The 72,089-nt window shown below is 39.7% G+C and overlaps 2 protein-coding genes across 3 annotated transcripts; both read right to left on the bottom strand.

Annotated features, from left to right (window-relative positions):
* Positions 1-836: 836 nt before the first annotated feature.
* Positions 837-19,267, bottom strand: cpeb1b (cytoplasmic polyadenylation element binding protein 1b). The gene is made up of 11 exons (XM_080037375.1): positions 19,135-19,267; positions 18,634-18,855; positions 17,042-17,271; positions 16,420-16,672; positions 15,277-15,390; positions 12,096-12,185; positions 6,805-6,941; positions 6,238-6,436; positions 3,417-3,511; positions 2,837-2,917; positions 837-2,221 (listed from the first exon to the last, which is right to left on the bottom strand). The coding sequence occupies exons 1-11, from the start codon at positions 19,142-19,144 to the stop codon at positions 2,111-2,113; spliced, it is 1,542 nt and encodes a 513-aa protein (XP_079893501.1). The 5' UTR covers positions 19,145-19,267; the 3' UTR covers positions 837-2,110.
* A 17,728-nt stretch (positions 19,268-36,995) lies between these two features.
* Positions 36,996-48,364, bottom strand: LOC307271203 (RNA-binding protein, mRNA-processing factor 2a). 2 transcript variants are annotated; one of them, XM_080053599.1, is made up of 8 exons: positions 47,974-48,364; positions 45,525-45,602; positions 42,685-42,723; positions 42,399-42,461; positions 41,286-41,436; positions 40,176-40,324; positions 39,005-39,077; positions 36,996-38,014 (listed from the first exon to the last, which is right to left on the bottom strand). In XM_080053599.1, the coding sequence occupies exons 1-7, from the start codon at positions 48,253-48,255 to the stop codon at positions 39,012-39,014; spliced, it is 828 nt and encodes a 275-aa protein (XP_079909725.1). In that variant the 5' UTR covers positions 48,256-48,364; the 3' UTR covers positions 36,996-38,014; positions 39,005-39,011. The 2 variants fall into 2 exon arrangements, with proteins under 2 accessions (XP_079909725.1, XP_079909724.1); XM_080053598.1 differs by having other exon boundaries at positions 40,161-40,324.
* Positions 48,365-72,089: the final 23,725 nt, after the last annotated feature.

A 72,089-nucleotide genomic window follows, 5' to 3' on the forward strand; every position in this document is an offset into this window, starting at 1 on the left:
GCACTGCTCCGGCACAAAGTCTTCTATTTTTGCACTTTTTTCAAGTGTAGTACAGCCATTTATTACCAAGCCAACTCTGGCCAGTGCAGCGCATCAATAAAAAAAAACTACATGTAGCGTACAATTGAGCAGATATGTATAGGTAAGCACTTATGGGAAAAAAAAATTCAGCTGGCCCCCTATGTTACAGTACAATGCTGACTTCCGCTCTCTCCCTCAGACTCTTAAATTAACAGCGCTGATAGGCATCTTCATAAGCTAACAGACTATGCATTAGTACCCCATACGGGTTGTAAATAATAATAATAATGATCTATCCATTTAATTTGTTTACTTTAATAAAAATGTGAACTAGTGAAAAAGCATAAACACTTTTTCTAATTAAGTCAATTTCTTAAGTATAATTTGATCATTGAGAGATTTCCCTCATCCTTCTCATCCACTTCAAGCCAAGAATCTCCATCGCCAAATTTGATAATTTTAACAAACTGATTAACCATTTGAAAAATTCCTCAAATAATTACTTGATTATTTGTTTGAGATAAGCTCAACATCCACAGCAGTAAAAAGCAACACTGATGCAGCCGTAAGGCAAATCCAGAAACTAAACACGTTACTGCAGTGTAGGTAGTTGCTACTCGTTTCGAATGCAGGACTTTTACTTGTAATTTAGTATTTACTTATGGATCAGAATATTTCTACCAACACTTGTGTAATGTCACTCCCTCCTGTGGATGTTAGTAAGATCACGATCATAAATCAGGTCAAAAATACAGTTACATGAATTAAGAGTCAAAACATGGCCGATAATGCTTAAACACCTTTATTGTGCCCAATCTGAACATACTCCACAACTGTAAGTAGCAGCAAACTTGGCAGACCACAATGAGGTAGACTTTCAAAACTCTAAAAAGCAGCTGGGCTAAAGAGGACAACAAGCTCAGCATGACAACCTAATAGATAGAGAAAAGACAATTTGTCTTTGGCACACAGCTTTATGCATTTATCTCCAACTGGAACAGGAAGGCAAAATGGGATAAGAAAGCATGTAATCATTTACTGGGGTCTACTCAAGCTCTGGATAGATTAATTTATCATCAGCTAAGTGGAAGTTCTTACATTCAACAGGAAACAAGCAGCTGTTATAACATAGGCGTGTCCCCCTGCTGATGTACATAAGTGATTAAAAACCACTGCCACCTCTCCAAATGTGCAAATTAAAAAGTGCAATAATCAAACTTTGTACAACTCAAATATTCATTCAATCTAGTCCAAACAGGGTCCATCAATTGCTTGAGAAATGATGGATTACCAGTTAACATATCCAGTATTATTGTTATACATTTAATATACCTGCACCAACAAAGCAAGTTAAAGTAGTACTTTCAACCTTTTGTGCCCATTCAGTTGAAATTTGAGGGCAAATTAAAAAAGAAAAAATAGCCACAGAAAAATGTATGAGAAAAAATAAAAGGGGGTTTTCCCATAAACAGCCACCTGGTAGAATTGTTCAAAATGTTCATGTCATGACTTAAAACCGTTTGTGTACAAATTAGTAAAAAACTGCATAAAAATGTCTGAAATGCGACTGGTTAAATGAAGCCCAACATTCAACTCCCAAAAGTAAGAAACTCCAGTTGGCTTGCACAGGAAAAACAGATGCCAACTGGGGGGGAGGGGAGGGAGGGGGGAAAAAAAATAAAAATTTAAAGGCACTGTATGGCATTTGCCAATGAACGGCAATGAGATTTGCACGATTGCGCTTCAATATGCAACACATGTAAACAAAAAGAAAAAAAGAAATGGCCTTTTCATCCACTTCTTAACCTTAGGCTGACTCCCAGCTCTCAGTCTGGCCACAAGTCTGGGAAAATGCATAAGAATGAAGTCTCTCCCAACAAAGTCACTGTGCATAGTGCCACTGTGAACAGCAAAAATGTAGCAAGTGCAAAAGTGAACATTTTCTACAGTGATATCCCCAGTGCCTGGTGGAGTGCCATGATGCCCTCGCACTGAGGGACATCTGGCACTCGTGCTCTCCTTAGCGGGCAGCCTCACCCAGTAGATGGGGGCTCTTCCTCTGGCCCTTCAGTGTTTGGAACCATCTGCTCTAGCTGGAGTCCCTGTTCTTCTGGTTGCGCATCAGGGGCCGGTGGTTGCTCAAGATGTCCATGGAGTGCTGCCAGTGCCAGCAAGAGCGGCAGTAGTACTTGAAGCAGGCCTGGGTGTCAGACAGACGGTGATTAAGCAATTTGTAGGTAACAGGTACAATGGACTGGGTAGACTCTAATCTTAACCACGTAAATATAAACAAGTAAATTCCGTAATTCAAAATGTGATGCCTGAGCACACCATAAACTGCAAACGCGACTGATATTTAAGAAAACGGGGGACATTCTGACATTGGAAATCTGTCTGTGACAATGACATCTTGTGAGAAGCGACAATATAAGTCAAACAGGGTTTTCACAGTCGGTCTATCAGGTTGTAAAACACCAAATACTGCAAACCAGATCTAAACCTCTGAATTATGAGGTAAAACTGAAAGTGAGCATACAGTACAGAGATTTCCTTTCCTTTACTGAAACTACTTTTATTTAGCCTAAACCAGAAAAAGATTTATATAAAAATCGAGGCAGTGATTTCACGATTTTTGTTGTGGGATATAAATAAGTAATTTTATTCAGAAACACAACATATTTCATACTGAGATCATAAACACCACATTTCATGGCAATCTGGTCCAGAGAAAGATATGACAGAAAATACTGACCCTGACCATCAACAAGCCTCATGGCGAACAAGACAAAATCTCTTGAAACATGTTTACACTGACCTGGTCTCTGCAGAAGAAAGGCCCAGGTTGGCGAAGGCAAACTTGACACATGGAGTCTTCCAGGTAGGGGTCAATCTGGACCTAGGAGAAAAGGCAGAACCACAATACTCAGTTTACAGCAGTCGCTGTACATGAGATGCAAAACTATGATGCAGTATTAGGGCCAAGTCGAAAATAAAAGTTTGAGAATGAAAGTTGTAATATTATAAGTAGTCATAGTTTAATGTAATTGAGAATAGAATCTTAATTTTATGAGTAGTTATTTTACGAGAATAGTTATTTTGCAAGAACAAAAGTCCTAATATTTTGACAAGTTGAAATGCAGTAAAACAACCCTCTTCCTCCACAAACGAGACAATTTTTTGTCTGTTGTACCAGTGACTGTCAAAGTAATATTAAAAAAAAAAGATTAGCTGAAACAGGTTATGAGCAATTGCGCTTTACCAGACTTTAGTAATATTTGATTTTAACTTGTTTTATTACATTTGAATTAGACATGTAAATCAGTCATTCAAAAGGTAGACCCTTTTGACAGCATCAGAATAATTTACAATTATTAAATTACAGAGCATCTTCTTACTTTTTTTGTAAACTTGGGGGTTTTGATCTCCACAAATGCTGCACAAACAGCCTTCAGGTAACTGCGCTGATTGTTAAAAGTGACACGTCCAGAACCTGTACACAAGAAAAGTTAGTTAAATCAGTTTCATCTGACTGTTTAATATAAACATATCAGATATTTGATTGACAAATTACAAAAAAAAAATTAAAGTTTAAATCTAGCCATTTGTACCAGTTAATACACTAAACACAATGATGCTATTGAAATGAATCCATTTCAGTATTTAATATATACTGTAAATGTTACTGAAAGCAGAAGTTTCATTTCAAAGTGTAAGTATACAACTTCTGATTAAATTGCTAAAGACACAGGTGAATAATGAGTTTGACTCATTCCTGTTTCACCACTTCTTGAGCGTATACCATGGTATCTGCACATTTTTAAAGTTCAAATTTAAAGACATTTAAGACCTTTTTAAGACCTCTAAAATGAAAAAATAATACCAATACCGCGGTAACAGAAATCGACAAACTACACTATACTCCGTAAAGGGTTACATTAAATCTGACTACCAAATATGCAATGCACTTTAGCTAACAACTGCTGTCTAATTACAGAAAATAAAAAACAAAAAGGTCCAACTAGCTGATCTTTTGAGGGAACTATTAGTATCTTTAAAGATGAGCTAGTTGGACCTTTTCGGGTTGAAGATGGCCTCAAAATCCACTCCCAAACCTACTGCCAGTTTCTAGAAGATACTTTCTTCAGTGGTACAGTAAAATGTCTGCATTTTTCAAGAAGACCATGATTTTTATGCAGGACAATGCTCCATCACATGCATCGAAGTACTCAATTGCATGGCTAGCCAGTAAAGGCCTTAAGGATGAAAAAATAATGACATGACCCCCTTCCTCTCCTGACCTAAACCCTATTGAGAACCTGTGGGCCCTGCTTAAACGGGATATTTACAGTGAAGGAAATCAGTACACCTCTCGGAACAGTGTCTGGGAGGCTGTGGTTGCTGCTGCACAAAAAGTTGATCGTCAACAGATCAAGAAACTGACAGACTCCATGAATGGAAGGCTTGTGACAGTTATTGAAAAGAAGGGTGGCTATATTGGTCACTGATTTTTTTTTTTTTTACATGTCGGACATTTTTATTTGTAAATGTTGAGTTGTTTTATTATTCTCACTTTAACAGATGAAAATAAACAAGTGAGATGGGAACATTTTCGTTTTTTTATTTAGTTGCAGAATAATTCTGCATACTAATAGTTGCCTAATAATAGCAAAACATATATATTCTTGTAAGAAAGACAAAATCTCACCTTTACTTTCGTAAACATTCAGGTTTAGGTTCTTTAACATGTTGGATTGACCGAGAGCACTGTAGTTGTTCAATAATAAAATGAATCCTCAAAAATACAACTTGCCTAAAAAATTTGCACACAGTGTAAGAGATCACTGTAAAGGCAACCTGCAAACCAATCATTACCACCTTTTCAACCAATTACAGAACTGTATCAATTGGTTTACATTTTCTGATTAATCGAGTAACAAGAACAGTTTATTCAATTTAGAAAATATGTGTTAGGTGCAGCATATAATATTTTAATTAGGCTAAATTAAAAATGGGATATTTTGGGGGAAGAATAATCCGAATGTTCTTCATATTTTAATTCCTTATTCAATAAATAACAAACTTAGTCCATTAACTTTATTTTTCAGAACTTATGGCAGAAACTATTTAAAAATTGGTTCCACAGGTCAAGGGAGGTTTTTGCAATTTCAAAATCGTATGTTGGCCAACTGTAGATTTACATCCATGCTCACGAGACCTGCGGTAATTTGCGCAAAGTAATTTTTTCTTCATACAGTATTGTTGCAGGCGTTCTGGTTAATAAACCGCGGGTATTAGAGTTGTACCGATTGGCAAAGGAAACGTAGGCTACTATCTGCGATTGATGGGAGGATCGGCAATAGTTTTTATCTAGCTGTCAGAAAGGGAGTGCAGTGTGGAGAGAAATAAAGTGACAGAAAGAGACCCGCGTCTCACTCCATGAGCTCACGCTAAGTCAACGCGACCTGAATGAGCTGAATGAACGTCTGATGAGCAGCTATTTATAAATATAGATACATAAACATTGTTTACTAAACACAATCAACGTGTTGTGTGATTTGCGACAGTAGCCTACCTATATCAGCGGACGGGTGGTTGCGCACCTACAAGCAGCGGCAGTGTGTGGTCGCGGGGTGATAAAAGCCAGCCAGTCGTCCTCCCTCCACCTCTCACCGAATTTATAATAGCTGGGCATGCATTTCGCTGGGTCGTTCTCTCCTTTTTTGCTCTACCGCGGCCGACTTCAAATTCGAAAGCAGGGAACACACATTCTTCTTCTACGTTTTAAATGCGGTACCCAGCCTCACACGGCCGTACTGCCTCTAGCGTAGGTGTCGGACTTGCCGGATATCTCTGAAGTAGCCTATATAAAACACCGATAAAATAAAAACATAGAAATCTAACAATTAAACTAGAACACTAGAATGAAACAAATAAGGCAAGCTCATTAATTCTGCCCCCGAGTAAATTTTATGCCGCCCACCCAATAATTCCAGACTTTTTAAGACATTTAAGGCCTTGAATATTGAAACTTAAATTTAATGACTTTTAATGCTTTTCAAGATCCGCGGCAACCCTGGCGTATACTGAAGGGCTTGGTTATATGTGAAAGGTTTACTAGTTGGTAAACCCTTAGCTTACAAAAGGTCTAAAAATTGCAAGCACATTATTTTGCCTTGAGCATATTCCTCAATAAAAGCTCAACCTCTGTGGTCTCACCTATAGGGTACTTGTGCTTGTCCGTGTCGATGCCAGCATACATGACGCCTCCAAACAGGTCGTTCATGACACTGGCCAGCGCCTCAGCGTTCAGCATGCCATGCAGCGCACCAACAAAAACAGTCTTACTGGGGTCCAAACGTTGAGCAGGGCAGCGTACAAAGTTACTGTCAGAAATCACCCAGGGGATCACCTGCACCTGTATAAAGAGGAGAAACGGGATTCACGGTTTCTTTCAATTTATGATACAAGAGTGAAATGGGTATGACCAGTCTCCATGGGTCATTTGACAAGAAAATTGTCTGAGACAAAAAAAAATAATAAAAACAATACATTTCTATAAGACATTTTCAAATTTACAATTTCAAATGTCAGACAATTTTCTTGTCAAGTGACCCATGGAGACTGCTCATGCCAAGTTTCACGCTTGTATCAACTGAAAGATTCTGACGAAAATAAGCACTATAATGACATGAGGTAAAAATACTGGTACAAGTAAGATCTTCACTGAAATGGTTTCTCAAGTAAAATTAAGTAGGGCTGTCACAATGTTTAGTTTCAACTCACATCCTTGCATCGCATTCTGCGGCTTGACATCTTGAAGTAATACTCTCGGTTGTCCTCGGGGTGAAACGGGTCCTGTGAGCAGGCATGGAGCAGCGCCCGCACAGACTTCTCATTCTCAAACACCAAGTAAACATAGCCTAAAGAAAAATACAGCAAAATACTTTAGGATATAGAAAGATGTGACCCCCACATTGATAAAAGGTGCAATTTAGACTCAAGTCACAATTATACCAGGCAGCAGCTATAGAAAGAGCAATCAAGAACATATGGCCATACAAGTTATTCATTAACCAACACAAGCCTTCAGCACACAAGCACTCGTTTAAAAAAATAAAAACATCCAACAGACTAAGACATTTGCCATGAAACTTTTGTTAACCCATTGATGACGGCTGCTGCGCGATGCCACATTGTATCTCCTGCCTGATGCTGCGTCGCGCAGCATTGTTACTTTATCTAATTTTCATGGCGTACGCAGCATAGAATGCACCGTCATTGGTTCAAATACACATGAGGTGGGTTTTGTTGATTTTTTAAGACCACGTGACCACCCAAATGTTGTGTGGTTTGCTGAAAATCAGCCAATAAATAATAATAAAAAAAATACGCCAGCTGTGTCGGCGATAGTGTATTACAGAACAGTTAGTGGCGTTTGGAGCGCAGAATCTAGGTCTACTATAGGCTACTGACGAAAATCACACAACACATTGCATCTATTTATTAACAATATTTAAGAATTCAGGCTATATTTTGCTGCATTAACTCAAATTCAGCCTAGCCAGGCGATAGTTAAGTTTCAGTTTTGTTTTCATCTCCGTGGTATACAGCCGTTTGGACCAGCTGATCGGCTCCCGACAGCGGGAGTCAGTCTGCGTTGCAGTTGTACTGGGAAGTCGGATTTATTGTGCCAGTGATAACTGAACTAAATAATAAAATAAAGCTATCTCCTCCTTCCTCTATCTGTCTATCTTTATCCCTCCACTACATACTCAGTCACTACTATCCATGCTAAAAGGAAGCAGGATTATAACCTCATTTAGCACATTATTTTTAAATATTTTATATTAGTTATTCTTTTTTCTCCCCCATCTAATTGACGATTTTTAGAAAAAAGTGTTGGTTTGTAAGCACTAAGGGAGCATGTTTAAATAAAACCTGTGAACCTTAACCTTTAAATGTATTTTATTTCATGTTTCTATGTGCTAAACAGGCTTAGATATTAAGGTTTTGGTAGACTTGACAATTCGTACTATTTTTTCAGAAAACCCTCAGGCATTAAGGACATGCATCCTAGATTGCCATAGTCATCAATGGGTTAAAGCTCCCATATTATACACTTTTCGGTTCTATTATACACCATATTATATGGTCTTAGTGGTCCCTAATACGTTTTTCTTTAATTGTTTGCTGAAAAAAAACTTTCAGATAATTTATTGTACTATGCTGATGTTCAGCTAATCTCACAATGGCCTATTTTTTAAAAAGAGCTGCAGCTCCCCTCGTAAATATACAATCTTTGAGCTCGCCCCGCCCCCTGTCTGGAAGCGAAGCCAGATACGCCTCGCCCTCCGTCTGTCAGGGCCGTGGACCAATAAGAAATAGGGGTGTGGGCTGCACAGTGGAAGCTTCTGGCTTTCCAGTTTTTGAGGTCAGAAAAGGGGAGAATTCTGACTGGAGTATATTGGGGGGTAGGGGTGGGGGTTTCAGAAAGGGGGAGAGTGAGAAAAGGAGAGATTGTTATTTTTTTAAATATTTTGGCAGTCTCTAGGCACACCTTGGACCCATAGATATGATATAACACATTTAAAAAGAGCATTTAGCATAATATGTGACCTTTAAAAGGTGAAGTAAGCGGTTTATTTATATTAATATAAGTGTTAAATCGCTCTTTATTCATAAAGTGATCACTTACATAGTGTGCGCCTTTCATAAAGCCACTCTTAGTCAGCATGTAATTAGCAATTAAACTTTATGTAGTATCCCAACATTTTATCCAATCACAAGAGAGAAAGCTACAAACCGACACCCGTCCGCATCCGTCTCACTCATAGTCTCACTGCCGGTGCACGCCAGAGCGACACATGGGTGAATGTTTATGCGCCTACAATGGCGGAGCAGGTAAAAATCCTTCCCAATGTCTGTTTTGATGGTTTTTAATCATGTTTTATCACACTTATGGATCTGAGATGATGCTAGATAACTTGCTGCTTGAAGACCGCAGTGCTTTAATGTGGTGACGAGCGAGGGGACTGCTAACTGCAGTAACTGACAGGAAGTTAGCTAAAAGAACCATTCCGCATAGGGGGCAAAACCCCCTTTTTTTTGAAAAACAGACATGGAGCGTTGTAAAAGGTTGTTCACCAGAAATGATATCCAGGACCTTCCAGGATCCCAACCTGGGTGGACAACCTGGTCAACTACCTGCTGGAAAGCTACAGCAGGCCGATAGAGCAAATCAGAACAACCACTGTTTAAGCGAATGGGGGTGGGCTAATAGGGAATTTTTTAAACATAGATATTATGAAACTTTGCAAGTTGATTACTGACATTAAAACAACAACTTTTTGTATTACAGTATTTTCCAAAAAGTTTGAATAAATATGAAATCATCAATATCTTACTAATGATGCGTAAATTTGCATATCTGCAAAGCCCCAAAATCTAGATGTTGGACAAAAGCAGTCTGTTTGGAAAACAAAACAAGTGTCCCAACTGCCTGAAGCTTTTCCTAATCACAGTTCAAATTTGATCAATAACCCATAGAAAATGATTTATTATTATTTATTTTTTTTTACACAGTTTTTTTCCAAGGGAATGTCTAGCCGTTTCCTAAAATACCAGCTGGAGACTCCAAAAGGACACTTGGCACATGAAATGTAACTGTAAAAAAAATTCTATGTGCTATTGATCAAAAATCAAAGTTGGACACTTGTTTTGTTTTCAAAATTTAAAAACAAATTGACTCTGCTTTTGACATCTATATAACATCTATATTTTGAGGCTTTGCAGATATGCAAATTTACGCATCATTAGTAAGATTTTTCATATTTATTTAAATTTTTTGGAATACAAAAAGTTTGTTTTAATGACAGTAATCAACTGGGAAAGTTTCATAATGATATCTATAAATTCAAAATTTCCCATTAGCCCATCCCCATTCACTTAAACAGTGGTTCTGATTTGCTATGTCGGCCCGCTGTAGCTTTCCAGCAGCTAGTTGACCAGGTTGTCCACCCAGGTTGTGATCGTGGAAGGTCCTAGATGTCATTTTTGGTGAACAACCTTTTACAACGCTCCATGTCCATAAAATCACTTTGCCCCCTGGGTATACAGCACCTTTAAGATAAACAGCAGGCTTAAAGATAAATACCTCTGTGGAAGCTTTAAATGGGTCTTATTTTCAAACGGACATTTACCACAGGTCTAATGCACTAAAAATTCTTACATTTTGCTCAAGTTTAGTCAGACAAAGACCGGGGATCTTCTATTTGCCGCTCGGAAATGCGTCCACTGAGCGTTTTCTTGGGCGTTTCTTTCAGGCGTTTTATGCGCTGGGAGAGAGAACGTTGTGAGCAGGGGAGAAAAAAAAAGCTGATCGTCAACTTGTCCACTGCCAGGCTTCTGATGAACACTGGTTTCACAGTTTAGGCTTACTGTTTTCAATTTAAAATTGTTACATTTAAAAGCGAGTAGTCTTATCAGACGGAGAATACTTTCCACCATCCTGTTTGGATGAGGAGTTATCGCGGCTCCTGCAAACACACATGGAGCAAGTAGTAGGCTGATGTGTGCCTATGAAACGATCCGTAGGAGATACAAATACAGCAAATCAAGTGTCTGCCTAATCTGCTCCCACAGATGGGCTTTCCTCCTTCTGTTGTGGTCACCGTCACTCATTTCGTACAGTTTCGGCTAAACAGAGACGGAAAAAAGCAGTTTCTCTTCCGTCTTCTTCGTTGCCAAGGCAACGAGTCCCGACGATCTACTATCTGATTGGCTTGATGAAAAAAACGCAGGTGACGTCCCCGCCGCTTTTCTGAAATGTTGAGCTTTTTTCAACTCAACGCCACACAGAGGGCACACCGCAAGGAAAAAACCTGCTGGGAGCTGCGCCTTTTCTCCGAGTGGCTGCCTCTTGCCGAGGCGTCAGCTTCTTATTGGGAATCAATTGAAAAAAGGCGGTATGTGGACACTAGGGGTGGGAATCTCTTGGCACCTCACGATTAGATTCCGAGGTCAACGATTCGATTCAAAATCGATTCTCAATGCAATTTTTTTTTTTACGTACATACCTGTGTGATTTTCAAAAATATATTTATATACACATCTGAGTTTGCTAATCACTTCCTACTTTTGTGATGATCATTAAATACAATCAACAGATGAATTACCTTCTCTAATATTGTATTAGAGAAAAAGCTTTTCTTGTCACAAATATGACTTTCTATGACCAGTGCAATAATCAATGCAGCTTGCATTTCAACACAATATGGAAGTATGTAAAAACTAAAACCAATTCAGTTTAATTTTCTTTCTACTCTTGTGAATCATGTTTCTATAGGATTTCTATTCTATTATTTTCTATGTCATTTCAACACATTGTGCAAAAAGTATGGCTTGGAATTCAGCTCTCATACAAAACATTGTGCAAAAAGTATGGCTTGGAATTCAGCTCTCATAAAAAAACGTAAACAGACACAACGCCAGTGCAGGTCATATGGGTTTGCTGCTCTCTGCCCTTTTGTCGCCACTTTTAACAACTTGCACTTGTTTGGTGTGTAGGCGCAGGAAATACTAATATTAAATACTAGTAAAAAAAAATATTATATATAATTTATTTTTATATATAAATCGATTAACTTTTATGAATCGATTCGGAATCGTTCGAGGGAGAATTGCGATTAATCGGAAAATCGATTATTTTTCCCACCCCTAGTGGACACGGGCCCTCATACTGTAAAGCCGAGCAGGCGGCATCCCTTTGTTATTTGACCGGGTTTATTAACTGATCTTGACCCCCAATAACTACTCCTAACCCGAAATGTGAAGGTTAAGTGCCAAGGCTAAGCAGTTGTCAGCCTGGTTCTTCAGCCGAGTCTGTCAGGTAAAAATGTCCGGGGAAACAGGAACAGGCGGCCACAGTAAGGTCGGCATAGCACGTTTTGTTACATTTAAGCCCCAGTATCCGCACCCAAAGACTCACCAGCATGCCATGTGCTCACCACAGTGCAACCCTAAAACCATGAATATAAAATAGCCTACCAGCCTGTCGTTACCTTTGGCCACATTACCTTTGGGAGGACAGCGTGGGTGCTTCCCATCCTTACCCGGCCACTCCACATTAAGAGGGCCGTAGCCACTGAAGGTGTTGATCAGGCCGGCTGAAATATGGGATGATAAAATGTGTGAAAAATGTTACTTAAGCAAATGTGTAGTAAAATAGAACCAGTATTTCAATATGTATTGCTTTGAGACAGCTTCAGTATTTACAAAAACACATCAAGGGATAGTTCAGTAATTTTGAAGTGGGGTTCTATGGGGTACTTTGGCATAGTTGGTGTGTTACCTTATAGCAGGGTTTTTCCTGCATTCAAAAAATTTTGGCGCCCACCAAAGGAATTTTAGCGCCCCCCAAAGGAAAATCCTCAGCGCCAAAGTGTTTTTTTTTTTTTTATATAGATAAATAAATAAAAATCTACTTAAAACGGCTCCAAATGTGTTTCCATTTCCGCGCCATTCCAGTCATATTACTTGCAATCTCAGTTGTAAAAAAAGAAATCAGGTCGGGGATAATCGTTATTAAACTATCATTGTTCCGCTCGCCGGGGCATGCAGGCTTATAAATGCAGCAAACCCTTTCAGCCGTGAGCTCCGCTCGGCCCCTCCCTCACCTGATAGTTTCGTTAACGGCTAGTCCAGAGAATAGCTACGAGGGAGATGTTGCGCATTGCCGGGTGTTTTGAAAAACTTCTAGAAGACGAGAATAAAGGTAAAACTAATTGTGTTGTCTGAAAACACTTCAGACTCACAACAAACTAAAATAATGTGCAAGATTTGTCACGCGCGGACACGCGAGTAACATGACATACGCGACCGAGAGAGAGCGAGAGAAAGAAAAGTGATATAGGCCTACGACCTGATCTGCACCTTTAAACATCCCGACCAATTTGTTTATTCACTCTAAGTCGAGTCATAGTGGTCTATGACCAAGCAATCAATGAATAAAAACACAGGAAGTTTAAAGCTCCTTAACTCCTGCCACCACAACTGTCAACACTACAATGCAGCTGCCTATCCAGCCAGCTCCATGACATAAATAAATCATGCCCTTACATTCAATGCTAGCAAAAGACGTGCCCTATCAACACCATTTACAACTGGTTATTTTTATTTTTACATATTTTTATTAAATTATTAAAAATATGTTTCACTTATTTATTCTCCCCGTTTTCAGTTCAATTAGGCCTTTGTTTAAAGTCCAAAGTCATGGTGTTTTTAGAAAAAAACCTTGTTAAAAGTAAAATAAATGCATAATGTTCTTAAATCAATGATTAACTGTCTTTAATAATTGTGATAACACAATGTGATTACTCAAAATAATCATGATTATTTCATAATCGAGCAGCCCTACCTTCTTCCATGGTTTAGATCAATTAAAGTATTAAACAGGTAGGCCTAGTCGTTATTAGTATTTTGATTTCATATCTACAGGTTGTTTATTGTGATTTCATAAGCGTCAGTGAGCTCCATGGTAACGCAGTGATTGACAGGCTGACTGAAATGCTCTTGAGCTGGACAGAAACTCCCTTCTCCCAACCCAACACCCCTCTTAAAATACACAAACCGTTTGCCTTTACTGTCGCGACCCCCAAAAAAGTCGGTCGCGTACTGACCCCCCAAAGGCCCATTCTGAGCCAGGAAAAACCCTGCCTTATAGAGATCAGCACAGTCACTAAAAGGAGTTTGGGGGAGACGTCACTGTAGCAGAGGTCAGCATTATTCTGTTGCAGAGGGGGCCAGAATAAAACCCATTTTCCTCCATGAATGCTAACCTTACACCTAAATATAAGTGCAATTAGGGCTGGGCAATATGACGATATATCGTGGACGATATGAAAGAGTCTACCGGGAGAGATTTGGCCATACCGTTTATACCACGGAGAAAAAAAGTTCATGTGGCGGGAGCTTAGATAGAGCAGGAGGCAGCTGTCCCGCCGAGTCCCTACAGTTACACTGCAGTTACACCGCCGCGCCACACGGGGGCTCTGCAGCAGAGTTCTGGGCTGCAATACAGCTTCTCTACCCTCAACAGAAGAAGCCTCATCTGTTGCTCTAGCTTTTTAGCTCCGGTGCGCCATACAGTTAACAAACCAACTCCGTGTCATGGTGGCAGAGCAGCTGGTATTAATGGTCAAAAATGTCATTGGGAAAAGGAAACTTGCTGCTGTGTGCGGCGCTTCAGCGTGCTGTTGCCGTGACGCAGAGTTGGCTTGTTTTAAGCCGCAAACTACATGGGTTAGCTCTCGTGAGCTAGCTGGCTAATAATGACATCTTTAGCCTACTCGGGGCTTCACCCCCGTGCTGTTATTGTTGGAGACAGCCAGCAAGGCTGCTTTTATGTAACTTTAAAACATGTCAAACTTGAAAATATTATTTGTGTTGAAGCTGGAGTGAAAGTATTACCAGACATTTGCTCATTAGTTAATGTTGACAGCTTTTTTAAATGAAGATGAGCAAATACTGCAGGAAAATTCAAGTCTTTCATTATTTTGATATAGGCTACTATCAATTGGAAAATGTAGGCTATTTGGTTGATGCTGTCATTTTTATTTTGCACTGACTGACTAAAGCCAGACTGATGTGGTATTTTGCACCAGTTTCTCTTTTGTATGGAAATTTAAATTCCAAGCAAAAGATGAAAATAATCTAATGTGATTAAAGTTCAGTATGGTTATTGTAATCTATTTAATTTAAAAGGAAAAATACTATATCGTGATATATATCCATATCGTGATATAAGATTTGGTCCATATCGCCCAGCCCTAAGTGCAATTGTACACTAAACACATTTTTTCCACAGCTTTAGTTTGCGGTAAGACAGACCTTTATTTTTTAACCATTCCGCTAATCAGCTGCTCGACTCAAGAGCTCCAGCGGATTATTCAAGAGACACAAGCAAACAAAATAATGATGTCTGTTGGCAAACTAAAGCTGCAGAAAAGAGAAAAAAAAAACTCAGTTTATCGTACAATTGCACGGATATTTAAGTTAGCATGTATATATGTGGAGGAAAAATGTTGCCCCCTCCCTTTGGAAAAGTACAAGGCTGACTTCTGCTACAGCGAGGTCTCCCCCAAAATCTGTAAACTGACTGTCAACCGCCATCTCCATAAGATAACACACTAACTACGCCTAGGTACCCCATACTTCAAAAACACCAAACTATCCCTCTTAAATTAGCGCAGCATTCACCTTCTGTGATGTCCCAGGGCACGCCACCTAGAAAGACTTTGCAGGAGTACAGAGGGTCCTTGTTGTTTCTGGGAGGCAGCTGACCGCTCCAGGTGAATGTGGCCTCATTCACAGCTGAGAAAAAAGAAAAAAAGAAAAAAATAATAATTAGTAGTCTAAAATTCAGAGTCACTTCTATCCACAAAGCCACTACAGCTACCATAGTCTGGCAAAGCCAGACCAAACTACAGCAAGTAGTATGGTCTGGAAGCACGCCGTTTAGAGCCGTCTAGTCGGGGGGAAACTGGGCTGGCCTGTTTTTATTTCTTTAAACCAATCACAATCATTTGGGGCGGGGCTAACCCCGGGAAACAGCAGCGGTGTCCATGCAAAATAGTGCCGGGGGGGGGGGGGAAACTTATTTTGATGGAACGTCTTCACGTCCAGAGGCTGTCAGAAATGGCTAAATCTAACCCGCAAACGCCACAAAAAAAAACTATTAAAGACAAAAGGAATACACATAGTGTGTTGCTTTCTAACCAGCATGTCAAGACACCATACACTTTAGCCCCCGAGGAGCTCACGGGATAACTTAACCGGAATTAACTAGCCACGTAGTCACGCAGTGTTATCTCTGGTAACATTATCATCAAATCACCAAAGAAAGGGCACGGCGGATCTTAATCTAGCTGGTTATAAGGTCCGGTGGTTCAAACCACCACGCTTCATTTTCCAGAGTGTATGAGGGTATTTCTGCCCGGGGGAAGTTGTACAATGAAGTTGGACAGCTAGGCTAAGCTAGGCTGCGTCCCGGACCGCCACGGCCAATATTATTATCCCGAAGTATCGCCACACTTTATTTCTGTCTACAGTATTATTTCTGTCTACAGTAATGTGACTTCTCACACCCTGTGTGTGTGTGAGAGAGAGGGAGAGCGCTGCACAGAAGCACACAGGTTGAGCGAATTGTTTCCTAGTTTGAGGGGGCGCTCAATACGGGAACGCCAGCAACAGGAAATGGAGGCGTAGCGTTGTTAGCCAACGCCAGCGCTAATAGACGCTGGCGGAAACGGTTCAGTCAGACTACAACTACCATGAATACCATTAAAAGGTGAGCTATAAAACTATCATAAAAGTAAAAAAGTGAGATTTGAAGCCTTATACCTGCAGCCTGTCTGTGAAGGCGGGCCTCTCTCTCAATACTGAACACATCCTCCGACTGGTCAAGCATGTCTGCACCAGGCCAAGGAGAGCCAGTGCGCCAGCGGCGAGACATGGAGGAGCTCGGGCTGGCACTGGATGGTGGTGTCAGAGGAGCGCCGGAATCCTGGGAGTCCAGACGGGATCCCAGTCGCAGCAGATCCTTCTGCATGTTCGACGCAAGATAAGGCAGGGGAGGGGAAATCCGCAGAGTGGTCTGGAAATCACAAAAGAAAAAACATTTCATAGTGGAAAATGTTAATGTTAAATAATTCCTACAAATGTGGCACATTAAACGTCCAGTAGGAGGGATGGATTATGTCTTAAGAGCTACTGCAAGGATTTAAAGATGAATCATCTGCAGAAAGTGTTGATTTAATTTGTTTAACCCTCAAAAATGAGTCAAATGGAATCAGTGTTTGGACAATATTTCTGCAGGCAAAACTCAGACCAACATAATGGTGAGTGGCGATTATGCCATGATAACAGGTGCTATTAAGATGGTCATTTATTGCTAATACAGGTCAGCATATTGTGACCTGCCCAGCAATTAAATACATAATGGAATATGTTTCATGTTCCTTACCAGCATGTCGCAGAGGTGATCCGAGCCAGAGCTGAAGCCGCTGGTCTCAGAGTCTTCAGGACTGCTGGAACGAGAGTCCAAAAAGGAGCTTGAGTCCAGACGGTTTGCCATGCGAGCCATACTGGGAAACTTCTCCAAAAATTCAGCAGTCATGCTCATGGAATCAGGGGGCAGGTAGCCTGGAGGCTTCCCAAGAATGCTACTGAAGGGACTGTTCAGTATACCCAGCACTGGGAAAAACAGGAGAAAAACATTTTTTAGTGTTTGTGTTGAATCATATTGGAGTGATATGTACAAGTACGCCATGGTGATATGCCCTTTAGCTTGTTTGATGTTTCTGTTTTCCAAGGGGATAAGCAAACTGACAAATGAGATATGTGCTGAATCTACAGAGCCATATTGATTTGTCAGGAGGCTCGCTGAATTGCAACTACAGGTTACTAAAATGTGCATCTCTTTCCTTGCTCTTAAAAAGGCAGTCTTTGAGGGTCTGTGTGCTGAATCTACAGACCAACATTGATTCAAACTAATATGTTGCAATGCAAACTCCAAGTCTCTAAATTGTGCATGTAGAAGAGGATACGGATGCCAACATCACAGTCAAAGCTTAAAAGCACTTTCAATTTTACATTTGATGTTTTGCAACTTGGCTGCTGCTAATCTGAAACCCAAGCTTGTCAAAGAAGCTGCACGTCTTTCCCTTCATGAAAAATATTGTAGGGAAATTCATCTAACAAAGTTCAATTAAATATTCCTTATTTATTAACCAGCATCTTTCTTGCTCTTGATAACAAAGTGACTCTTCTGGCAGGTATGTACTATGTGGCATGTAAAAGTGATCACAAGGCTTCAAAGGTATTATTCGTATGGAGGTTGAAAGAAAAGATCTGCCCCACTTTGTGCGGGCCCAGTTTCAAAAGCTCTTAAAGTTTTGAAGGGTTGGTCTGGACATTCAACAACCAAAAGTATAGCACTACACATGGGTCAAGGCAAGTGGGGCATCTTCATAGTCAGTGGTACCTCTCCAATGACAGACGCTCATCTCAGAATTATTCAGTTAAGCAGCCAAGTAGGACTGCAAGTCCAGTTTGTATCCTATCCAAACCTATACACTCAGACTGAAAAATTTCAACATCCAGGCATCATCAGTTTGATCAACAGGTAATATAATTTAGAATACAACTAAACTTCTTTGTTAAAATAAAAATAACTTAGTTCATATAGGTTTGGGGTAAAACAAAAAAGTAGCTTCACTGGACTGTTTGTGCCTGCTGGATTGCTAGAGATGCAGCAAAGCAAAACTGCTACATCATCCTCCCTGGTGATGCTACAGCCTGTCCCCTCCCTCCACATACAGTCACAGCTGTTAAGATCAAACATCTCAATACAAATGGCTACACAAAACACACAACCACAATGTCTACTGTAATAAATCCAAATAAATGCAGGGCAATCATCGAGAGAGCTAATGAACTCTTGGGAAACTACCACCACACTCCGGGAGATTAAACAGAAGGTAAAGCTGCAGATTTCGCCATTATTCCTTAAAACATTCAGATTTATAAAAAATAAATAAAACATTAGGTACTTACTGGATGGGGAGCTGGTCTGAACCTGGGAAGGTGAGGAGTGTGTGTCTGTGTCCTGGCTGCTCCAGGGTCTGTCCCAGCCGGACAGTCGGAGAGACTGGAGGCCCAGGCCCAGGTCTGTGACACCCGGCGGGCCCCTGGATGAGGGCATCTCCTGAGAGCCGGGCATGCCACCACAATTGGGGAAGAGCATCCTCCTGCTGCCCACCGCAGCCAGCTCCGACTCTTTTCGATCCAATATCCAGTTCAGAGATGTAGAGAAAGAGGGGAGGCGGAAGGGTTAGACAGCTAAAAAGATCTGTAGTTTCAGTCTGCGTTTCAAATCAAAAAGCATTCAGAGGATTCATCACACAAAACCGTTACTGTGAAGAGAAATCTGGTTTAAAGAAATAAAAACTTTCCTTATCACCACTTCTCCCCCTACCCTTGCTGACAGGCGAGCTAACCTGCTGCCTCTGTGCTCGCTGAAACTGCCATGCATCTCCGTCCGCATCACTGACCCACCTAGCAGCATGTGACATGGCTGCTGATGCACTCGCACACCCCTGCTAGTGACATCAGCTTTCCCCCACCTCTCTGCTTCCTTGCCTAACAACTGTGTAATGAAAAATTCCTGTTGGGGATTTTGGTTTGTTGATAGAAGTACTCCCCTCTCTGGTAGGCACAGCACGTCTCCAAGTCAGTGGGAAGATAGCCGCTGCTGCTACTCTGACTACTGTTTACTCTGTATAGCCTTGTTTCCTGAGCAAGCTGACGGAGGCAGATGGAGGGGAGAGGGAGGTGAGGGGCAGAGCTACAGTGGCATGGTGAGAGGCAGCATGGGAAATGGGAGCAAATGACTCAGCAGACGTGTTTTTTTTTTGTTTTGTTTTTTTTAAAGGAACTTCAGGCTTGTGGATGCTCAATAACCCAACAGACACTGGATTCAAATACTCAGTTTTTGTAATCCAAGTTTACACAAACTGAAGAAGAAAAAAAGGCACGCAGAGCCTTGCTGTAGCAGCAGCAGCTGATCAGATGTTGACAGAGCAATTTGCACCAGCAGCTCCTCCCTTCCCCTCTCCAGACCTGGAAAGCATCCAGCTTCAGCACTGATTCAGCAAGCTGGGGTGGTGTTGCACAAAGGCCAAACCAGAAGTTTAGCTCAGTTTACTACAAGATTCATTTCAGTGTAACTTAAAACATTAGTGTTGTACTGTTTTTTACGTCCAGCTGAGCAAAACCTTAAGTTATAGCATATTTATCTTGAAAAAGACTGCAAGTGCAGACATGCCTTAGATAAATCAACAATTAGAACAGGAAAGGATGCAGGCACTGTGCCGAGCTAAAATCTTGGCAAATCTCACGCTTGGGCTGAGAAAAAAAAAAAAAAAAAAAAAAAAAAAAAAAAAACAGTACTGCAGCAATGCAGCATGAATCAGCTGCTGGCACATGAATGATGACAAAGGTGAAGGTTTAACGGATGGCAATTCTGGCTAGAAAGTGAAAGGCTCCTTTAATTGGAATGCAACTTTTCACTTTAAATAAAATGGTGATATTGAAACATTTTATCATTTTCACTTTGTGTTTCTTCTCAAATCCAAAAACAGAACAGCAGCAGGTGAAGCCACCAGCAGACTCAGAGCAACAGGCACCACAAAGGGCTCAGAGGTCATGTCATCCAAGTTCATAGGAATCCAGGAAAGTACAACATAGTTGATATTAATGTATTTCTAGGCTCAATTTGTTCACATGTAGTGCCGTTACTGGAGCAGAAACCAATAAATCAATTAGTAATTTAACAAAGTGAATTTCAAATAATTTTTTGATCAAGTTATCAATTTTAGCTTCTCAAATAGAGTAGGCCTAGATAAAAAAAATAGAAACTAGACAGTGAAACTGATGACTTCAGGAGCATTAGTAATCATATGAGGTATAATCTATAGACAATATTGTATTACTGGCAGTGTGGCCTTGAAACAGCATTTTATCTTTCATAAGTAGGGATATAACATTTACAGAATATAGGCCTATTTGATTTTACAATGACTGAAATACAAGAATATCTAAATAATTAAGCTACATTAAACTACAAGCTGTATTATTGATGTCTGCTCAGAGGGGTAAAGATGCAGTCGAGAAACTGGAACAGGATAGGCTACATCTCAGTATGTCTTTAACACCTTGTCTTTAGACAGAAAAGTGTTTAAACACCAGCAGTGTCAAAGTAACCAAGCATGGATCTTTTCTGGCTTTTCCAGCCAAGTCCACCTGCACCACTGTGCAAACATAAATAAGCCTTTACCACACAGCAGGTCTGACTTTCCCCTGGTGTTAGGTGTGGTGCACACACCGGTGAAATCCAGAGCATTGCCCAGCATGGTGTTCATCCTGCGGAAGATGTCGGCGTTGCTGCAGGTGGACAGGGCCGGAGAATCGGAGTCCGGAGTGTCTGGCCTTCGGGGATCGTTTCTCTGTAGGCGGAAACCAGTGAGAGAGGAGAAATGAATCCCAGAGTCTTTGTTTCTTTAAATATAAAATGTGAAGCTCAAGGTAAGTCACCTATACATGTAGGCTACCAAAGTGAAAAGTGTTTTTCTTCCGTTTTTAAAAAATTCTGGTGAGTTCATTTAGGTGGGAATTCAAATGTAAAGGTCAAACGGAGACGTCGGTGGAGTTTTCATGACACAAAAGGTCAAGCGATAACTAGACGTTGCCCGAACTAATTTAGCTTAATTCACCAGTTTAATTAATTTTTTATTTTTTTTAACTCACCAGGGAAAACGCCATGATGTGGACTGAACCTGTGAGAAATGTCACAATAATAACCGCTGCCTGCAATGAAAGGTCATGTTTATAAAGTCTGCTAGCCAGCTAATTAGTCTAAATGTAATGAACGTGTGCTCGGCGAATAGCTGTGTCTCGAGCGCCCTCCGTCTGTTCACGTGCTCCACATCAAAGAGCAGACCGGTAAAATAAGAATCACGTGACGGTGTTACTAGGCTATAAAGTAAATTTGAAAAAAGGATATTTAAAAAAGAAAGCTGATCAGTTAAAGTAAGCTATTGCAGCTTCTTTAAAATGTACAAAACATACATAATAGTGTCACTTAGTATACAAATGTAATTAATAGTCTAATCTTTTTGTTTTGTGAGGCCTACCTTGATAGGCCTACTTAATTCACTTTAAAAGAGATTTATTGTAGGCCTATGCTGCTCATCGCATCATGATGCCTTGTGTTTTCTACAGGAGATAAATTGAAGAAACATATGATTGTTTTCAGTTTAAAAGAAAATTACACACAGTACCATATATAGTAAATAATAGCGCAGTACACAGTACTCTTACCTTACTGTGAGGGGAATTTAAATAGTCTATGTAATTGACTGTGATGACCTTAAAAGAGGCTTTGTCAGAATGTAATCAGTGGCAAGAGCTGTCTCCTAACTGAATTAAGACTGGATAAAATGAAAAGTTATTGAGACAATACATGGGAAATATAGTGTATGCAGCAGCAGTGGGATTAGTTCAGTGCAGACAAAAAGTAATACAAAAAAAGTAAAATTGTCCTTTATAAAATTAACATTGAAAATACAATATACCAAAATGAAGTTATAATGAGTAGAGAGCTTTGTGTTTTGATAAATTGACTGGTTCCACTTTAAACTGATGTTTGTACATTGTCATCAACATTATGGCAAATGTTATTCCTGTGGTAAAAATATTGCTTGGTCTCAGGTCTGTTGTGTGATATAAGCAGTTTTTTAACCCTCATCCTACCAACCTATGTTACATTCATGGACTACTGACGGGGTCCCTGGTGACCCCAGGCATAATCAGAGTTAAAAATAATAATAATAATAATAACATTAGAGTTGCATATTGTATTCAATGGATATACACTTTAATGCTAATAGCAGCTTTTATCCCTAGTACAATCCACATAAGAACTTGTTTACCCCTGTTTTAATCTGGTTTCACTTAGTTTTAAGTTATTTAAGTAAACAAAATTTGTATCATATTTATATGTTGAGATCATCCAAAGTAATTTTGACCCCAATATAGAATAATAATTAATCTGCCATCATTCATATTTCCAAAATGTCTGAATTGTATTTTTTTTTAACGCAAAAGTAGAAAGTGACAGTAGTTTCAGTATGAGCCCCTGTCAATAAAGACTGAATACATTTAATTCAAATAAAGACTTCCAATTTGTTCATAATGTAAAATTAATGGTGTTTAGATGTGGTTCATGCTATGCTCAGTTCATACTGGCATCTGAAAGGAGGAGCAAACATCGCACTGCCTGCTGATTTGTGTTTGTCTCCTTTAAAATGACTGACAATGGCTGTGTTTGAAAAGCTATACTAATGTCCTACTCATACTAATTTTGACGTCAATTTTGAGTATGTTGTATGCGAGTTTGTGTAGGCGAGAAAATGCCCGGATGAGTACTTGATTCCGGGAAGATTTTGTGTATGGATCGACAGGTTACTTTTCCTGCTCAACCGCCCCACAATGCATTGCGTCTTTCAAACAACACAGAAGTTTTTTTTTTAAATCTTCTGTATACTTCAGTGTAAACGGTCCGACGAACCTCGCATACACAATCTATCGTTAAGTAGACAGTATGTATACATGTTGAGTATGTAGAAGGGAGGACGTTAGTATGGCTTTTCTAACAGCCAGAGTTCCCCTATCATCCCGGTATGGCAGTCAGGGTACCTCTGGCTAGAAAATGGAGGTCTGTGCGGCCCTCGGAGGATATGCCTCCCATGACCATCACTGACCATCAACCGGTCATGCTGGATGATGTTGCAGGCAGCAGAACGTTCTCCACGGCGTCTCCAGACTCTGTCACGTCTGTCACATGTGCTCAGTGTGAACCTGCTTTCATCTGCCAATCCTGGTGTTCTCTGGCAAATACTAGTCAGGTTGCACGGTGTTGGGCTGTGAGCACAGGCCCCACTTGTGTACGTCGGGCCCTCATACCACCCTCATGGAGTCCGTTTCTGACAGTTTGAGCAGAAACATGCATATTTGTGGGCGTGCTGGAAGTCATTTTGTAGGGCTCCTGTTCCTCCTTGCAAAAAGGAGCAGATAGCGGTCCTGCTGCTAGGTTGTTGTCCTTCGACGGCCCACTCCACGTCTCCTGATGTACTGGCCTGTCTCCTAGTATCTCCTCCATGCTCTAGACACTGTGCTGGGAGACACAGCAAACCGTCTTACCACAGCGCGCATTGATGTGCCATCATGGATGAGATGCACTACCTGGAGTTGCATTGTTTGGATTATGTGTTCCTTTATTTTTTTGAGCAGTGTAGTTTGCAAGCACTCCAAGCTGTTTTCATCAACTAAATTGAATCTAAATAAGAATTACCAGATTATATTACTATTACATTTTGTCAGCCCCAAGAAAACCTGAAATGACGGAACACCTCCTGGGGTTAATTAATTGCCTGTGAAGCCACAGGCAAATATAGAAAATATCTGAACTTCAAAAAACACATCCACAAAGAACATTGAAGAGATAAATAAAATAAAAACGTATACATTTCTTCGAAAAACAAAAGACTTTTATTTATTTATCATCACTGCCTTTGCCTCTCAAATCATTACAATGTCTGGTAGTTTCACCTTTACCTGTTGCATGTAATTCTCAGCAGGCAGACGGAACTCGACATAATGAGGGGCCCTAAATCAAATCCTGTCTAGGGCTGTTTCTGGAGTTTTGACATGGGGTGGCTTTTTAAAACCAGGTCTGCAGAGATTTTACTGTTAACATTTATGTAATTGCAATACTTACCGTTTCAAATACAAACTTATTTGCACACCAATTTAGAACTGAAGTTTCACTTTCTGCTTTCTTGCCACCCCTGAAACCACAACAGAGCCAATAGCCCCTTTTACACAGCCAGTGAAAGTCGGGAATATGCCAGAATTTCGGCCCTCCGCCCTGCTGTATAAATGCGACCGTTGCGGAACGAGGGAAGAAAGGTGCGAGAGATTGTTCAGGGAATTTTACTACCTCGGGGGTAGTAAGATTCCCGACACAATCAGTTCCGCCTCTCTGTTTAAATGCGGCCAGCTTGTTGTTGCGGAACAGGGGGGCGTTTGACGTTCCATAGCCTACGTTCTAAACATGCGACCATGTTAGCAGTTGAAGGACGTGTTTAACATTAACCACGGCGGCCTGATGTCCCGTAAAAATCACCAAATAAAAGGAACGGCGTATAATCTAGCTGGTCATAAGGTCCGCTGCTCAATACAAACCCCCACGCTTCATTTTGCAGAGTGTATAAGTCTATTTCTGCCCGGGGGAAGTTGTACAATGGGAAAGCTAGGCTAAGCTAGGCTAGGCTAGGCTAAGCTAGGCTGCGACCGGATCGCCGCCGCTATTATTATCCTAAGTCTGAGCGTATATACACACTTTATTTCTGTCTACAGTAACGTGACTTCACACACTGTGTGTGTGTGTGTGTATGTCTGATCGCTGCTCTCACAAAGAGACTCGCTCACAGCCAACCTGTCACACAAACACACACACAATGGGAAAGCTAGGCTAGGCTAAGCTAGGCTGCGACCGGATCGCCTCCGCTATTATATATTATTATCCTAAATCTGAGCGTATATCCACACTTTATTTCTGTCTACAGTAACGTGACTTCACACACTGTGTATGTGTATGTCTGATTGGCAGATTTCTGCCCTCACAAATAGGCCTTTCACACCAAAATGAACCAAGAGTCAGTTCCAGGCTGGTGTTGGGGTCAGTTCAAAACTGGTTACAGCCTTATCCCAGTTATGAACCGGTTGGTTTCACATCGACCGGAGACAGCCATGGAGCCGGCAAGAGAGCAACGTCATGACGTCACTGTAAACGTGTGTGTACGTCACCCGACGCCGCTGCTCTTGTGGCTAACGCTAAAGCTACCGCTAGCTTTAAGCACAACAACAGCGGCGAATACGTCTTATTTTTACACTTGTTGGCTCTCGCTTTGCTTTCTTAAGCAAACAGGACCCATACAGCGTATTCTCGCCGGTCAATTTGATCGCTACGTTCGGTAATTATGTTATGTTTACGTCTCGTAGTAGCGGTGTTTTTAAATATGGCGGGCATGAGGTTTGAGTTGCTCTGGTTGGTCAGGATAATCCCTCCCCCAACCGTTCGCGCAAGCAGTTCTTATCAAACCCTGCTCAATCCTGGGGTATGAGTTCCCCCGGTTTTTACGGCCCGGAGCAGGCTCTCTGGCGGTGTGAAACCAAAACACTGGCTCTAACTCCGAACAAGCCCAGAACTAGCTCCGATTTTGCGGCGGTGTGAAAGGCCTAAAAGAGACTCGCTCACAGCCAACCTGTCACACAAACACACACACACACACACACAGACACAGAGGTGAAGCAGTGAGCAGCGGAGTGATTTTTGTCAGTTTGGTTAACAGTCCCAGAGATGTTGGACTCAGCGCGTCGCGAGATCAACCGGCACATCGTGGGGACAGTAAAATACGGCCCTCTTACTGCAAGCTCCAGCACTTCTGCTCTCAATTCACCGGCCAGTGTTGTTGTTGTAAAGCAGCTGACCGGCGCGGTGCTAAATGTTTACGTCACACCTGACGCTGTTTACAAGCACCTCTTTCATTCCGGAACGCTGTGTAAAAGGGGCTACTGATGCGCCAGCAGGCCGGTGTTGCGCCGAAAGCTGTGACCTGCCAGAATGTGTGACCCTAGAGGGGGCTGTACTTATTGATTAACCAAGTCTCATAGTGAAATATAGGCGATGTTAAATCGTAGACGTTTCTCAAAATTGGCACTGAAATGGTCAGATTATTATTTTCTTTTAAAAGGTGAATAACCAACCCAGTTACCCATCACAGTGAAATGTGTAGGCTATACTATTTCCACTGTTCAAACATTTAAATTGGAAGCAAACAACTTAATAATCTCTCAATTGCAGAGCTGTTTTTGTAAAACTATGTTTTCAGCTGTGGACCAACATAATTATTAAAACTGCGAGCAGTGATGACCGGGCCCTCGCACCTCCGTGCTGGACGCCGTCCTGGCCGGCCATGGCGCTCCGGGCGACCGCGTGAGAGAACGCGCCGCAGTCTCCTCCTCTTCGCAGCACGCGGCACAGTAATACCTGTCACCAGAAGTGTGGAAGTTGCCGCGACGCGCTTGATACGGATGCGAGGAAGTCCTCAGGCCTGGGCTCTTACCAGGCGGGTGAAGTTTGGAGCACATGGGACAGTGCAGAGCGAAATTACAGCGACTTCCTGTGGCCATAGGGGGCGCCGTCTTTTTGCACAAATCCTGAACCACTGATACATTGCAATTTCTTGCAGGTCTGACCTGCCTGCAGAGTTTTTCAACTATTGCTCCAGGGGAAAGGGGTGAAAAGTGCCAAAAATGAAGAATAAAAAGAATAGGGAATAATAATCATACCGATTTCAATAGGGCTTTCGCACCACTTCGGTGCTCGGGCCCTAATAATAAAAATCTGACCGATTTCAATAGGGCTTTCGCACATTTCTGTGCTCGGGCCCTAATAAGAATCCTTTGCATTTCAATAGGGCTTCGCACCGGTCGGTGCTCGGGCCCTAATTAAAACATTTCACTGTGAGACTGGCCCTGCGTTCCAATACCCGTTAAACAGGCCCTCGTTCACTTGCCCTAAGCACTTGCCCTCGGGGGAATCCCCGCCGCCATCTTAAGTGTCGTTCCAATTGTCTGGAAACTGAAGTGAACTTCGTGAGATAGACCCTCGGAGGGCTGAGTGATCAAGTGAACATCCATGGTCACTTCGAGGTGGATATCACCCACAGTGCATTGCAGTTCGTCTTCTTCTTCTTCTTCTCCTTTTATTTTCCGGTAGACTGTATGCTTTTAGGGACATCGCGGCCACCCGCAGGACAAATATATATATAAATATATTCCAAAACGACTTAATTAGCCTATCCTATTTCCATACGAACAATCCAGTGAATGTATTGCAGTTTACACATTGCTGCTATAACCAATGGCTGCCAATTATAGGACTATTTAAAACAAATGTTTTTGGTTGAAACTAACATAAATAAGAAAATATGTTGGAGCAAACAATTTGCATGTGTAAGTAACAATATCTTGATAATCTGAGTTACTGTGTCGAAATTCAATGTTTGTTATGCTATGGAAATGGCGTTCTGCAATATAGACTACCTTAGCAGAATGTTATAATTCTGTATTATTTGGATTCAGAACTACAACTACCTATGTAACTGACGGTCCATTGCGACTACAAGGGCAAGTGGGCAAGTGGGTTCCATTTAAATCCCCCGCTCCTCCCCCACCCACTCTCCCTCCACACTCCAAGTTCCCTCCGTGCAACGTCTGCTGTTACGTCATACCAAGGGCTGAGGGTAAATGAACAAGGGGAAGTGCAACTACTATTGGAATGCAGCTCAGGTTGTTATATGACTACAGTCTATTGAAATCAGTTAAGAAATAAGAACAGCGCCCTCTAGGGTCACACATTCTGACAGGTCACAGATTTCTGTGCAACACCGGCGTTGCTTGGTTCTGTGTAAATAACACAGAAGCAAGCAAAGCTGGCATATTGGAGTGATATTGTTCCGTCAATATGCCGCAATCTCTGTGTAAAAGGGGCTACTGTGTCATCTAGTGAACAGTTGAAAAAACTTTGTTGCATATTCATTAATTTTCCTTTATTTAACCTCGAAAGATCAATTGAGGGGTGACCCTCTTTTACAATGACGTCGAGTTTGTACAGATACACAATATACAATGAGAATACATAACAAGTTTACACACACACACACACACACACACACACACACACACACACACACACACACACACACACACACACACACACACACAGACAACAACAATTTAAAACATTCAGATCAATTGAATGAGAGACAATAGCCTAATTAAAACAGTTACAAGTGTAGAGGGGCTGATTCAAAATAATAATTTTAAATTGGTTAACAGTTATGAGTGTATTTATTCTAATTGTATGTTGTAGGCTGTTCCAGGAGTCAGGGGCACTATGGCTAAAAGCGGTTTTACCAAGCTCAGACCGGGCATAGGGGACATATAACATGAGCATGTAGGCCTACATTTTAAGTAGTGAGAACCACCAACAAACCCCTTAGCTGTAACACACACAGAAACCAACAGGTAGTCTTACACACATTTATATTTATATTTGATTTATTGGTAACATACAAACTGGCAGATAAAACAACTATTTGAGTGTTCTATCTACTTTATTTACTCAGACTGCTTACATGAGGCAGAAAACATCCTTATCCTCCACACTGCCTGCAGCACACTTGCCCTTACTGTAGCCCTATACCAGCTATGACGGCTTAACAATGCTGTGAAAGTACTTACAAAACATTATACTAAAATTCCTCCATTTTCAAGAGTCACTTGACTTGAAAGGAATTGCTTATGGTGATGTTGAATATTGAGCTATATAAATACGAATAGGATTGTGTTGCTATGAGCTGGGCTGCACAGAAACAAGCCTGAACTTTCATTCATCATTTTGTTGTAGCTTGAAGACCTGTGATGCCGATCTATGCACATTAAGATGTATATTTCACTTAAAGGGGACATATTATGATAAATCTCGGTTTTAAAGGTGTATTTCCAAGGTCTACTAGAAAAGGTTTTCATGGTTTATTGTTCAAAAAACCCAATAGTTTTCTACCATTTCCCATTTCTTCATCGCCTTTTCCAGCCTTCTCTGCCCTCTATCTCAAAAGTTTGGTTTTGACATCTTACCCCCCTTCGCAAAAATACTAGTCTGCTCTGACTGGTCAGGGCCCGGTTTCCCGATAACGTCCTCTCTTAGCGAGCTACGAAGACTCCTACGTTATGACTTACCAAAGTTGTTTACCTCTGTAGTCGTGGTTCCCGAACGGTGTCTTAGGAGAAACACTCCTTACGTCGTTCGTACACTGCTGAAATCGGTTGCTCCGAGTTCGATTACCCATTTCCTGCTCATTTCATGCGCAGCTGCATCTGTATGCTGTCTAATCAAATCTACCCGTGCATTTCTAGTGTAATATAAAGTCATAAATTAGTTTGTTGAATCATCATCTGTGTTTTGGAACTCTTGTTTTATAATCTAAGTAGGCCTATCTTTAAGAACACTAATCACGTTACTTGGTGGGTCAGTAATGAAACTGAAAGCAGATATAATATCGCCAATAGCCTATATAAATAAAAACAGACGGCCCAAACAGCGTCCAAATGAGCTAAAATCCTAAATACAATAAACAGTAACATGGCACACTTATTTTAAGGTAAGCTCTAATTGATTATTCATTAATTTTTTCGCACGTTTACATGTTTTGAGGCGGAGGATCCGACGCACTCTGCCCGGGCTCAGCTGACAGCCGGTGTGGAACACAGTGCGGGCGGAGGTTCTAGTGTTAACCATGTCGAACATACTACCATAGCCTATACTAATTGTTTACAGCAATTATTTTCATCATGAATGACTTGTGGCAGTTCCATGCGCAACAGGGATGTCACTCGTGTCCGTTTTACGCATGGTGCTTTACGGAAGGAAATGTGGGGGTTTGTATCTCTGGCGATGCCACAGCAATCGCAGGGACTTTCACTTGTGTCATTAAACTTATAAATCTGACTGTATTTCATATCACAGGGACACAGCGATGACTGTATTTAATAACAAACTGATAAAAACGATCCGACTGTAGGCTATAGTGTATCACGTATAAAGTATTTTCATATTGACGGACATCGCATCCATTCGGTTAATGCTGATTGTCCAGTCAGTTAGATGACTAAAAAGTAGGCTACTTGTTCATATACACTCAACAAAAATATAAACGCAACACTTTTGTTTTTGCTCCCATTTTTCATGAGATGGACTTAAAGATCTAAAATTCATTCCAGATACACAATTGTACCATTTCTCTCAAACATTGTTCACAAATCTGTCTAAATGTGTGATAGTGAGCACTTCTGCTTTGCTGAGATAATCCATCCCACCTCACAGGTGTGCCACATCAAGATGCTGATCTGACATCATGATTAGTGCACAGGTGTGCCTTAGACTGTCCACAATAAAAGGCCACTCTGAAATGTGCATTTTTTTGCTTTATTGGGCGTCTGGGGACTCAGAACCAGTCAGTATCTGGTGTGACCACCATTTGCCTCATGCAGTGCAACACATCTTCTTCGCATAGAGTTTATCAGATTGTCAATTGTGGCCTGTGGAATGTTGGTCCACTCCTCTTCAATGGCTGTGCGAAGTTGCTGGAGACGGCTTATGGTGGAGAAATGAACATTCAATGCACAAGCAACAGATCTGGTTGACATTCCTGCTGTCAGCATGCCAATTGCACGCTCCCTCAATGCTTGTGGCATCTGTGGCATTTTGCTGTGAGACAAAACTGCACATTTCAGGGTGGCCTTTTATTGTGGACAGTCTAAGGCACACCTGTGCACTAATCATGATGTCAGATCAGCATCTTGATGTGGCACACCTGTGAGGTGGGATGGATTATCTCAGCAAAGCAGAAGTGCTCACTATCACACATTTAGACAGATTTGTGAACAATGTTTGAGAGAAATGGTACAATTGTGTATCTGGAAGGAATTTTAGATCTTTAAGTCCATCCCATGAAAAACACTTTGTGAATCAGAGTTAATGGTATTCTGCTAAAATATATAATAGCCTAAGCCTACTTTAAATATAGGCTACGTGATATACACTATATACAGTTGGATCGTTTTAAACAGTTTGTTATTAAATACAGTCATCGCTGTGTCCGTTTGATATGAAATACAGTCAGATTTATTAGTTAAATGACACAAGTGAGAGCTGAAACATCCCTACGGTAGAGCTAAGAAGGCTCTGCGGGCGCTCCAGACCAACCTTACCAACGTATGACGTACGAAAGAGATTCGTAGCAAAGAACGTTTCGGGAAACAGGCGAAACGTTAAGTAGAAACTCTACGTAGGGGTTACGAATGACGTAGCGTTAAGAAGGCTCTAAGAAGGCTTTGGGAAACCGGCCCCAGATCTACATGGGCGTGCATGCACCGCCCTGCTCATTTACTCTATACCTACCTACAGATGAAACTCAAAAAATTAGAATATCGTGCAAAAGTTCATTTATTTCAGTAATTCAACTTTAAAGGTGAAACTAATATATTATATAGACTCATTACATGCAAAGTGAGATATGTGAAGCCTTTATTTGTTATAATTGTGATTATTATGGCTTACAGTTTATAAAAACCCCAAATTCAAAATCTCAGAAAATTAGAATATTACATAAAATCAATAAAAAATGTATTTTAAATACAGAAATGTCCGCCCTCTAGAAAGTATAATCATGCATATGTACTAAGTACTTGGTTTGGGCCCCTTTTGCACGAATGATTGCCTAAATGCGGCGTGGCATGGATGCTATCAGCCTGTGGCACTGCTGAGGTGTTATGGAAGCCCAGGTTGCTTTGATAGAGGCCTTTAGCTCGTCTGTATTGTTGGGTCTGGTGTGTCTCATCTGCCTCTTGACAATACTCTATAGTTTCTCTATTGGGTTTAGGTCAGGAGAGTTGTCTGGCCAATCAACACAGTAATACCATGGTCAGTCAACCAGTTTCTTGTGGTTTTGGCACTGTGGACAGGTGTCATGTCTTGCAGGAAAAAGTAATTCAGCATCTCCATAAAGCTTGTCAACAGACAGAAGCATGAAGTGCTCTAAAATCTCCTGGTAGACAGCTGTGGTGACTTTAGACTTGATAACACAGTGGACCAACACCATCAGATGACATGGTGCCTCAAATCATCACTGACTGTTGAAACTTGACTGTGGTCTTCAAGCCCCTTGGATTTTATGCCCCTCCACTCTTCCTCTAGACTGTGGGACCTTGATTTCCAAATTAAATGCAACATTTAATTTGGATCAGTGATGATTTGAGGTATCATGTCATCTGCTGCTGTTGGTCCACTGTGTTATCAAGTCCAAAGTCACCACAGCCATCTACCAGAAGATTTTAGAGCACTTCATGCTTCTGTCTGTTGACAGGCTTTATGGTGATGACAATTTCCATTTCCAGCTAGACTTGGCACCTGCCCACAGTACCATAAACCACTGGTAACTGGTTGACTGACCATGGTATTACTGTGCATGAATGGCCAGACAACTCTCCTGACCTGAACTCCATAGAGAAACTATGGACTATTGTCAAGAGGAAGATGATACACACCAGACCCAACAATACAGAGGAGCTGAAGGCCACTATCAAAGCAACCTGGGCTTCCATAACACCTCAGCAGTGCCACAGAGTGATAGCATCCATGCCACACCGCATTGAGGCAAGAATTCATGCAACAGGGGCCCAAACCAAGTACTTAATACATATGGATGATTATACTTTCTAGAGGGCCGACATTTCTGTATTTAAAAACCTTTTTTTATTGATTTTATGTAATATTCTAATATTCTGAGATTTTGAATTTGGGGTTTTTATAAACTGTAAGCCATAATAATCACAATTATAACAAATAAAGGCTTCACATATCTCACTTTGCATGTAGTGAGTCTATATAATATATTAGTTTCACCTTTAAAGTTGAATTACTGAAATAAATGAACTTTTGCACGATATTCTAATTTTTCGAGTTTCACCTGTACATGGGCATGGCACACGCCCAGCTGTCAGTTTTGTTTACTTTTGGCCAATGCAGCATGGAAACCAATGTAAACATGTTTAGCTTCATTTCTACCACAAATATCGGCACTAACCAGTTCTAAACTAAAAGATGTACAACTGAACCTGTTCAGACAGGAGTCTGAGCTGAAAACTGTGAAAATGGCATCAAGATTTCTGATTTCCCTGACATTATCCTCAGGTAAATACTGTTTAATTATGTCACAGTCAATAACATAATTTGAGCCAAGTATTTATGCATAAACTCTCTAAACTGGTAACATACACCCTGTTTTACATTTGTCTTTACAGGTCTGTGGAATGATCTACAGCCCAGTGGAGTGAAAAAGCTTTGGTTGTGAGTTGACATGTAAAAATGTACAGTAACCATAATGGAAAAGAATGTATCCTGAATCATGTCAAGATTCACTGGAAAGGCATTATCTTTTGTAAAATGTATGGTTGAAATAATCGTGCTTTAGGTTTGTCAGAGCTGCAAATTATCTGACAACATTTCAATATCTAGTAGATAATGTATCATTTGTATTGTGATCACTCATTCATAAAAAAGTTTTACCGTTAAAAAATGTATTGTGTTGCTTACTGTCACTGTTTGCTACCTGTAGTAAAGGATTACTTGAAACTCACATTTTCATCTCGCTGAAGATTTTCTCTGATAAAACAGTATCATTACATTTTAAAAAGACCAAAAACATCCTTAAAGATAAAGCAGTTTATTCATAGCCAGTGGAATGAAAATATGAAGTGTACATATCAAACAGAAGCAAAGCCATAACTTTTATGTAACTGTCCAGTTGTTGTTGGGCCCTGAAGAAGACCACCTGTCCCACCCAGTGAACACATCCTCCTCTGAAGGAACGGATAGTGTGACGGTCTTGGTGGCTCCGTCCGGCTCCATCAGGTCACTCAGATACCTGTAAAACATGGCACATTCAATGTTACATCATGTAGCCTAGCTGACATGGCCTACATCATACATCTGTTATGGCAAAGTAACAAATTCAGTATAGCCCTGGCTCAATAAGCAACAAGTTCTGAGTGATACTGTGTGCTTTTTGAAATATAATGGACAAGAAACAAACACCAGCAGAGACAACTTACAGTATTCCTGTCTATGTGTACATTACACTGGAGATCATGTAATAGGCCCACTGCTGCTTGTACTACACACTGTCCGCAGACTTATTGCGGTGTGTACTTGAGCTATACAATAGACAGCTAGCAGGTAGCAGGATGAAGCTATTAAAAAAATACTCTTCAGTTTCCATCACACCCTACAGTTTCACCGTCTGTTTTTCACACAGGGGCTGTCACGGCAGGACTAACTTGAGCTCACAAAAGAGCCAAATAACAGTCACTGCAAAAGACTCACAGCTCTAACCGTTAGCATAAAGCTAACGGTAAAGCTAGCGGGCGCTAATGCTAACGACTAAACCCCGCATTCTCTCATTTCAGTCGGTGTTGGTTATTATAGGAGGGATAAAATAAAGCACATTACAGACATTGAACTAACAAACGGACAGAATTATTTTTAAAATAGGACTACTTACATTTCGGACGGATGGTGTCTCAGTCTTCCTGGCACAGTCTCCTCCACACTCCAGTAAAAAGGCTTTGATCACACAAACAGATTGCAAACCTTTGCTGGAGATATACAAAAAATGAAGTAAATCCATTCAGCCCTAGTGTGCTTCGAGGCTGGGGTGTGATGGTAGCTTGAGGTTGAGCTCACACTGCAGCTTGCTTCTCCTCTGTTGTTGCATGAGGGAGTGGAGGCTCAGCCAGGTGTGTGTGGTTACCAACGGGGCGTCTTGATTTGCCAATCAACTGCCGAGTTTCTGGTGAGCTTTCTCGTGGGAGTATTTATGATAATGAAAACCGACCGATTTCGTCATCAGTCGGTGTTTTTTGGAACAAACCTTCAAATCCCCCCTTTTTCGAAATAAGTGTCCCAGAAGAAACTGACATATTTGTCTTTTTGAAGCTTGTGTGTGCTGGTAGGGACGCCAATAACCTAAACAGTGTGCCCAAACACCGGCAATGTTTGGTTTTTCATAATATGTCCCCTTTAAGTCAATCCTGATGTTTCTGTGAGCCTAGCTTCATAAATGGACTTTTCTATAGGAAGTGTATTTAATGCCCACAGGGCTCTCAGCTAGACTGCTTCATGCTTCTGGTCATGTGGATGTTGGGCCAGTGGAGGGCGACAAAATCCTGCATTTAAAAAAACGTCCAGGCCTTGTTGATCAAGCTCTCACATATTCAAAAAGATTGAAGCTTTTTTTTTTTAACTCTAAAATCTTTGTGGCTCTTTTTTTATGTTACAATTTTATTGTAGGCTATATAACACTCAGACTGCTGTCTTATTAATTCATTGTTCTTGAACCTTCCTGTTCCTAAGAGTAAGACACAGAAATGCCAACATATTACAAAAAATACCTGTTTATTTACTTGATGGGAAAGTCTTCTTGTAGTAGAGAGGAAAATGTTGATCACTGAACCCCATTGATCCACTGCATCTGCAACGGTTGTAAATTCTTTGAAATAAATAAATGCACTTTTGTTTTGTACAGAACATGGTGTGTATCTTGTGTTAACTAACCATTCCCAGTTAGGAAGAACAAGAAATATTTAAGATTTGCAATAAGAGGTTTGTTTATACCGGATCCTGACATACAGCTGGAGTCTGTAGATAAAAGCAGCAGAGAAAAGGAAATGTGCCTCGTGACAATCTGCAGCATCCCCATCGTCACACTCCGTATTGATTTCATGTCAACCCAATATTCTGTGAGAAAGTGATGCTCGATGACGCATTTTTTATTTTATTTTCATGAAGCGCAAGTGGCTGATTCTTGAGAATGTTTTGCTTCTTCTTAACCTCCTACATTTGAATGATAGGTCCTCCATGAGATTAAGCATCCATTGACACCGAGTGCCCTCTATCAGGGATGCAATAAATTATATTATTATTTATTAATCCGTAGAGAATTTGATGTTGAAAAAAATTAATTAACAAATGTTAACATGTTAAAAATGTCCAACATTTCTAAAAGCACCAGGTGATGTATTCAACATGTCTTTATCTGACCAACAATTTAAATCCTCAATAAACAGACACATTCTATAAAGACATAACAGAAAGACAGCAAATCCTCACTTTGAAATTCAACAGTTTTGCTTGATAATTGACATTAAGCAATCATTTCTGCACTGGTCTCCTTTGTTCTCCATTCTTGATTTGATTCATGATCAGAAAAGGAATTACATGAAATGTTATACATTTCAACCCCAAATATATAAGTCACCACTACAATTAGGCAGCTGGTCGCATTGAGTCAATTAAGAGTCCCTCGAGGAGCAGTCACAGTTGGTCGAGCAGAGCAATTTACAGCTTATGAGGGCAGAGTGTGGAGGTCAACTCCATGCATGACGCAAAGAGACACTAATGAAATGATGCATTACAAATGAAAAGTTAGCATGAATTATTGATGTCAACATCTGATGTCCAGAGTTCAGTTCTTGGAGACAGCACCAGAGCTTTTGTTAACCGATTGGTCGCTGACTTAACACATTGATAAATGACAGATGCCCAAACAGAAATGCATTCACTTCTTTTATTCATAAGATGGGAATATTTTTTTTACATCTTATGCACAGCAGATACAAAGACAAACATGTTTCTAAACCACAAACTAAATTCCTCCACTTAATCCTGCGTCCCATTTCAAAATGGCCCCCCCAAAAAACACAACCCTTTACGTTTGTAGTCCAGTTTCACATTCTGAAAGATCGTTATACAGCAATCTCATTTTAGCAGAATGGCACAAGCCACATTCAGAATACTTTCCTTTTTTGACCGATAACCATTTCCCCTTTAAACAAATTGCACTTTTTTCTTTAAAACTACGTCAACAGGATTATAGGATCAAAAGCAACACCAAAAACAAGAGACGACTAAACATCCAACTTATACATGTTCATTATTTAGTTGCACAAAAATGCATAAATATACATTACGCAAGAAGTACAAAAATATTTGTACTTTCCTCTGCTCAAATAATGACAGACATTGATAGGATTATAAGGACTAGGGTTGTCATAGAACGTAGGGATGCATTCACAAGGTCCATGAGATAAGCCATTTACACAACAGCCTAGCTTTCACAGAGGTAAGACCAAGGTTCTACAGGAAAACAAAATATTTCGCTGTCTAGGCCAAGGTAAAGAGGCAACACAAACACTAAGAAAATTAGGATACACCGAACTCTGCGTTCTAAATTCATGCCAAAAAGACTAACATGCAATGACTCTTAACGCTTCTAAACCTCCCAGGAGCAGCGGTAACCCATGGAAGGACTAGCTCAACAGTAACTTCAATTCATCCATTTCCCTCAGCAATTATGATCCATGGAGTTTGATTAGGCTTTGCATGAGTTTTTTTTTTTTTTTTTTTTTTTTAAGTGCCAAGATGGTACCGCAAAATAGTTGCCAAGGATAAGCTCAGATTGTCGACAGCAAGATGGTTTCAACTCAGACTCCGCCCAGAGACAATCGGGAGGAGATATAAATACTGTTTGTTTATAGTAATGCTCATTTGTCCATTAAATAAACCTGATTAAATTAATGAATAGCTTGGCAAACCTCACTTCAGCTGGACAAAGGTGTGGTTTCCAGAGGCCTGAAGAAAACAGGGAAAATAAGAGTTAGTTCAAACATGCCAATAAAGCTTTAATTTATAGGCTACTTGAAAGAAATGAGTAGACCGAAAATTAAACTCTTCCCCAGTCAGTGGCACACAGCACCAAGGCAAATTGTTCCTATTCAATATGTGAATCATTAAAACACGTCCTTTAAGAAAAAGTAAATTATTTCCTAAAAAAGTTTAGCATTGTCATTTTAAAACAAACATTACTCAAATAGAAGTAAATAGTGCATTTATTGGGGAATATTATCAGTTGTGGATTAATACACATGCGGAGTGCTGCCAGTATTTCACAGCAGTAGGATGTTGACTGGAATTAACACCAAAGGTACAGAGCCTAGCTTCATCGTAGTGATTGAACATGTCACCCAGTGCAACAGAGTGCCTCAAAGACGTAACCGATCACAGGAATAAGCAATATCACAAAAGGATGCTTTGGAAAAATAAAATGTAAGCAGTAGAGCTCCATTCTTGTCCAAAAACTATTTAAAAAACGCAAGCAAGAATTAGTCTTTTGAACTGGTTGACATGTTACTTCATTACAAACAATGAACAAACAAGTTGTTTGTTATCAATCAAACCAACATATACCAGCTGCTGTAAATACTCATTAATTAAATGTGTATTAGATGAAACTAGTCCAACAAAGTTTTAGGAAATCATTTAGGAAAGTATTCATGACTTGGTTTCAAAGATGTGTATCTTTAGTAGAAAAAAGGGCTCAGGGCCACACGCACAGGTTGGGGATGTAGGAAAGTATTTTGACATTACACTGTTGATTTTAACGTCTCCAGCTGTACCCTTTTACACCAAATTTGAGGGCATTTATTATTCATTTATGTTGACACATTCCGAAGTTATCAGTCAAACATTGTATTAGTGACATTAGGAAGATTTCATTTTGTAGTTAGAGGATGGTGGGAGTTTCAACATCTAAAACCACTGTTGGACCAAAAGATTACTCACTAAATATCTAACAAAACTGCCGGGACTTCCATCCAGGCTGAGAAGTATCAGAGGGAGTAGGGTACCAGCGCATCTGAAGAAACAAACATAGTCATGCACACCAGACAAATCATGCTTCAATCCTGAATATATCATTTTATAAAGCTTTGAATTTTACATTTACATGTAAGTTTAGGAGGACTGTGCCTTTAAGCCCAGGTCACTGAAGCTATGGGAATGTGGGGCACATAGCTGCTCATTGAGGACAATAGTCTGAGTAATTAACAGGCATAGAATTGTGATGAGTTGAACCTCAGTGTGTTAAACATTCCCACAGGATAAAAGCTGGTATGCCTGTACATTTCCATAACCGACGAAGGCCTAACAGCTTCATACACTCAGGTCATTTACAATTATCTAGAGACATTGAGACTTTGATGTTACATTGCTGTGGCATTACAGTTATCTAGAGACATTTGTACATGTTGTTACATTGTTGTGTTATTGAGTACAAACAAACAGGATGAAGAGTCAGTGGGAAGAGAGCGTGTGGCATTTTGGGATCTGTCATCAGACTGCACTTAAAAAAGGTTCCCCCCACCCTTTGTGTAACTATAGTCAGCTTATGTTCCAACAGGAACATGGACAGTAAGTTGGCACCTCCCGAGAAGGCCATCAAGTCTGACAATTTCTCCAAGCAAATACCTGGCATTCCTCTGCCTCTTGTGCCCAAAAAAAGTGGCCTATGTAATAGCTGCCTACTTTGCAGAGTAGCGCACTTACATTGCCGGAGGAAGTTAGATCACAATGAACTCTGAATGACCCAACGAGAAATATTTTCCATTGCTATTGTTAACCAAAAGCCATTCCCACTCCACTAATACTATAACATTTAAACTGCAATTAACCCAATGTTAAAGATGTGTAGGCACATTTCTTCCCCTTCTTTTAACAGACATGATCGAAGTTATTACAATACTTAGAAAAGGGTTAGAATTGAGGACCACTGGGATCGTTTTAGGAAACTCTGCTTTTAACAGTGTACCATGTTATAATGATTGAAATTGCAGTGATGCAATCATCTCACTTTGAGTCTATATTAAAAAAAGATTCCCTGTATTGTATTGAAAATAGAAGATGAGAAAAGAAAAGAAAAGAAAAAAGGAGAAACACACACCGGTTGGTCCCTCACCTGGGCGTGGAGGGCTGCAGCAGCGGCAGCAGCCGCCGGGTAAGAGAAGGCTGCGTGAGGGAGGCCTGGGGTCAGCTCCGTGGTGTACAGAGGGTAAGGAGTCCAAGCATCTGGTGCTGCTGGGATCAGTGCTGCCCCTGTCAGATCATCTGGGGAAGAATATGGCAGCAGGAAACAAAGCTGACTGACCTACCCTTCAACATACCGGCTTGCATCATGAAAACAATCAGTACCTTGGCTAAATAATTTTAAATAAAAAGAAGAATACTGCAAAAGGGGGTTTGTTACCGCTTTGTGTTGTCACAATGTGGCTTTAAGGTTTTCTACAGATTAGTGATACATCTTGTAATAGCTTGTGTTGTACATAAAAAAATACATATTAATTTTTAACCCTAAAATGATGCAGTCAGACCAGATTTAAATGTTCATCCATTTCTATGCAAAGAGAAATTACCCCGCATCCTTCCTTTTACAGTTCAATCCGATAGGAAGTTGGAAAGCAGGTGGAACTGCCTCTCAAAACAGGATAAGTTATTTTTGTTTTATGAATCCATGGGAGAATAGAAGTAGCAGAGTAGAAAGGATTGCCGTTTGGCTCAGGTGAGTGCAAGAACAGGGTAATAACAGTAAACTTTTTCATTAAATGCTAGGTAGTTTACTGTTTGGTAAATTGTCTGTTTAGCTTACTAGTTCCCCCAGTTCATGTTTCCTGTCCCCGCTTGATTTTTTTTTCCAGCACACGACTTGATTCTATGGGGTAAAAACTGGTCTGAATGCAGCACAACACTTGTCAACAATCACCTGTCCAAAACCAATCAAGCAGGTGTTTTAGGCAAAGAGCAGAGACGACTGCTTACTAAACCCTGTGAGAGTGGCATTTCCCAGCTGGACAGAGGTAAAGCAGCTTTCTTAAGAGTAAAGATGACACATGCATGTGGAGGTGAGTTAGTTCTTCATTTGTTAGATAATGTTTTTAAACCCTGTCCGTTTGTCTTTAATGCCACAATATCCTGAGAGATTAAAAAAAGGATAAGAAGGGCAACTGAGTATTGGCATTGACAAGGTGAAAGTGGATGACAGAGCCTAGAGTGGTGCAGCCGTACAACTTACATGGGTCCCGTGCAATGAAGTGTGCTCCTAGAGCAGGGTGGATATTTGTGGGGTTCGGTGTGGCCATCAGCTTACTCTTTGCCATCTTCGTGTTGGCTTTAGCAAACTCTAAGCGCAGGGTCTGGGGACTTTCGGGGTCAAAACGGATACCCTGGGAGAGAGACGGAGGGGGACATAGTATCGTAAGGGAGGTGGGCTGAGTTTGAGGGGCTTTAGCTCAGTAGTCTCACATGGCCTCCTTTCCTAGAGCCGTGTTTTAACACTCAGGATGTATCCTTCAAGCTTCCCCTGAGCTAAACAACATTCTGTCCTACTAGGGGATGTTAAAACACATCCTTCACACCTGATTTCAGATCACACTGAACTAAAACTAAGTCTTTAATGGGAGGGGGTAGGAGAAGGATACACTCCTGAAATATGTAAACATGCTCGCATCTCTATTTCCTTGTGACAAAAACAAGAGCAGAGGCGACAGGAGGAGAAGTTCACTTTGTCGCATGAGTCAGGAGGAGAGGGAGATGAGGAAAAGGGGCGATGGCGAGACTTGAGTTTAATTCCTTTTTGGCGGTTTAATCCTGCTGTGTTCTTGTGCCCTAAGCGTTGTGCCCACATGCAGGTGAGTAGTATTTTCGTGTATGTGCGTGTCTGTTTGTGTGTGAATGCTGGTGTGTCTAGAGGTGATGCCCATAAGGAAGGCTAGGCTATGAGAGAAGTGTTAGATACTGCCAATGTGGGCTACTGGGTGACAAAATAAGAGGTTACACTACTGAAGATGTTTCCATATAACACTACACATGTGGCTGTAAAAAAAGTATTACAGAAAAGCAGTGATATGCAAAATAAATAAAGCTATACCAGACTAAGAAGGGGATGTGTATCAAGGTCAAAGTAAACTACCGTAAGCCTACAGGATTCTGGCCCCTTTCCAAAAATGGCCCTGCCATTGAATTATAAAAAGACAATGCGTTGGCTTTGACATTTTTACCATAATAAAAAAAAAATGTTGAACTCCTAACCATTTGATTGTGTTTGGTTAGAACACATCTAAGAAATACAAAGCAACCTATTAAAAAAATAAATAAAATATCTCAATAAAAATAAGGCAGTGCTTACATTTAGTGAATTTTTTGCAGCTTCAGCTCCAGTGCGATTGTCAAAGGTTACAAACCCGACAGGCTGGAAGGCAAAAAAAGAACAGACTTTTTAGATTATTAATGTCATAATATTCTTTCTTTGGTATGAAATCCTGTGTCAAACAAAACAAAAGTTGTACATTTATCCTATTTAAAAAAAGGAAGCCTTTATCCAATAATTATGTTTCAAAAACAGCAGCCACTACCTCGTCATTTCTTTAGTATGGCATTAAAGCAGTTCCATGCACTGATGGAAGGCATCTCACCTGTTTTGATGTTAACTTAATCAGTGACCCTTCATAACCCTGCGGGAAGAAAGATAGCCAATTATCCACCCTGGAGTCACATGCATGAAGTCAGGCATGAAAACTATAACAAGAGCAACCTGCTTTTGCCAGTTTCAATTTGAGCTCGACAGCAGGCCATCATGGATCCTTAGGTGATGGTGTTGTACTCAACGTTTGCTGTGGTAAAATATGAAACATGCACATTTCTAGCAAATACATCTTTCACAAAACTCAATTTTATTCTCAGAAAAATAACCATTACCCAGTTTAGTTTAAAAAGGGGATAGCATATGTTATCAGATATGTCAGGGTGAGCATGGCTTTTAATAAAGCCACTGAATTAAACCAACTTAAAAACAGCACCATGCTTTTGGATAAAGCATGAGCAAATTCCAGGAAAATTTTGCCTGGCCAGAGTATTGATGGATGGGATCTCTCCTGATTTACAGCGATGGAAAATTAAACTCCTTTCACTGGCTGTGATAAATCCTTAGCAACAATCCAAACCAGATTTTGCTTCAGTAATTCAAGGTAAAAAACAAGTGATAGGAAACACCAAATACTAAATAGATGTATCTTCAAAACATCTTGTAAAAAAGGTTTTAATTTGGCTCAAACCTTACTGTAAACCTTCCAGTTAATCAGATGTAACCCTGTTTACACAATCTGCTGTTTGCCTTCTGCAGTAGCACAGGGGCAAAAGTAAAACTGTTACAATGGCTTAAGAAAACAAAACATTTCAGTGGTTTCCATATCTCTGAATCTTACGGGAGGAAATAAAAATGTCCCTACACGGTGGGCGAGCTGGGTCACAGAGGGTTGGTTGGCCAATCGCGAGGGCTACTCATTTACACATTCCACAAGATCATCCATGTGCAAGCGATACCACTTCCAATTTGGTTAGTTAGGACAAGGGTGGGAGGGGTGTTTATGGAACTGGAGTCCAGTCCAGAAAAACAGCAATGGACAAACAATGATGTGGCCTCATTTTCGTATATGCAAATATCTGGACTTTCATTAACAGAGGGGTTGTTTGATCCAAGAATGTACAAAAGAGGGGCAAAGAAAAACTTTGAGAGCTGAAGCATCAAATGCTGCAAGGCATATTACTGCAAAAAAGGATTAACTGGATTTCAGTTACTTTGTGAATACTTAAATAAAATGTCTCTAAAACATCTTCCTTATATACAGTGCTGCTTGAAAGTATGTGAACCCCTTGAGCATTTTGGAATTTTATTTATTTTAACCATTATTAATTAATTTATCAATACAGTATTTTTTGTATGAAATAACAGTTTGTTTATCAATTCAACATTGTTCTTTTCCGGAAATCAATTGTTAAAACGGATAAAACAAATGATTAACCAACTTTTGTATGTGCTAAAGTTTGTGAACCCTGAGCTGCATTGCTTGAATCGAGCAGGTAAACACAATCAGGTGGGCCAAATTGAGTGATGAAATGGACCAATGTAATGAGAGATCTTTGGGGAAGAAATTGGGCGGCACTAGATAAAACAGATATAACCAGGTCAGTTTAGGCCCACCAAAGTGAACCCATACAGGTCAGACATGCCAAAAGGGAAAGAAAATCTCAGAGGATCTCAGGAATAGAGTTGTGATGTTGCACATTTGTCTGGGGACAGCTATAAATTAATTTAAAAAAAGTTTGATCTCCATCAGTCCACCGTGAGGCAAATCATCTACAAATGGAGAGCTTTAAGAGTGACTGAACATCTGCCTAGAAGTGGACTTCCTTCAAAAATATCCACAAGCGCCACAATAAAAGTGATTGTTCTGGTAAACATTACATCTGGAGATTTGCAGACCATTTGCCACCACCATTCTTCACTTGAGAAGGTTCTTTTGGTAGTAGGCAGAGTTGCGTTTTTGCCCAAACATGGCGGTTTTGGTTATGACCAAACGGTTACATTTTTTACTAATCTGTCCACAGAATAAACTTCCAGAAGACTTCAGGTATCCTCCAGGTGCTCTCTGGCAAAGTTGTGACAAGCAGTTTTGTTCTTTTTTGAGAGCAGAGGCTTCTTCAGCAACCCTCCCATGAAAGCCATGTCGACTGAGTTTTCTTCTTATTGTGGAACCATGCACATCTGTCCCAGATGCTGCAAGAGGTCTTCAAATCACAATCACAAGATGTAATGTTTGGTTTTTAACTGAAAAATAAAAAAATGTTGTGGCGCTTGTGGATATTTTTGAAGGAAGTCCACTTCTAGGCAGATGTTCAGTCACTCTTCAAGATCTCCATTTGAAGATGAGTTGCCTCACGGTGGGCCGATGGAGCTCAAACTTTTTTTAAATTAATTTATAGCTGTCCCCTGACAAATGTGCAACATCACAACTCTATTCCTGAGATCCTCTGAGATTTGCTTTCCCTTTTGGCATGTCTGACCTGTATGGGTTCACTTTGGTGGGCCTAAACTGACCTGGTTATATCCGTTTTATCTAGTGCCGTCCAATTTCTTCCCCAAAGATCTCTCATTACATTGGTCCATTTCATCACTCAATTTGGCCCACCCGATTGTGTTTACCTGCTCGATTTAAGCAATGCAGCTCAGGGTTCATAAACTTTTGCACATACAAAAGTTGGTAAATCATTTGTTTTAACAATTGATTTCCGGAAAAGAACAATGTTGAATTGATAAACAAACATGTTATTTCATATAAAAAATACTGGTATTGATAAAAATGAATTAATAATGGTTAAAATAAATAAAATTCCAAAAGGCTCAAGGGGTTCACATACTTCAAGCAGCACTGTACATCACCCTCTTTCCTTAGAAAAACATCATGTTGAAACTCACCTTAAAAGGTCTGAAGAGAAGGTAAAGTTCCCGTGGTTTGATATCGACTGGTAGGCCACTGACAAACAGTGTTCGTACCTGCAAATAAAAATAAAAACTGCATTGATCAGTTGGAAGTGGCGATTATTCTGTGCATTCTTATGTAGTATCTCGTTTTCTTTCAGTTTGTGGAATAAGAACTGTAAGCTGTACAATACAATTTATTTATTAATGCTTGGCATTGGTCCCAACATGGTATTTTTCCTAAATAAATAAAACATATGGATGGGGATATTTACAGTGGAAACAAACTGCACTTGCTGGTTACATTCATGGTATTAAGTCCTGGAAATTCAGAAAGGGAGCATATTTTTAATGGTCAGAGGTTCCTAAACGTGTCCTTAACACAAATACAGCGATTGCTAATTATATTATTATACTATAAAGTGTTGCTGGAGATTGGACACTGGTTCCAAACCTTTTAGGCTCTTGACCCCTTTAAAAAAAAAGTAGTTGTCAGTTTGCACGTTGGCATGTGAACCAAAGACTGATTATTCCCTCATTTAATTTTAATATATTCAAGGCAAAATGATGCACTACTTAATCCAAATTATTATTATTATTATTAAGTGAGAAATAAATCTTATTTGCATAGGAAATGCCATTACATTTCCTGCGTGTATCCCTTCAAATTTATAAAAGCAACGCCTTGGCTGGGTCCTGACCCACAGGTTGGGAACCACAGAAGCATGACATTGTTGATATCACAATAATCCCCTAAGGATTGCATATTATTCTAAGATCTGAACATGAATCTAAAAATTAAACCTGTGAACAAACAATCATTTTGATATACCCCATGATTCATCCATGTTACACTATGGGATCCTCATGTTGCTGGGGGACCCATGGATCACCTTTAAGGACCCTGACCAGAGACTGAGAACTGAAGTTGTGTACAGTCCAATGTGGCCGGGGAAACAGACTGCAGAGCGAGGCCCATTAGTTCCCAGCCGGTGGGGAGGCCCTCAGTACAATGGGGCTGCCAGTGCACAGCGCGACACCATTTCCTTCCTCTGACCCGCAGCCCATACCCCACTGGCCCTTTTACAGGTACCGCACAGCAGCAATTCTCAGTCTTTTACAAGTCAGCAATTGAAGGCAGGCCCAGCTGGACACAAACCCAATGTTGATGTTTTCATTGGTCCACCGGCTTCTCATTGACTGTGAGTTCATAAAACAGAAGCTGTGATAAAACCAAATAGATTTTATAAAATCTGAAGTGTATTAGTTATATAGCCCACATTTAGGTGAATTTATCAAAGAAAATACGATTATTATTACATAGGAGTATTGATGAGTGACAACACACTATCATAATGATTTAATTGGTCTCTAAACAAGCTTGAAGGCTTCAAAATAAATTTCTGGCTTGTTTGCTTAATCTTTGTTCTAAATTACAAGGACAGAAAAAAATACAAAAGCAAAGGCAAAGAAAAGTCAAGTGGCCACATGTGGCTCTGTTGTAAGACAATGGGAACAAAGGAGGACCAACAATAGGCCCAGCGCTCCCCTTAGTGTCCCTTCATAAGGAGTCATTAAAGAGGCCACACAGAACTGAGGAAGCAGCTGTAAACTGTCAACATGGATCATTTAGGAGGTAACTCAATTAATTAAATTATTTAAATCATTGGTTTTATAAGTAGGAATTTTTGAATAGGCTTATATAAAGTGCAAATAAAATGTGGAAAGTATTCTAGTTTATTAAATCCTGGAGCCTCTTCACAAATCATAAATGTGGATGCTAAGATGGACCGCCTATCTGATTTAGTTTGGCACCTGAACGCAAACAACGCAGACAATGTCACGGCAACAAATTGGATACTGAGGAAGTGGGAGGGGGAAAACACAAGACATTTAGAAAATTACGAGGCTCAATTTAGGGGACTTTTCCATTGTTTTACTCTTCCAATCCAGATGGCCTGCTGATTTTACTCAATTTAAAACGTAGGCCTATATTTTATTTAATTTTATTCCCTGTAAGAAAAGAAACAAGACGCAAATGCAATTTTGTCATAGGCTATGGGCCTACTACAAATTGTGAACAACAAGACAAAGACACAGTTAATAGCTTAATTGGTAGTGTCATTAGCTAATGCACACCTGGTGATATTCATTAGGCTATAAGTCTTAAAAAAAAAAGAATAAAGAAGTGTAGACAATATTTGTCTAATGCGTTTTATAGTCTAACTTTGATAGCCCACTGAAACTGGCTTCGTCCCTTTAAATTGAGCCTTCTGCGCTTCCCTTTAAATGGCAGTTCCCCGCAACACAACTTTGAAGCAAACATACCCACAGTGTTTAATTGTGGCCGGAAACACTGTTTGGCAGTGATTGAACAGGAGCTCGAGGGGGTCAAAGTGTCGGTGCACCGCAGGAATGAAACTTCAAACTTGTGTGCAAAACTCACCTCCTCTTCGACGGAGACGTTGTTATTCGGCTCTGCCTCGGGTTTGAGAGTAACACTCATGTTGACGGTCAGCTCAGCTGCTGCTGCTGCACAAATTAACAAGTTTTTCTTCGACGAGTGATATTTCCCCCAAGTGCGTCTGAAGCTGCAGTGAACGTCCTGGTGGCGTTTGAACTTTAGGAGAGAAGATGTGCCGAGGTGATGTCGTGCGGACGAGGACGCCGAGGTATCCGAGGATATCTCAGTAGTTGTAGTAGAAGAAGTATTGCGAGAGAGAATCATTCATAAAATGGAAGAAAATTAAAGAAAAGAAACACAGACGCGCTAAACTAAAGGTGAGAAGGTGTACAAGTGCTCCGTGTGTGATGGTGAAAGAAGTGCGCGTAAAAAACCGAAAGACTCTGCGCTCACATCAATGCCCTCAGCTGTGGGATTGTGAGGAGGAAGCGCAAGTAAACTTTTCTCATTGGAGCGTCTCTCTCTCTCTCTCTCTCTCTCTCTCTCTCTCTCTCTCTCTCTCTCTCTCTCTCTCTCTCTCTCTCCTCCTCCCGCTTTTCAATTAGGTCATCAATTATGTTGGAGTCCGCTGTGAGCTGTAATCAAGCTGCAGATCCGCCTCAGCTGTTGCAGGCAGACCCGGCCCCTCAGCCGTCGCATCAACGTTTCCATGGACCCGGATAGCCAATGGTAATTTCTCCAAAAACCTCTTTCATTTATGTTAGCCCTAGAATAAAAATGTTTATTAAAAATGATAGGCCCATTATTGGTATATTATGGTTGTAGTTTTGTTGTACATTTTCTGTGTGCAATGTCTACCAAAGAATACACTTTCATTGCTTTAAAGTTATGCTATATTAAGCAACAAGGATTTAAATTATTATTACTGAGGGATATAATGTTTGCATATATGTCTTACTATTTAAGATGTGGGCTGAATTATTCTATTATGCAATGAGAAAATTATGTATTATGTGTAATTGTCCGGAAGAATAATAATAAAAAAAAATATGTTGAGTAAAATAAAACATTAAAACGGACCTTCTGTATTTTAGTTATGTTTAGCATTCAATGTGTAGATAAATGGCATCAGTTTGCTAATCTTAATCATTTTCATGCTTAAGGAAATATTTCTTTAAACACACACCCATACACAATAATAATAATAATAAATTGCTAAATTAATTGAACTGCTCAGCACTGTTTACAGATGCACAATCTTTATTTTTGTATATCAATATTCAATGACAATAATAATAATGAAACAAACCTGTGTGTGTGTGTGTGTGTGTGTGTGTGTGTGTGTGTGTGTGTGTGTGTGTGTGTGTGTGTGTGTGTGTGTGTGTGTGTGTGTGTGTGTGTGTGTGTGTGTGTGTGTGTGTGTGTGTGTGTGTCTGTATTTTAATCATTTGGATCTGGGCTGACGCAACATTGCCGTGGGTGGAGAAATGACCCATCATGCAGTGCGTTTCCTCACAAGTCAACTCTCAAAGGCCAGACAGTTTCCTGACTTTGTAGTGGAACACAATCAGGCCTGCAGGCGAGGAGGGGGCTCGGGGGTGGCCGAGTGGACAGACGTATTCTCGCTGTACTTCTTATTTGTTTTAAAAATAGCAAAGCACCACTGTGTTGTCAGTGGGTTTCTGTACACACTGAACCAAAAATTGTACAAACACATAGGCATACATAATATGCACATAATACACACACACACACACACACATATGTGTATAACCTATCCTTACCCGTAGAGAGATATAGGGAGATCAAGTCATACACAAGTAAACGTTCAGCTTCAGTGAGAGATGAGACTGTCAACAGTGAGAAATATATTATATTTTATATATCTCCGTTTTCTGACCAGTAATTGTGTTTCAATACAGCAGTTATTTCACCCTGTGGATTAAATATTTAATATCATGTCTAAGCAATTATCAAAAATCCTTTACATGAAATGAGGCTTGCAGCCTCTCAAATGAACATATTAGTAGATTTTCCCTGCTTTATATAGATGAAAACTGAATATCTTTGGGATTTGGACTGTTCCTCAGACAATACGACAATTTTGACAACAACCAATCAATCAATGAATACTTAGCACACGTGGCAGATTGATTGATAATAAAAATATCTTGTTGCAGTGCAATCATGGGCAATAGAAAATCCAACCAATTTTTTTTTAGAATGATCCATATTTCTTAAAATTTGTTTAAGCACAATCTCCTTGAAATATCAGATCTCAGTTCAAATGAGCTTGTATTGATTTGTTTGTATGTTGAAGGGGGAAGGGTTTAGGGCCTCTTTCACGAGCCTGTGTGCTGGCGTCAAACCTTCCCGGTTCTGGTGGTTTTGGCTGAGTATAACTTCTAATTTGATGTACACAGTTTTATTTGAGCCTGTGTGGCTCTGTTTTATACACGTTTTTTCTTTATGTATTTTCTTATGTTCAATCTGTTTTGTTTTTCACCTGGCTCAAAGACACATACGTCCCTTTGGTACAATAATTTCTGAATAAAGCAGAATACAGTAGAAATTAAGAGGTCTGCCTTCTTTCAGCAGCTGCATAATACTTTTATGTTAACTATATATATTACGCTCTGTTTGTAATTTTAGTTACACTCGCTGCCTATAAAATATTGACTGAGCCGCTGTGTGTTCATTTAGAAGACAGTTATGCACATAATATGATCATACAGAGTCTCATGTCTTTTAATGCACATCGGTGATTTTCATCAGTTAGATTGATTTATAATTGCACACATTTGCTATATGTTATCAGGAATTATTTTTATATTGGGACGACAATTTCAACCGTTTTGTATCCTTTTTTGCAACATGTCTGTCTTAAAGTGGCTAGGGGAACTTTGCATTTGTGTTAATAGGAGCCCCTTTGTATAAAAGCAGTAGTGTTTTTACGATGCCAGCTGTTCCTGGGTGAGCGTACCCGGACAGAGGCTTTAAGGAAAACTTTATAAAAATAGCGTTCTTTGCAGTGATGGTCTCGTTTGCTGTTACATATAATATAGGATGTAACGGGAAAAAGGAAAAAATATACTGTTCAAGAAATATTTGAAGTTCATCATAGCTACTTTGAGGAGACATTTTGTAAACCTTTTAATGAAGGATTATCAGTTTATTCCTATTGTTTGAGAACATATAACTAATCATCTCATATTTCTGGGTTAGGTCTTCTCTAAACTTGGAAGCCTGAAAGCGTTTTTTTGTTTTTGTTTTTGCCTTTGCATTTGTTTCACATCACCTCTTCTCTGTCTACTTATTTAATGCAGCTGTTTAAAAATTATACATTTCCTTATAATAGCCAGTATTTGACATATGACCACTGATGTAAAAAGGGTTAAAAAACAGACGAGTCACTGAAGCTCTGAAGATTTTATGCCCATCTCCCCAGACGAAGATAGCTGTGTGTAGATGTTCTGTGCAAATGATTTCTTATTTATATGTCTCTTTGGCCGGATTTAAAGGAACACTCTGTGTCGTTTGGAGCTAAACTCAAAGACCTCTCCTCTCTAAGTGTTGACATAGAAGCTTTACATAATTGAGGGCTGAGAGTTTTATAGTTGAAAATATCAAGAGAATTCTATTTTTTATCTTTTTAGTACACGCTGATGCTGCTGCTGCTTCTCATGAATAGAAGAAACTGGAGAATACAGTTTTTTTAATGGAATCGCTGAATGGCTGTCTTCTGCTTTTACATCACAACCTGTCCCAAATGTCTCAATAATCGATATATTGTCAGGACTAAACAGTGTAAGTTTAGGAGGCTGAATTACAAATATTATTTTGCAGACTCTTGATTTATTAGTACTAGATAGTTGGAATTGTGTTGTTTAGATTGTGACCCCTTATCACAGGTTGTGAATGATTGTGATCTGAAATAAACAATGATTAACTCTAAGATAGATTTATTTTAATCATTTTAGAGGCACACTTAGCTGAAATTATTTTGGTATTTCAAAAATTAAATAAAAGGAAAAGACAAAGGTGAAAGTTGAGAAAATAACCATTATTATTTGTAGCAGAGTGTTGTTTTAATTTTGTTTCCTACCCTGGTAAGTAGCTTATACCCCATTAGATTGCATATGTTTAAAGGAATGATAATACTCTAAAAGGTCAGCTTAATGCCTAGGCTACTCCCTCTATGTCTCAGATCCATAAGTATGAAACATTATGAAAACCATAAAAACATGGGGTATGATTTTTACCTGCTCCGCCATTGTAGCCTGGTCCTACCCAAGCCACAACCACAGCGAGTTCTACTAGCATCCAATGCGGAAGTGACAAAAATTTTAGTTCACTTCAATTTCTCGTTGACTCCCATGTTAAATAGGCCGTTTTCACAGCATTATTAAACCTATTTACGGCCTAGTCCAAAACAACATTCTAGTCTGTATGTTTAGGTCATATCTCCATGACACTGAGGGGTTAAATGTTTTCGTATTACGCTAGTTTTTAAACTATTGGAGGTTAAAATGTACAAATAATTAGGGGCGTGGCCTCTTGAGTAACAACTAGCCCCCCGCTGGCCCTCACTTCGCCTCAGAGGTATAAATGGGCGTATCTCCCTCCCCCCGACGTCATATCAATGCCCTCTTTGGTACAAGGAAATGAGGCGGAGTAAAAATCTGACAAGTTGGCGGAGTAAAAATCTGACAAGTTGGCGACGCGCATAGGCCAGGACGATTGGTTGCAGTTTGAATAAGGTCAGCACGGATGCTACATCCATTTTATATACTATCTATGGTCCTACCAGACCATGGTACTTAATTTAATTTGTACAGAAGACTACTGAAGGTAAATGAAAATTGAGCAGAAGTAGCTAGGCGGGCGGTGCCGGGCTACCATTGTAACCGGGTAAACATTCACTTCTCTGTCGCCCTCTTTGTAGTATTCTCTCTTCTGATTGGATACAATGTTTCTCTGCCGAGACTCTGAGAGACCTATGTTATGAAGCGTGCACACTATATAAGTGATCACTGTATGAATATAGATAATGTAAATATATTGCTTACTTCTGCTTTAACAAAATCTAAGCGAATTATAATGCCAGATTATATTATTGTGAAAATGTGTATAAAATGATGAGACATATTTCCATCTAAAGATATGGTGCAGCCTTACAAACATCGAGTCGAGAATCGTCTATGTTTGAATATTTTACTCAATGTAAAAATCATTTAGTTTCAGTCAAAGGCTTTCGAATAGATACATTTTATAATTCCTGTTAGAGTGGATTAAGATGTTTGAATAGAATTAAAGCGATTTCAGAAACCGGAATCTTTTCTCCACATTACTAAAAGCAAAACAATATATTTCACTGGATAAGCCAACCCTTCATTGTTCCCACTAAATAATCCAAACACTTCTAAAGCGTTAAATCAGATTTCTTCCGCCTCTCTCTCTTTCTACCCACAAACACCTGACAAAAACCAAGACTGTATAGCTCAGAGGCTCTGGGTAAGCCTCATGTTTTATTTGCGAAAAGCGGCCCCATTGTCCCATAAGTCACCTCGCACAGCACTCTTCTGCTTCACGCCACACTGAGCCTGTCCTACTGCGTTAGCATCACCCGCTGCTAAAGCACTTAGCTTGTGTTCTCCGTGTCCTCTGTGGTACCGCCAAACATCCATTTGGAGGTCCTATAACTTTGAAGCTTTTCACCCACACACTGAGCGAGGGAGGCGCGGGATGCATTTGTGACGTTTCGTGAATACTTTTTCCAATAAATCGCCCTGTACACAAATACATTAAAGCTAATCTGGATATGCATGTTGCCCCGCTTCTCAGCCCAAACAACTTGACGGGTATGGAATTAGATTTGTTTTAACTATTGAAATAGTTTAAAACCAATAATAACCTTAATACCCTATTAGTGAGTGATAGCACCAGTTAGCCATTTGGTTGCCACATTTTATCTGTTGGCCTTTTTTTTAACACTTGTCAGACATTGTCACACCTGCTGTGAGAGCCAACAAGGACAGGAGGAGGGCAGCTAGGCTTCCACGTCGGCTGCAAATCAATCTACCCTCATTTACTGCTCCGTTGATAGGCCTACATGCATCAAGCATACCCGGGTTTGGTTTATTGATGGAAAGTATATTTAAATGTTAGGTTGATGTCTTTTGTGTCACGAAAGTTCCCAGCAGTATGTGAATTTTCACCCAAGCGACATGAATAACAATTTAATGATTTGATTTTGTCTTGTGTCACAGCTGCACTCCTAAGAAGCTTCACAGCTGCCATCTTACATCAAATCTTTGCTGTGCACAAAGTTATTACAACGGAATTTTAACATGGGGCATACGTTTAATAATTGTGTTAACAACAGTTGTCAATATTACTTACTTAAACATCCAGAAGACACGGAGCAACATTAGCAATTCATCTTGAGTTGTGTTTCCTTTCACCTGACGAGTGTAAGTTCAATATTCATTTTCCTTTTAGCTCAGTTTTGGTCTCCACCTAGCCTGGTCCAACCAGACCATCTTACTTCATTTCATTTGTACATTTGTTGACTACTGAAGGGAAAATGAAATTTGAGCGGAAGTAGGTATGCGGGCGGAGCCAGGCTAGTCTCCACCAGCTCCTGAAAGGTATCTGGTTAACGTAAGCATTGCGACAATGGGGTTATCCCTATGTTGCTACATTTCTGAGAATTTTTTTTGCTTCAAAATAAGGCCCTATTTTCCCACAGCCCCATGTTCCTGAAATTGGCGATTATGTTCAGGAATCATAGCTTTGTGGTTAGGGTAAGGGAACAGGGACAGTGAGAGGTTAGAATAGGAGTGATACACACACACACACACACACACACACACACACACACACACACACACACACACACACACACACACACACACACACACTCTTCTCATATGGCTGCTGGAACATAGAGCGGTGGGAACATAGACACGCTCCCGAGACAATTCACTAAAAGAAGTTAAAAAAAAGCAACAAAAAAAATGCATAGAGGAAAACAAAAACTATTAGCTAAAAAAAATCTGAAAGATTGACCAGATTTCCAGTACTTCTGTGACATTGTGTGTTACATTAGAGAAATGACAGATGATCTTGTTCTTTAGCTTATGACTTAAAACAGACTGTAATCAAAGTATTGCCTATTACAGCTGAAACAATCCCACTCTTTGCATTCCTAACAAGAGGAAATGCTAGAGGAATGACCCACTGGGACCCTTTAAATGTCCTTTTCTCATGAAGTGAAACAAGCAGACAAAGATGAAACTCGACTGAGAATTTCCATGGGAGAACGCTTTCTAAACCACGTATTCATGCAATATTTAAAAAAGTAATAATTCAAAGACATTTTAAGTGGCTTAGAACTAAATGAACAAAAGAAGCCAGCTGATTCTCTTCATATTTCAGAGGGGGTGTTACATGAAAACGCAAAATGAAACTGTGAACTTAGTGAAAAATAAACACTTTCACAACATCCTCCCTCTGCAATAAGGTCTTCACTTCCTGTTTGTGTATAGAATATGGGACACGGAGGGTTATGCTATTTAAACCAAAGGGCAGCAAATTCCCAGCTAGCAGAGGCCAGTGGGATCTGAACTTCTGCTGCCAGCTTCTCAAGGGGACATGAAGTGGGCGTGGAAATGCAGAAAGAAGGAAAACAAGATAATGCTGAAAAAAAGAAGGGAATAGACTATAATTAACCGACTAGGATGATATCAGATCTTTACAACTTAAGATTTTTTCCTTTTGTGACCGATGACTTCTCTTCCCAAAAACTACATGAACATCTGTAGCTTGAAAAATTCTATAAATATAATGTTTTAGCTCTACATACGTCACATCATTGTCACAATGCAACATTTTGCTTATTCTTACATGGTGATCTATTTATATCCTTATAGGCTACACAAATGATTAATTATAAAGAATTAAGATTGTGAATGAAGCAATGTGTGAAAAGGTGACAAAGGCAGAAAAGAAGAAGGCAATTAGCTAGAAGACTTGTAAACCCTAACCAAAAGATTTTTAAATATCGTGTTTGCAAATGAGGAATTTTAACACGTTAGACCTTTTTGTGAGTAACACTGAAGTATTAGTTTTGAGCTGAAGTAAGGATGTGATTAACCCTGAGCATAAAGACTGGAGGCAAAAGGAAACGGCCTGACTCGTTCTTCTCAAGTAAGAAAAGATGAGAAAAACATACCTTCTAAGTGTATAACATCTGTTGTTCTGTTTGTTTAATCTATAAAAAATTTTAAACGTTGTGCATTTTCTGGGGGTATTGTCTTAATATCACGTTGTGAGGTTTCCAAGTTTTGGTACCAATGTGCTCCAAAACAAAAACTCATGCTCAGTGACTGACTCAAACCGTGATATAGCTTCTGCACCAAAACACTGGACAGACAGATTCTGTTCTTTATCAAGAAGCATTTTTTAGCTTCACCTACAACCACAAATTGTTATTTGATAGTCTAGTCTCTAGAAAATGTTTTGATCATTTCTACAAAACATGATAATGCATGTGCTTTAGTGGTGTTGTTATTATTTATTTTTTACTTTCCACAGGGCCAAGCCTCCTGTTTCGTCCTGATTCAGTCTGAATCCTAGCCTGGCATTCCCAGACCTGCCACTAGGCGCTGGCAAATTAAATTTGCTGCGCGTGTTGGTCTGGACACGCTCCGTTGAAGCTTATCAAGAAAACCAGAAATCTGGCGGGCGCGCCAGAGCCCCTTATATGGTACTCTGGGGAGGACGTAACCGGATGACGACAGTGATGTGCATGCGACGTCGAAGCCGTGATAGTAAACATCAGAGATGGCTGCGGATATGTTGTATGAGTTTGAGACTGCTTTGGCCTCGACCGTTAACGATTTAGAAGAAGGCACTCAAATCTTTCATTAGCAAGTAAGTGGAATGTTCTATTTTGCCGACCGACAACGGCAAACGTTTAATTTAACAGTTTAACAGCTTACGTCGCCTTGTGCATCGCTCTGATTGGTTGCAGTGCTATCCTACTGCGTGCAGTGGCATTTGAAATGCACGAGTAGGAGCCGCCCCTTGAGTTGGAAATTACTATTGATCGTCGCCAGACCCTCTATCGTTCAAGATATCAGGGTCTGGATTTCCAGGCTATCTGAATCCTGCTCTCTACACACAATGACTTGAGATTTGTATTGATCTTCTCATCTTGTATGCCGAGCATATTTCGAAAAAATTTCAAATCTTAAAAAACTCTATAGGGGAAGGTGGGGTGATTTGTGCATTTTGGAAGTTGCAAAACCCCTTGTTTCTAGAAAACCGTGGAAGAAATTGGAAATGTGACCACATATTTAAGAAGAGCCATCCATTTGACTCATCCTGTAAAGAAGGGAGACACAAGGAATAAGATATAAGCACATTTAAGCTCAAAAAACTGTGTTTTGCCTTTCAAAGTAAAATTTCCATGATCAAGGTTTTTTGATTATTGTGTCTGAACAATTATAGACACGTTTGAAAACATTTGACACATGTTTTAGTGCTTTGGTATGCTACACTTTGAGTCTATATAGTTAGCACAATGTCAACCCTAAATTGCTGCATCATGCCTATTATCCAAAATTCTGGGGATGGGGTGATTTGTGCGCAAGGGCCTGGGTGAGTTATAAGTAAGTAAGTAAGTAAAATGTATTTATAAAAGCACATTTATGACAGTTTGCACTGTCCAAAGTGCTGTACATAGTGCATTCAGTAGGTAAACAATGAAGGTAAAATAACAATAACCAAAATAAAAGACGTAAAGCCCATACATCCACATAAACACAGATAGTAGTGCAGAGGTAAGTAAGTAGTGCAGAGGTTAATGGGGAGGAAACACCAGGGTGTACATATGGGTTTTGAGCCTTGATTTAAAGGCAGAAATGTAGGGGGAATCACATTTGTCAGGTGGCAGTTGGTTCCACAAGCACGGAGCAACTAGTGCAAAGTACATTTCTGAGAGTTGTGCCAGTGGCATGGCTGTATACGCTGGTCACCAAAAGAAAGTGATAGTCTACAGTAGCTCAGAAGAGAGTGACATCTCAATTCCACTTAACGACACCACTGATGAGAGTTCAGATGGCCAGAAAGATGATGATGGTGACTTTGGGGTGATTTGTGCGACAAGACAACTTTTTTTCCGAAAGCTATATTTCTTAAACAGTTTATTCCAGATCCAAAGTTTTTATTGCCAGGGATGCACAACATCCTGAAATATATGTACATATTTGAGTTGGAGACATAACTGTCAAGGCCTCACTTTAAAATCACTTTGAGTAAAAAGTTGCACAAATCACCCCACCTTCCCCTATAGGACTAAATAAACTATGCCCACTGCCTAATTCTTTTTAAAATAATTATACTAGACAACAAATGGGATCAAATGTCCTTGGTGGAGATAAGTGGATTTGAAAAATCTAGACATCAGTGCTGAAACCGGCAGATAGAGGAAATACATGTTTAACTGAACCACTTTGTCGCTTCCTGAATAGGCTATAAGGCAAAACTGAAATTGGCAAATAATATAAAGAGGGAAAATATTATTGGGTTTCCATTTGTGGGTACTTTAATGTGAGTGTTCTATGTTATTGTGTTTGCATTCAACTGTAATATCTACACCCATTATGAGGAGAGTGTGTACTAGCCTGTACATACTCAGCATAGGGATTTCAAAGACAGGAAGGCCGTCTGATAACAATCGGAGTGTAACGCCCTCCGCCTGCAGGCTCTTTCTGTGGCACCCAAACACAGCAGAAGATCTTCTCCAGCAAATGTAAGTGATGTTTGGACACTTTTTGCTCAGCTGTGAGACACGGACAAGGTCTGTTTTTCTGGGCAGCTTCTCTGGAATGTAAACCACCCACTATACACTCATAAACACTGTGTTACAACTGTGTGATGGTGTGAGGCCTGATGATTTCCCTTGCTCGGTTTCCCTTCGGTCTCATGATTAATAAGAATAATTAAATTTTACATCATTTGGAACAAAAACAATCATTGCTGCTGGATATTATTTCTCATGGGGAATTATTTAAATAAACCGTCAGAATAGCAGTGTGTGTGTGTGTGTGTGTGTGTACTTTATCTACACAAACATTGTGTTTGAGGTCATCACTTTGAGGCATGACGTGTGTTTATAATGGTCATAGGAAGATGACGTGGTGTGTCATACTGTGGACTGGAGTCTTTGAGTTTCTTTGAAAAAGCTCTAGACTCCACATGTTTAGCATATTTATGTAGCCACCTCACAGTGGTAAATCCAAACAAATAAATCTACTCCAGCACAACTGTGTTACGTCAACAGAAGCTTTCTGTGTATATTAAAAATAGCATGTTTCATGAAGAATGGGAGACCGTCCAAGTAGTTAACTGAGCTCATAAATTGTTTTGATAACAGATTGTTGGACAAAATGCAAATGGGAACCAAGTCCCACAATACACCACAAATACATCATTTTTATGATCTCTTTTTCTTTTATAGAGATGTGATGTAGAGTGACTGTAAGAGGCTTTCAGAGCCTGTGACGGAAGGCCAACATGCGTTAAATTCAACCAGAGCCAGCTGAGAGGTGCAGCGGGGTATTTTTGTGGTGTGAGTGAAAAAGTTACAGCTGAAAGCATATTAAAGTTTCATCCAATCATTGTGTACTTTGACCTGTAATGTGATGGTTTACAGTGAGTAAAAAATGCAGAGAAACAGGAGAAAAGCTAATAAATAAGTTATTATTTTCAAATGAATGACTCAACACTCTATTTTAAAGCTAAAGCATAAAAAAATCATATGCATATTTGGTCCTTTTGTGTTTCAGCTGACTAAATATTAGTTGATTGATTATTACATATATTATTATATACAATATATTTTTTTAGTGATGCTAGAGGTATGGCTCTAATAACAGCGATGCCTGTCAGTTCATAATTTTGATCCAGATTTAAATATTTTTAAAACTATTGAATGGATTGTCTTCTATACAGATGTTTCCATTGCCCAAAAGATAACCCTTCTGACTCTTTCTTTCACACCACCATGACATGAGCTTGAAATATATGTTTCAGCATTCAATTGCCTATATTAAAAACTATTGGATGGATTGTCATGAAATCTGATACAGAGATGAATGGTCCCTAAGTCCATCATCAGGTATACTTTTTAATGGATTTAATGACCTTCCCATCAGCTTCAGCTGTCTAAGTTAAGCTTAACTAAATTCAATATTATATTTGATCAACAGCAGCATGTGAGCAGTGTCACTGCTGGAATGCTGACATTGGGATTTAGCTCAAAACACTGCTTTGCCTAATTGGAGCCATTACTTTAATGAGCTCTTTTTGTCGATAAAGAAAAGTCATGGTCTAGAAAACAGAAGGTTGTTTCCTGTTATTACTATACTTTATCTTGAGATAACATGATAATCAACCTGTTATCACAATATGTTGTTTCCTATATTCATTATCTCATTATAAGATAGAGATAGATAGATAGATAGATAGATAGATAGATAGATAGATAGATAGATAGATAGATAGATAGATAGATAGATACAAAAATGTACCAGGTACTTTTACATAGTAGAAAACCAAAAAAGGCAAGTAGAGTAGAGTAGAGATGGTACCATGTAGTGGAAAGGCGCCATAAGTGTCGGTATGTAAATCTCTCAGAGCATCAATCATTAGACTCCAATCCAAACATGTTAAACACACATTGTTCCCTTTCTGCTCCACAGTCCGAGGCATGGCTCTCATCTAATGGACAATAACAAGGCACTAAAGAGCAGCAGGACATAGCTCAGTCCCACTCAGAGACACTAAATCAATCTGTTCCAAATAAACACCAGGCTTTTACGCCATTTGCTCATCCTGAAACCTGAGTTTGGAGTGTGACATTTTAATTTATTACAATCTAGTTAGAAACAGATGAAGACTTTTTCTACCTGGATATAGTGCAGTGTGGTCTGTATGCTTGTTCTTATTTTGCTTTTTGTTTTTATAATTTCTGCTGCTTAACGTTGTAAATGCTAAATATACCTTCTTTTTAGGATTGTTATATTTTTTCATAGGAACATACTGATGTCTAATGCAGGCAGTCAAAATTTTATTTTCCTCAAGTTATTCTACATGTTAGATGCCTCTATGTCCCCTACTTATCCGGAAATCATAAAGTTTGAGATGTTATGGAATTTCCTACACACCACAGCTGGTAGTTGAAGTTACTTTTTTTATATCTTAGATTCTATGAATTGTTTATATTTTTGGCTATATTTTGGTCCTACTTCTGTGAAAAAAATTAAGTGAAAGATTAAAAAAAGTGGCCACTGATTTACAGAAACTATTTGGTTTGTTTTTATCACACATATATTTGTCACAAAATATGACGTATTTTAATGTTGATGGTTAAAACAAATTTTTAGTGCTGAAAAACTTAAGTACTAGAATATTACTGGACTACTGCTTAAACATGTTTGGACATTCTTTCCTTCAGATTTTCCCACCTCTTGCATGTGAGAGTTTGCACATGCATAACGTGAACACAAACCTTTCCTATTTCACAAAACATACGTTGTCTCATTCAGTATATTTTCACAGTTTGAGTCTTCCTCTTGTGAGTTAATTATGTTCCACAGTAACTACAACCACTGCACACACAACAATGAGGCTGCTGCTAAAATCCATTCTTAATGGTGGAATTTTCTTTGCAAATAGCTTTAAATTGTCACTCATTACAAGCCAAAGACACAAACCATTAACTGGAGAGGAAAATTCAGGTAGCAATTTAGGGCAAAGAGTCATTTGGCAGAAGTAAGGCAGCAGAGGCAGCGAGCAGAACTAATTTCATCAAATATTAAACTTGGTTAGGAGACTCCTAGGACTCCAGTGGGATTACCCTGCAGCCTGGTGACATGAGGAGAGCTGGAGGATCATGGGATAATTCGTACAGGAAGCATAGGTAGCCATTTTGAAAAATAATTATTACAAAGTATTCAGAGAAAATATCCGATCTGGTTACTTTACCACACTGGTGAAAAAATACCTTATAAAGCTTTTGGCCATGTTAAAGTATATCTTGTTCCCTCTGCATGTGTCAACTTGAACATGATTTGTGTGATATGAAATTCGCAATAATATACTATATGACTGCAGTGTTCACTTTGTCAAGTATTTATAGATGTAGTCTTAATCATGATATAAACAGTTAGTTTTAATTTAGTTTATATTTAGTCAACCTTATCCTTTTTTATTATAAATCCATTTTTAGTCGACTAAAACTGTGGAGATTTTAGGTGAGTTGACAAATGTTGTGAACATTTGAGTTTAGTTTAATTTGAGAACAAGAAATAACATGTTAAAGTGTTTAATGCAAAGTGTCAGAGCTTGTTTCTTTCTTTGCATGTGTTATTAAGAAGGAGAAGGACGAACATACTTGTTAATGAGGTGCATGTGTGCGCAGAAATTAGCTATTGTAAACTGTTAAAGTGAACCTGCCAGATAAATGAAAATGCATTATTTGCCAAACTCAGCAGACAACAACAAAAAGTGGGAAAAAAAACGTCCAACTGCAAGAACAGAAGAAAAGTGTTGTATTAGGTAGATCCATTCAATAAACCTGCAAAATTCGTATCTTTTTTCATTATCTGAACAACATGTTAAACACATGGAAAGAGGTCATAAGGTAACTTCTTACTCTGCGTTGAAAAGTTAAAAAAGTCCATATGCTGTGATGACATGATTTCTAAAACACTTTCCATTATTCTAACAAATCTAAATATTAGTAGAGGAAGTGACACACAGACAGTCTCATTACAGTTTGTATGTGAGAGAGGAATGTTAATGCTTTAGATAAATGTAAACAAGGTAAATCATGTACACATACACTCACTCATACAATGCTCATACAAAGTAAGAAGGCATGACATATGAAATAGTGATGTTAATGCTGTTTTGATTTTCAGTTTACTGGAAGGAATAGGCTACTCATAGGAAATAAAAACAGAAAATAGAAAATAAGCATAAAAAAGTCCCAAAAATACTGATGTATAAGTACAAGCCAATGTTCATATATGGAAACTGAAATAAAATCATCATAAGATGAGTTGAGATGAGAGATTTCACACAGGGAAATTGAGGCTAATTTACTTATTAGGAGAAATGTTGTTTAGACCAACTCCAAAGTATTTAAATCATGTATTACTTTAGTGTTTTAATCCTGTTATGTAACAGGACTAAAAGTAAAACCATAAAACTTTGCTGCTTTGCTCAGTACAAATGTAATAATATTTAATATTATCCTGCTTTCCAAATATAACTTTTTGCATTTTTCTTGCTGCTGGAAAAAGGCAGGAGTGCCTGCAACTTTATTTTACTTGTATGACACACTTGTTATGTTTCAAGAATGCCTACAATGCCAACACTATATGTAAGTTTGAAGCATTCAAACCAAAACCACAGCTTGATTGTTGCAAATAACATATAAAGTGAAGGTTTGAAAGCGCAGTCTATTACAGTCTGTTACTCATCTCTGCAGCAAAGCGACTGCATAGATTTTATTCAGGAAAGTGAAGGTTTTCAATTCAGGTGGACATTTTAGGGCTATGGCAGGTGCTGTGTAAAGAAAAAGGTTTTTGGGGCAGAGTGAAGAGCATTACCCGCGGGTGGCCAGTAGTTTGGCACAATCCCATCACCCTCCATCGCCTCCGCTCAGCTCCTCCAGCTGAGGCCTACTTAGCACCATTCATAATGCATGGTCACCACCCACACCCCCACCCCCTAAACCCATGCTCCGGCCTGTCATGGCTTGTTCCCTTTGACAACTCAGCCCAACTCAACTTTTCCCCCAAAGAGGATGCGAACGGTTGCATAATTTAGATGCCGCCCGCTGTTTTGAAGGCTCATCTCTTATCAAAAATGTAGCAGAAAGAGTTTCTGGGGGAGTTTTATCTAAAGGGGCAATGGAAGATGTTCCAGTTGAGACAATGGATGTAGGCGTGGGCCAAAACTTTTACTTTGAAACTTTTCTGAAACATGTAGGCTAGACATCAGCATCATGCATGGCTGATTGCCCACATGCATACATGATAGACCTAAACGCAGGATTAGGAACAGAGACATCTACTGCATATTTAAAAACAAAAAATGTTGGGGTTAATTTAGAGTCTTACGAACACACTGCACTCCGCGGCGCGGCGGTTGGCCGCGTGAATCGCAGGTTCCGCGCCGCGTGATCATATTGGGTCATATTGTGTCCGCCGCCCGCCGTCCGACCAGAGTATCCTTGCCTTCTCCTACTCTGGGGCTCTGGGGATATGCTGGCGCTGGTGCTAACCGGTGCTGAGAGCACCAGTCTGCTGTGCTGATGGTGCTTTACCCAAGCTAACTGGTGCTAACTTGGTTCATAAAGCAAAACTGATAGCTGTACACAGCAGGCAACAGACACAGAGGCTATTCACAGAACTTATGGGAGCAAACTGTGACTATTATGTTTTCATCCATCATAATTTCCTCTGTCAGTCGTCTAGAAGAGAGTGACGTCGGGAGGAGCTCAACGCTGACTGGCTATCGCGGCGCGGCCGGCGGCAAAAAGTTCAATATTTTCAACTTCTGCGGCGGCCGCGGCGGCCGCGCCGCCCTAGCCGCGCCGCTTGCCGCCCATTCGCGCGACGGCGCGCGAAATACATTGACTTTCTATGTAAACTCGCCGCGCGGCGGTGTGCAGTGTGTTCGCACCTTTATGAGAGTATCTCATATTGATTCCAGCTGTTTTCTTATTGAAAGACTTGATTTTTATGTTGCCCTTCTCAGTTGTTTTCTACAAATCGATTACATTATAAGCAGGGGTATAAAGTAGCGAATTACATTTACTCGCGTTCCTGTAATTGAGTAGTTTTTTCATGTAGGCCTACTTGTAATTTTTTAAGTGATTTTTAAAACCTATACTTTTACTTTTACTTTGAGTATGTTTATTTTGAAGTATTGTACTTCGCTACATTTTATATCACCTGCGTTACTGAGTAAAAAAATTGTTAGGCTAAAGGAGAGAAAAGAAAATAAATATTGCGGGGGTTTTATTTTTACGGCACAATACCGGAAACTAACACAGTGAATGATCGACAGGAGGAGAGAACACATTGTGACTAAATGATAACAACAAACATTGCTTCCCTCTATCATTAAAACAAAACAATCCTAGTTAAACTATCATTGTACCGCACGTGAAGACGTGAAGGCTTTTAAATGCAGCGAACCTTTGATCCAGCCGTGCGATCGGCCCCTCCCTCACCTGATAGTTTAGCACAGTGCAGAGTAGGATGGAGACGGTTCGTGCTGCCGGGAGCTTTAAAAATCTTCCAGAAGACGGCAGAAAGTCAGGCTTTGGTCGAGAAGAAAGGTAAAATTAATAGACTAAAATAATGTGCAAGATATGTTACGCGCGGACACGCGAGTCAGATGACATGCGCGACCGTGAGAGAGAGAGAGAGAGAGAGAGAGAGAGAGAGAGAGAGAGAGAGAGAGAGAGAGAGAGAGAGAGAGAGAGAGAGAGAGAGAGAGAGAGAGAGAGAGAGAGAGAGAGAGAAAAGAAAAGAAGTCATATCCGACCCAGCTGCACCTCAAAACCAACAAGATATGTTACGCGCGGACACGCGAGTCAGATGACATACGCGACCGTGAGAGAGAGAGAGAAAAAAGGCATATGCGACCCAGCTGCACCTCAAAACATCACGACCTATTCGTTCACTCACTTTAAGTCGAATCCAAGTGGTCTATGACCAAGCAATACAGGAATAAAAAACACAGGAAGTTTAAAGCTCCTTGACTCTTGCCACCACAACAGTCATCAATTAAGAACACTATAGCCTACAATGCAACTTGCTTATCCAGCCAGCCATGAGCCAGCTCCATGAGATATAAATAAAATGTGCCCTCACATTCCTGCTAGCAAAACAAGTGCCCTATCAACAACATTTGCAACGGTTTATTTTGATTTTGACACTTATTTTATTTAATAATTAAAAATATGTTTTACTTATTTGCATTTTCCTTGTTTTCAGTCCAATAGGTTATGTTTTAAAGTCCAAAGTCATGGTTTCAAATGTTAAATAAGTGCATGTTGCAGTTCTTAAATCAATTAATAATTGTCTATAATAATTGTGATTACACAATGTCAATCAAAATAATCATGATTATAATTTGTCAAAATCGAGCAGCCTAACCTTGCAATGTCCATGATTTAGATCAATTATACACAATTACATTATTAGAACTGCAGCTGCAGTCTGTTTAGGTCTGTAGACCGGTTAATGATCAAAGGGTTGGAGGTTCGATCCCCGCCCTGTTGTTGTGTCCTTGGGCAAGACACTTCACCCACCTTGCCTCGTGTGAATGTTGATAGTTAGCCTGCTATCGGTGTATGAATGTGTGTGTGAATGGTAACGTGTAAATGGGAACAGGTCTCCCTTGCAAAAGAGTCTTTGGACTCAATGGGATATACCTGTATAAATAAAGGTTAAAAAAATCCCACATTAACAGACTATTTGCTCCATATTTGCTTATCTAAAGTATAATGACACAGTGTACATCCATACATGTGTGGTGACATGATTTGTTTAATTTGTGCACTTTAATTTGTAAAAGTGTTGCACTCATTAAACAAAACTAGTTTGAGATTTATATCCCCTTGTCTATAATGCCCTACACAGAAGAGACCCCTGCCCCCTCCCGCTGTTAAAAAGTAACTAGTAACTTGTACTTTAAGTACATTTTAAATCAGCTACTTTTTCACTTTTATGTAAGTAGATTTTTAGACTAGTACTTTTACTTAAGTAAAATTTCATCCAAGTAATCATACTTTTACTTGAGTAGAATATTTTTGTACTCTTTCCACCACTGATTATAAGTCAAGTCATTCCTTTTGCAGAAGAATCATTCTCCCTAAGATGTCTTTGAATGTCCAAATATGAAATCATGTGTCTGAGCATGTGTGTATTGGGGGGTGGGGGGATCAAGCCTATTTCATAAATCAGGTTATTGTTTCAATAGAGTTGAAAAAAAAATAAACAAAAGGCTCATTGAAGGTAACTCATGCAGCCGGTGTGACCACCTGCAGTTGGGCAGTTCAAGGTGAGTGAGGGTCACAAGCCGAAGAAAGATATTTAAGAGAGAGGGGGCGAACACCTGCTGAAAATATCTGACTTTACTCCACATGCGGCACATTGTATTTGCTGAGGTGCCAGACTATTGCCTTGTTGGGGAAAATACATAGGTAACTGAGAGTCTTTTTATTATTTTGTGGTGACAACTTCCCTGAAACCATAAACAAAATCCCATTTGCGATCAATTGCACAAATCTTGTTCCCAAACATAAACAAGGTGATCATAATGTTATTCTACTGCTCAAACCACTACACCACTTGCACCCCCAATATATAATTACTATTAATGCATTACTTATCCAATTATATAATATACATTTATCTGAAATGGGCCATTCTGCATAAGGAGTCATTTTGTTCAAGTCTGTTTTGTGAATATTATGGGCTTTTTACCTTGTCATCCTTTATTTTGTGTCAACACCGTCAGACACCAAAAACACAAATTAATTTCCCCTCAATTTATGCTAGACCCATGAGATGTATTGTGATCACAAGTATTCACCAAGACTGACAGAGGCCACACAACATATTTTCAAAATGTATATGAATATGCATTCTTTTATAACGATTTTCCTCTATGTTCTTTAGTTGAACTGTGTAATAGAATGTTTACTTTAAAATTAACAGCAATCAAGATGTGTTTCAAATTTCAAAACACATTCTCATGTTAGGTGACTGGTTAGATTTTCACATATGACCAACCATTCCTCCACAACTATGAAATATCATTATGTATTGTTATCAAAATAATATAAATCTGACGGAGTTGACACATATCTGATGGAGTTGACAAGTATATCTGACAGAGTTGACAAGTATATCTTATGAATTTGACATATCTGATGGTGGTGACAAACCCAGATAACCATCAAATACATAGAATAATCAATAACAGTGATTTTATAACAGCATATTATTGGTTGAGCGTTAATTCAAGATTCACATTACAGTCTTTCAATCAGACTTGCTCTAACACTTACACCAAATCACCTCATTTTGTATATCATCCTGTACTTTTTAAGAATCATCCATGACAAAAGAAGATTGTGAGAGTTTCCATAAATACAGTATTAGAATTATTATTATTTAATATAATTATAATAACTTGAAAACCACTCAAATATGATGCCTTCACATTGAATGTCAACTCCGTCATTGGCCTGTCACCACCGTCAGACAGGAAATCTGACGGAGTTGACATCTGACGGTGTTGACATATTTAATGTTTCTTAAACAAAACAAATTAATCTAGTAAACCATTTGGTTTTTCTGTTGATGATTGTTGCTAGTATGAACTACTTCAGGAAAATAAAATTACCGAAACATTTCAAATAACTTCTTCAGAAATTGTAAATCGGTGTTGACATATCATGGTTTTGACGCATGACTTTCAAGATTTGGAATGTAAAATATTCTAAAACTACAACACTTATCAGAGCCTGTCTGACTCTAATGTACTCTGCAGAGGTAGAATGTGACAAGAGGTCCTTCATAGTGACAGCTGCCCCTTATGTTGCCTGATTTTATTACATTTTACTGGATTGTCTGATGGTGTTGACAAAAAGTGTCTGACCACTTTGAAACCTTATAAAACATGAATGTGTTGAAGAAAAACAGTTTTTATTGATATGAGAGATTATTAAGTGTTGCTTTTGATGAAAAAAGCATGTTTTAATCATTAAAGTAAGTTTTTAATAGGTTTTATTGCACATTAAAGATTGAAACCTTCTCTGTGGACACATTTGGACGTTGTGAGAAGATAACAAGTGTCATATATTTGACATAATAATGATCAAATTAAATGTAAGGGGATAATTGTGCTCCAGACATTCTATTCTTAATCCCTAATAACATCTACAATTTTAAATATTTTTATTTTCTAAGATAACAGCAGTTACATATGCAAGACGACCTTTTGTCCCGGTTCTCAAGAATCACTGGTATATACAGTATATGAGGTTCTTTATGGACAATATATTTCTGTTGCATTAGGGATATTTGTCATGTTGTTTTCCAGCTCACATTGTGTTAACTTGGTGATGTGGAAGGATATACAGTAAAGGCGCACCTTTACATCATGCTTGGCTTGTTACCTGCACACACAGCAAAGAGTATTGCAGATCAAAGAGCTGCTACAGTGCTCTTAACTCATCTTATTAACTCGTCACACACAAGCTCTGCTGTGGCTCTGCCTTAGCATGCTACAGTGTCTATATAGCACGGGATCCGTGGCAAGTGCTTAAACATTATCCAAAACAAGAAGTAGTAGATAACATAGCTGTAAGCTCCATCTGAATAGCAACATCTAGTCACTTTCTTCTTTTGAGCTGCTTTTTGTTCTTGCCTAGTTCATTAATTTTGTCTAACTTATCATGTCTTATACAACCACAAAATGTTTTTACCACAGAATCCTGGGAGTCTTGGTTTTGTAGGGGACAACCTACCTTAATTTTTAAATGACCTGTCTCTAAAATTATTGTTTTTATTTGGCAAAAATGGAATTAAATGTTGTCAGTTTTTGTACAGGATGTACAATATATGGGAGAACGGGGTAATGTGAGACACTTTTTACATTTGCTCCCCTCTAAGGGAGCTAAAATGATTTATCAGTCAAATGTACACATTTCCCATTAATTCAGGATGCTTCCTAGAAAAGAGCATTAGCAGAATTTATTCATGACGAACGGCAGTGAAAATATAATTGTTTAAAAAAAAGTTGTCTTGTGTCTCAGTTTACCCCAGCTGTGGGGTAAACTGAGACAGACCAGAGAAATCAAGGGGTAAACTGATCCACTTAATTTTCCACTCAGAAACTACCATAACAACACATGTTGTAACAGTTAGAATCCTGACAGCTAGCTTGAAAACCAAATATTCCAAAACTAATGTCGGACTAGTAACAGAATCATGGAGTTTGGTCAATTAAGCAAAACATTTTTCTAAACACTTGAAAGTAACTCTGATCAAATACAACATATAATTCATATTCAATAATTAACATTCAAATGACAGATAGAACCATAGAGCCAGATAGTGTCTGGGGGAAAAGAACAATCAGAACCAGCTAGAACAGCCTGGGACTCGGAACACAGGACTAGACCAAGCTGTCATTTTCCATATTTTGAGTCTTTGATTAATATTTTTCTGCATTTGTTTTATTGGGATCATTCATTGAATAAAGACATATTACTTAGAGTCTAATGATTTTAAAGGTCACTCTCCTGTCCCCCACATACATACGTGCCAAACCATGCCCTTGCCGACACCCCTTCAACCATTCAACCCCCACCTCCAGCCCACATTGTCTTTTGTCTTATTCAAACTAGCCTCCTTGCTACCTCAAATATAATGGATTCATTAAAAGAGGGCACTGGGCGCCCTTAGCTCAGTTGGTAGGGCGTCCCCCCCGGACCGGGCCCAGCAGCAGACCCGGGTTCGATTCCCGCCCACGGTCGTTCTCTGCATGTCACTCCCCTCTCTGCCCCATTTCACCTCTGTCTCTCTGCACTATCAATAAAGCATAGAAATGCCCAAAAATATATTTAAAAAAAAAAAAAAAAAAAAAAAAAAAAAAGAGCGCACAGACACTAGCCCCTTTTACACAACCAGTGAAAGCCGGGAATATGCCGGCCTTTCGGCCCTCCACCCTGCTGTATAAATGCGACAGTTGCGGAACGAGGGAAGAAAGGTGCGAGTGATCGTTCCGGGAATTTTACTACCTCGGGGGGTAGTAAGATTCCCGACACTATCAGTTCCGCCTCTCTGTTTAAATGCTCCAGCTTGTTGTTGCGGAACAGGGGGGCGTTTGACGTTCCATAGCCTATGTTCTAAACATGCGACCATGTTAGCAGTTGAAGGACGTGTGTTTAACATTAATCACGGCGGCCTGATGTCCCATAAAAATCACCAAATAAAAGGAACGGCGTATAATCTATCTGATCATGAGGTCCGTTGCTCAATCCAAACCCCCACGCTTCATTTTGCAGAGTGTATGAGTCTATTTCTGCCCAGGAGAAGTTGTACAATGGGAAAGCTAGGCTAGGCTAAGTAAGGGATAAAGTATAGCGAACGGGTCACTTGCTAGAAATAAAGACCGACAAGCTGAAGCAGGAGCACGACGCGCAGCGGAGGGCTCTTGTTCAGCTTGACCTAGTAACCGGGGAATAGTCTGCTCGCCCCGCTAGACTGTCTGCTTCAGCTGACTGAAGGCTCCGGCTCAGCTGTTAGCCACAGAGCTACTGTTTTGATAACACAACTCAAGACGTGAAGAGGTGAAGCGGATTGATTTTGTCAGTTTGGTTAACAGTCCCAGTGATGTTGGACTCAGCGCGTAGCGAGATCAACCGGCACATCGTGGGGACAGTAAAATACGGCCCTCTTACAGCAAGCTCCAGCACTTCTGCTCTCAATTCACCAGCCAGTGTTGTTGTTGAATAAGCAGCTGACCGGCGCGGCGCTAAATGTTTACGTCACACCTGACGCTGCTTACGCTGTTGTGTCACACATGACACTCCCCCCACTCCCCTCGTTCCGGAATGTGGAGCTCTGTGCTTTCACTCCGGAACGCTGTGTAAAAGGGACACAACACGCTGCCTTTGCTTGGTTCTGTGTAAATAACACTTAACCAAGGAGAGCCGGCAAATTGCCGCTCTTTCGTTTCGTCAATATGCTGCAATCTCTGTGTAAAAGGGGCTACTGTCTCACTTTACCCCACTGCCACAATTTGAGAAAAAACTAACTCGTAGAAATTCAGGCTAATCTTTAGCTAGCATCATCACATGGTTGCATATGTTGGTAGTTCATCAACATGTATGATAGAAGTTTTTCTACCTGAATCAATTTGCTTTGGCACAACAATCGATTAAGTTGACAGCAAGAAAATGTACTTTTACATGCAAAAAAGACATTTTTGTGAAAAAAACATGCTTACAACATCACCATGAGGTCCTCTCTTTTATGGCCACGGGGAAA

Source organism: Ammodytes marinus, assembly GCF_949987685.1.
Source record: "Ammodytes marinus genome assembly, chromosome: 1".
In the NCBI taxonomy this organism is placed as follows: Eukaryota; Metazoa; Chordata; class Actinopteri; order Uranoscopiformes; family Ammodytidae; genus Ammodytes; species Ammodytes marinus.

What these genes read in the sequence shown, in the direction of transcription:
- cpeb1b (XM_080037375.1), bottom strand. An exon ending in ATCACCTCTGCGACATGCTG is followed by an intron (nt 16,673 to 17,041) that starts GTAAGGAACATG and finishes TGTGATTTCCAG; the next exon opens with ACCACTCTGCGGATTTCCCC. An exon ending in CAAGCACAAGTACCCTATAG is followed by an intron (nt 3,512 to 6,237) that starts GTGAGACCACAG and finishes TCTTGTGTACAG; the next exon opens with GTTCTGGACGTGTCACTTTT.
- LOC307271203 (XM_080053598.1), bottom strand. Translation starts at nt 48,255, where the DNA reads ATGATTCTCTCTCGCAATACTTCTTCTACTACAACTACTGAGATATCC. An exon ending in ACGTCTCCGTCGAAGAGGAG is followed by an intron (nt 45,603 to 47,973) that starts GTGAGTTTTGCA and finishes TTTTATTTGCAG; the next exon opens with GTACGAACACTGTTTGTCAG. An exon ending in TTAAGTTAACATCAAAACAG is followed by an intron (nt 42,462 to 42,684) that starts GTGAGATGCCTT and finishes TTTGCCTTCCAG; the next exon opens with CCTGTCGGGTTTGTAACCTT.